The sequence below is a fragment of the Convolutriloba macropyga genome, chromosome 7, assembly GCF_964194025.1.
Source record: "Convolutriloba macropyga chromosome 7, txConMacr16.3, whole genome shotgun sequence".
Lineage (NCBI taxonomy): Eukaryota > Metazoa > Xenacoelomorpha > Acoela > Convolutidae > Convolutriloba > Convolutriloba macropyga.
Genome location: NC_134474.1, coordinates 34,597,659 through 34,669,747, shown reverse-complemented (window position 1 = coordinate 34,669,747; position 72,089 = coordinate 34,597,659). Strand labels below are relative to the sequence as shown.

At 36.6% G+C, this 72,089-nt stretch overlaps 2 protein-coding genes across 4 annotated transcripts in view; both read right to left on the bottom strand.

The window, feature by feature from the left end:
• The window catches only part of LOC142342809 (uncharacterized), a 110,820-nt gene extending 98,763 nt beyond the window's left edge, over positions 1–12,057 (bottom strand). For all 3 annotated transcript variants that reach the window (XM_075394389.1, XM_075394390.1, XM_075394391.1), the window contains exons 1-2: positions 11,928–12,057; positions 11,691–11,748 (exon numbers count right to left, since the gene is read on the bottom strand). In XM_075394389.1, the coding sequence (XP_075250504.1) occupies positions 11,691–11,748; positions 11,928–11,960 (91 nt within the window). In that variant the 5' untranslated portion in view covers positions 11,961–12,057. The remainder of the gene's footprint in view (positions 1–11,690; positions 11,749–11,927) is intronic.
• A 31,794-nt stretch (positions 12,058–43,851) lies between these two features.
• On the bottom strand, positions 43,852–70,049 carry LOC142342227 (acetylcholine receptor subunit beta-type acr-3-like). The gene is made up of 5 exons (XM_075393485.1): positions 68,904–70,049; positions 66,597–66,699; positions 50,267–50,467; positions 46,813–47,202; positions 43,852–44,388 (listed from the first exon to the last, which is right to left on the bottom strand). The coding sequence occupies exons 1-5, from the start codon at positions 69,138–69,140 to the stop codon at positions 44,060–44,062; spliced, it is 1,260 nt and encodes a 419-aa protein (XP_075249600.1). The 5' UTR covers positions 69,141–70,049; the 3' UTR covers positions 43,852–44,059.
• Between the last annotated feature and the right edge of the window lie 2,040 nt (positions 70,050–72,089).

Here is a 72,089-nt window from a genome sequence, read left to right as displayed (position 1 = left end):
ATAAGGTTGCAGGTGATGGATAGAAATATTGGTAAACGGTCTGAGCCTAATGCGTACTCCGCGCGCCAGCTGATACTCATTAATAGGCTTGAGCTGGCGAGACTGATGTCCGGGGAGCTTTTACAAGAATCAGTTACTCTTGTGCTGGCTTTTTTGTTGAGCACTACATGATGAGAGAGGTTTCTTTCACATGCAGTATTGTTTCTTCTTGTGTCTTCTGGTAATTTCGAGTGCCATAGAGTGCTATGAGCAGTCTGACAATTACAATTCAGTTGAAGAATCTTGAGGTGTGTGTTGTCGTGAGTGGGGAAACTTTGCCCTGTACTTGCTTCTTTTGTCTTTGCCTTGTATTTGCTTCCATCTCAGTGCTATGGGGACTAGAGAGTGTAAGTGGATTGGCGCTGTTCTATCTGGTCACAGTCTTATTTTTCTTATTGTCTCTTATAGCTTCCTTCACTGTGTTACACTTAAACATTCTGCACTCTGTTTCCAGTTTTCTTATTATTCTTAGTGTATTTCTTTTCTGTTTTTCATTTTTCTTGGGGAGTGGAGTGTATTGTTGGTTAAACTTGTTGGCGCATTTCTCTGGATCATGGTGAGGAGTGGTTTTCTTAGCGTCAAAGTATATGACTGTTTGCAGGTGCTTTAGCGTTATTCGACGAAAGTCTTTTTATTGTGCTCCAGAGTTTAGAGTAGTCACCTCTGTGAGTGAATGTTTGTACAAGACCGATCCACTTTTTGCGCTTTTGACTTCAGACAAGTTTGTTTAATTAATGGTTTAGTTGCGTTATTTTGGTGTCCCCAGGATGTTTTCTTCGAATTTCATCTCTCTTTTCAGAAAGCTTTACTGCTTCGCTGAGAAAAATGGCAACCACTTTTTAATTTCTTCCTTGTGGAATATGCTTGCCATCCACTGCATTTATGGCTTTCATTAAGGTCTTTTCCGCGCGGTAGACATTTGTTGGACTTTGCTGTTTCTTCAGTTTCAATTCAATGTTGTCTTTGAAACTTGCCCAGTCAGCTTTGCGGAAATTGATGAAAGTTCTTTGTGGTGTTGTGTGTGATAAGGTCGCAGGTGATGGATAGAATTATTGGTAAATGGTCTGAGCCTAATGCGTACTCCGTGCGCCTGTCGATGTTCATTGCTAAGCTTGAGCTGGCGAGACTGATGTCCGGGGAGCTTTTACAAGATTCAGTTACCCTTGTGCTGGCTTTTTTGTTGAAAACTACATGAATAGAGAAGTCTCTTTCACTTGCATTATTGTTTCCTCTTGAGTCTCCCGGTAATTTCAAGTGCTATAGATGGCTATGAGCATTGAAATCACCGAAAATAATGCAGACTTCTAACTGAAGTAGTTTACTGATCGAAGCCCTGTATGCTGCATCACAGCTAAACGAAGGCGGAATGTATGTGTTCACAAGTCTGCTATTATTACCCCCTGCAGTGAGTTCTATAGCCTGGACATCTAGGTGTTTGTCAGAAGTCTTGAGTTTAGGTTCTTAAAACAGAATTGTGTGCTTAATGAAAAAAGCTACAACTCCACCTTTGCCTCTTTCTTTGGGCCTAATTTCTTGGATTCTGCAGCAGCAAGTGGTCTTTTGAGGGTGCATTTTTCATTGAGGTTGGTCTGCTGGATGACAACTATTTGGATGTTATCTCTCTGCATCCAGTCAATGACAATTACAATTCAATTGAAGAATCTTGAGTTGTGTGTTGTCGTGAGTGGCGAAACTTTGCCTTGTACTTGCTTCTATTGTCTTTGCCTTGTATTTGCTTCAATCTCAGTGCCATGGGGCCTAGATGGTCTAATTGGATTGGCGCTATTTTATCTGGGCCCAGAGTCTTACTTTTCTGATTGTCTCATAGCTTCTTTCACTGTGTTACACTTAAACAATCTGCCCTCTATTTCCAATTTTCTTATTATTCATAGTGTATTGCTTTTCTGTTTTCAATTTTTCTTGGGGTAAGGAGTGTGTTGTTGGTTAAACTTGTTGGCGCATTTCCTTGGATCAGGATGAGGAGTGGTTTTCTTAGCGTCAAAGTATATGGCTGTTTGCAGGTGCTTTATCGTTATTCGACGAAAGTCTTCTTACTGTGCTCCAGAGTTTAGAGTAGTCACCTCTGTGAGTGAGTGTTTGTACAGGACCGATCCACTTTTTGCGCTTCTGACTTCAGACAAGTTTGTTTAATTAATGGTTTAGTTTCGTCATTTTGGTGTCCCCAGGATGTTTTCTTCGAATTTCATCTCTCTTTTCAGAAAGCTTTACTGCGTCGCTGAGAAAAATGGCAACCACTTTTTAATTTCTTCCTTGTGGAATATGCTTGCCAGCCACTGCATTTATGGCTTTCATTAAGGTCTTTTCCGCGCGGTAGACATTTGTTGGACTTTGTTGTTTCTTCAGTTTCAATTCAATGTTGTCTTTGAAACTTGCCCAGTCAGGTTTGCGGAAGTTGATGAAAGTTCTTTGTGTTGTGTGTGCGATGAGGACCCAGGTGATGGATACAACTATTGGTAAATGGTCTGAGCCTAATGCGTACTCCGTGCGCATGTCGATGTTCATTGCAAAGCTTGAGCTGGCGAGACTGATGTCCGGTAAGATTCAGTTACCCTTGGGCTGGCTTTTTTGTTGAAAACTACATGAATACAGAAGTCTGTTTCACTTGCATTATTGTTTCCTCTTGAATCTCCCGGTAATTTCAAGTGCTATAGATGGCTATGAGCATTGAAATCACCGAAAATAATGCAGACTTCTAACTGAAGTAGTTTACTGATCGATGTCCTGTATGCTGCATCACAGCTAAACGTAGGCGGAATGTATGTGTTCACAAGTGTGCTAATATTACCACCTGCAGTGAGTTCTATGGCCTGCACATCTAGGTGTTTGTCAGAAGTCTTGAGTTTAGGTCCTTGAAACAGAATTGTGTCCTTAATGATAAAAGCTACAACTCCACCTTTGCCTCTTTCTTTGGGCCTATTTTCTTGGATTCTGCAGCTGCAAGTGGTCTTTTGAGGTTGCTTTTTTCATTGAGGTTGGTCTGCTGGATGACAACTATTTGGATGTTATCTCTCTGCATCCAGTCAATGACAATTACAATCCAATTGAAGAATCTTGAGATGTGTGTTGTCGTGAGGGGGGAAACTGCCTTGTACTTGCTTCTATTGTCTTTGCTTTGTATTTGCTTCAATCTCAGTGCCATGAGGCCTAGATGGTCTAATTGGATTGGCGCTATTCTATCTGGGCCCAGAGTCTTACTTTTCGGATTGTCTCTTAGCTTCTTTCACTGTGTTACACTTAAACAATCTGCCCTCTATTTCCAATTTTCTTATTCATAGTGTATTGCTTTGCTGTTTTCCATTTTTCTTGGGGTGTGGAGTGTGTTGTTCGTTAAACTTGTTGCCGCATTTCCTTGGATCATGGTGAGGAGTGGTTTTCTGGCGTCAAAGTATTTGGCTGTTTGCAGGCGCTTTAGCGTTATTCGACGAAAGTCTTTTTAATGTGCTCCAGAGTTTAGAGTAGTCACCTCTGTGAGTGAGTGTTTGTACAAGATCGATCCACTTTTTGCGCTTTTGACTACAGACAAGTTTGTTTAATTAATGGTTTAGTTGCGCTATCTTGTTGTCCCCAGGATGTTTTCTTTGAATCTCATCTCTCTTTTCAGAAAGCTTTACTGCTTCGCTGAGAGAATTGGCAACCACTTTTTAATTTCTTCCTTGTGGAATATGCTTGCCAGCCACTGCATTTATGGCTTTCATTAAGGTCTTTTCCGCGCGGTAGACATTTGTTGGACTTTGTTGTTTCTTCAGTTTCAATTCAATGTTGTCTTTGAAACTTGCCCAGTCAGGTTTGCGGAAGTTGATGAAAGTTCTTTGTGTTGTGTGTGCGATGAGGACCCAGGTGATGGATACAACTATTGGTAAATGGTCTGAGCCTAATGCGTACTCCGTGCGCATGTCGATGTTCATTGCAAAGCTTGAGCTGGCGAGACTGATGTCCGGTAAGATTCAGTTACCCTTGGGCTGGCTTTTTTGTTGAAAACTACATGAATACAGAAGTCTGTTTCACTTGCATTATTGTTTCCTCTTGAATCTCCCGGTAATTTCAAGTGCTATAGATGGCTATGAGCATTGAAATCACCGAAAATAATGCAGACTTCTAACTGAAGTAGTTTACTGATCGATGTCCTGTATGCTGCATCACAGCTAAACGTAGGCGGAATGTATGTGTTCACTAGTTTGCTATTATTACCACCTGCAGTGAGTTCTATGACCTGCACATCTAGGTGTTTGTCAGAAGTCTTGAGTTTAGGTCCTTGAAACAGAATTGTGTCCTTAATGATAAAAGCTACAACTCCACCTTTGCCTCTTTCTTTGGGCCTATTTTCTTGGATTCTGCAGCTGCAAGTGGTCTTTTGAGGTTGCTTTTTTCATTGAGGTTGGTCTGCTGGATGACAACTATTTGGATGTTATCTCTCTGCATCCAGTCAATGACAATTACAATCCAATTGAAGAATCTTGAGATGTGTGTTGTCGTGAGGGGGGAAACTGCCTTGTACTTGCTTCTATTGTCTTTGCTTTGTATTTGCTTCAATCTCAGTGCCATGAGGCCTAGATGGTCTAATTGGATTGGCGCTATTCTATCTGGGCCCAGAGTCTTACTTTTCGGATTGTCTCTTAGCTTCTTTCACTGTGTTACACTTAAACAATCTGCCCTCTATTTCCAATTTTCTTATTCATAGTGTATTGCTTTGCTGTTTTCCATTTTTCTTGGGGTGTGGAGTGTGTTGTTCGTTAAACTTGTTGCCGCATTTCCTTGGATCATGGTGAGGAGTGGTTTTCTGGCGTCAAAGTATTTGGCTGTTTGCAGGCGCTTTAGCGTTATTCGACGAAAGTCTTTTTAATGTGCTCCAGAGTTTAGAGTAGTCACCTCTGTGAGTGAGTGTTTGTACAAGATCGATCCACTTTTTGCGCTTTTGACTACAGACAAGTTTGTTTAATTAATGGTTTAGTTGCGTTATCTTGTTGTCCCCAGGATGTTTTCTTTGAATCTCATCTCTCTTTTCAGAAAGCTTTACTGCTTCGCTGAGAGAATTGGCAACCACTTTTTAATTTCTTCCTTGTGGAATATGCTTGCCAGCCACTGCATTTATGGCTTTCATTAAGGTCTTTTCCGCGCGTAGACATTTGTTGGACTTTGCTGTTTCTTCAGTTTCAATTCAATGTCGTCCTTAAAACTTGCCCAGTCAGCTTTGAGGAAGTTGATGAAAGTTCTTTGTGTTGTGTGCGTGATGAGGTCGCAGGTGATGAATAGAACTATTGGTAAATCGTCTGAGCCTAATGCGTACTCCGTTCGCCTGTCGATGTTCATTGCTAAGCTTGAGCTGGCGAGACTGATGGCCGGGGAGCTTTTACAAGATTCAGTTACCCTTGTGTTGGCTTTTTTGTTGAAAACTACATGAATAGAGAAGTCTCTTTCACTTGCATTATTGTTTCCTCTTGAGTCTCCTGGTAATTTCGAGTGCTTTAGATGGCTATGAGCATTGAAATCACCGACAATAATGCATTCTTCTAAGTGAAGTAGTTTACTGATCGATGTCCTGTATGCCGCATCACAGCTAAACGAAGGCGGAATGTATGTGTTCACAAGTGTGCTAATATTACCACCTGCAGTGAGTTCTATGGCCTGCACATCTAGGTGTTTGTCAGAAGTCTTGAGTTTAGGTCCTTGAAACAGAATTGTGTCCTTAATGATAAAAGCTACAACTCCACCTTTGCCTCTTTCTTTGGGCCTATTTTCTTGGATTCTGCAGCAGCAAGTGGTTTTTTGAGGGTGCTTTTTTCATTGAGGTTGGTCTGCTGGATGACAACTATTTGAACGTTATTTCTCTGAATCCAGTCAATGACAATTACAATTCAATTGAAAAATCTTGAGATGTGTGTTGTCGTGAGTGGGGAAACTTTGCCTTGTATTTGCTTCTATTGTCTTTGCCTTGTATTTGCTTCAATCTCAGTGCCATGGGGCCTAGATGGTCTAATTGGATTGGCGCTATTCTATCTGAGTCCAGAGCCTTACTTTTCTTATTGTCTCATAGCTTCTTTCACTGTGTTACACTTAAACAAACTGCCCTCTATTTCCAATTTTCTTATTATTCATAGTGTATTGCTATTCTGTTTTCCATTTTAATTGGAGCGTGGAGTGTGTTGTTGGTTAAACTTGTTGACGCATTTCCTTGGATCAGGATGAGGAGTGGTTTTCTTAGCGTCAAAGTATATGGCTGTTTGCAGGTGCTTTAGCGTTATTCGACGAAAGTCTTTTTACTGTGCTCCAGAGTTGTCACCTCTGTGAGTGAGAGTTTGTACAAGCTCGATCCACTTTTTGCGCTTTTGACATCAGACAAGTTTGTTTAATTAATGGTTTAGTTGCTTTTTCTTGGTGTCCCCATGATGTTTTCTTTGAATTTCATCTCTCTTTTCAGAAAGCTTTACTGCTTCGCTGAGAAAATTGGCAACCACTTTTTAATTTCTTCCTTGTGGAATATGCGTGCCAGCCGCTGCATTTATGGCTTTCAATAAGGTCTTTTCCGCGTGGTAGACATTTGTTGGACTTTGCTGTTTCTTCAGTTTCAATTCAACGTCGTCTTTAAAACTTGCCCGGTCAGCTTTGCAGAAGTTGATGAAAGTTCTTTGTGATGTGTGTGTGATGAGGTTACAGGTGATTGATAGAATTACTGGTAAATGGACTGAGCCTAATGCGTAGTCCGTCCGCCAGTCGATGTTCGTTGCAAAGCTCGAGCTGGCGAGAATGATGTCCGGGGAACTACAAGAATCAGTTACTCTTGTGCTGGCTTTTTTGTCGAGCACTACACGATTAGAGGTCTCTCTCACCTCCAGTATTGTTTCTTCTTGTGTCTTTCGGTGATTTCGACTGCCATAGAAGGCTATGAGCATTGAAATCACCAACAATAATGCAGTCTTCTAACTCAAGTAGTTCATTGATTGATGTCTTGTATCCTGCATCACAGCTAGACGAAGGTGGAAGGTATGTGTTCACTAGTTTCATGTTATTACCACCTGCAGTGAGTTCTATGACTTGGATTTCTAGGTGTTGGTCATAAGACTTGAGTTTAAGTTCTTGAAACATAATTGTGTGCTTAATGATAAAAACTATCCCCTCCGCCTTTGCCTCTTTCTTTCGGCCTATTTCCTTGGATTCTACAGTAGCCAGTTGGTTTTTTGAGGGTGCATTTTTCATTGAGGTTGGTCTGCTGGATGACAACTATTTGAATGCTATTTCTCTGAATCCAGTCAATGACAATTACAATTCAATTGAAGATTCTTGAGATGTGTGTTGTCGTGAGTGGGGATACTTTGCCTTGTATTTGCTTCTATTGTCTTTGCCTTGTATTCGCTTCTATTCTATCTGGGCCCAGAGTCTTACTTTTCTCATTGGCTCATAGCTTCTTTCACTGTGTTACAATTAAACAAACTGCCCTCTATTTCCAATTTTCTTATTATTCATAGTGTATTGCTTTTCTGTTTTCCGTTTTAATTGCGGTGTGGAGTGTGTTGTTGGTTAAACTTGTTGGCGCATTTCCTTGGATCGGGGCAAGAAGTGGTTTTCTTAGCGTCAAAGTATATGGCTGTTTGCAGGTGCTTTAGCGTTATTCGACGAAAGTCTTTTTACTGTGCTCCAGAGTCGTCACCTCTGTGAGTGAGTGTTTGTGCAAGATCGATCCACTTTTTGCGCTTTTGACTTCAGACAAGTTTGTTTAATTAATGGTTTAGTTGCTTTTTCTTGGTGTCCCCAGGATGTTTTTGAATTTTATCTCTCTTTTCAGAAAGCTTTACTGCTTCGCTGAGAAAATTGGCAACCACTTTTTAATTTCTTCCTTTTGGAATATGCGTGCCAGCCGCTGCATTTATGGCTTTCAATAAGGTCTTTTCCGCGCGGTAGACATTTGTTGGACTTTGCTGTTTCTTCAGTTTCAATTCAATGTCGTCTTTAAAACTTGCCCGGTCAGCTTTGCGGAAGTTGATGAAAGTTCTTTGTGATGTGTGTGATGAGGTTGCAGGTGATTGTTAGAATTATTGGTAAATGGACTGAGCCTAATGCGTAGTCCGTCCGCCAGTCGATGTTCGTTGCAAAGCTTGAGCTGGCGAGACTGATGTCCGGGGAACTACAAGAATCAGTTACTCTTGTGCTGGCTTTTTTGTTGAGCACTACACGATTAGAGGTCTCTCTCACTTCCAGTATTGTTTCTTCTTGTGTCTTTCGGTGATTTCGACTGCCATAGAAGGCTATGAGCATTGAAATCACCAACAATAACGCAGTCTTCTAACTCAAGTAGTTCATTGATTGATGTCTTGTATCCTGCATCACAGCTAGACGAAGGTGGAAGGTATGTGTTCACTAGTTTCATGTTATTACCACCTGCAGTGAGTTCTATGACTTGGATTTCTAGGTGTTGGTCATAAGTCTTGAATTTAAGTTCTTGAAACATAATTGTGTGCTTAATGATAAAAACTATCCCCTCTGCCTTTGCCTCTTTCTTTCGGCCTATTTCCTTGGATTCTACAGTAGCCAGGTGGGCTTTTGAGGGTGGATTTTTCATTGAGGTTGGTCTGCTGGATGGCAGCTATTTGGATGTTATTTCTCTGCATCCGGTCAATGACAATTACAATTCAGTTGAAGAATCTTCAGGTGTGCGTTGTCGTGAGTGGGGAAACTTTGCCTTGTATTTGCTTCTATTGTCTTTGCCTTGTATTTGCTTCTATCTCAGTGCTATGGGGCCTAGGTGGTCTAAGTGGATTGGCGCTATTCCATCTGGTCCCAGCGCCCTAATTTTCTTATTGTCTCCAATAGCTTCTTTCACTGTTAAAATCTAACATTATGCCCTCTATTTCAAGTTTTCTTATTCTTTGCGTATTTCTTTTGTTTTTCATTTTTCTTGGGGTGAGGAATGTATTCATGGTTTAACTTGTTGGCGCATTTCCTTGGATCATGGTGAGGAGTGATTTTCTTAGCATCAAAGTATATGCCTGTTTGCAGTGGGTTTAGCGTTACTTGACGAACGTACATTTACTGTGCACCATAGTTTATAGCAGTTACCTCTGCGAGTGATTGTTTGTATAAACTCGATCCCCTTTTTGCGCTTTTGACTGCGAACACGTTTGTTTATTTCAAGGTTTACTTGCGTTATTTTGGGGTTCCCATGATGTTTTCTTTGAATTACATCTCTTTTCAGAAAGCTTTACTGCTTCGCTTGGAAAAATGGCAACCCCTTTTTGGGATATGTGGGATATTCTTCCTTGTGGGATATGTTTGCCAGCCACTGCATTTATGGCTTTCTTTAAGGTCTTTCCGCGTGGTAGACATTCGATGGCCTTTGTTGTTTCTTCAGTTTGCTCGCAGGCGATGGATAGAACTATTGGAAAATGGTCCGAGCCTAACGCTTACTCCGTGCGCCAGTCGATGTTCATTTCTAGGCCTGAGCTGGCAAGACTGATGTCCTGGGAGCTTTTACAAGAATCAGTTACTCTTGTTCTGGCTTTTTTTGTTGAGCACTTCATGAATAGAGAGGTCTCTTTCACTTGCAATATTGTTTCCTCTTGAGTCTTCCAGTAATTTCGAGTACTAGAGAGGGCTATGAACACTGAAATCACCAACAATAATGCAGTCTTCTAACTGACGTAGTTCACTGATCGATGTCTTGTATCCTGCATCACAACTAAACGAAGGTGGAATGTACGTGATCACTAGTTTGCTGTTATTATCACCTTCAGTGACTTCTTTGACTTGGACTTCTAGGTGTTGGTCAGAAGTCTTGAGTTTACGTTCTTGAAACAGAATCGTGTCCTTAATGATAAAAGCTACACCTTCACCTTTGCCTCTTTCTTTGGGCCTATTTTCTTGGATTCTGCAGGAGCAGGTGGTCTTTTGAGGGTGCACTTTTCCTTGAGATTGGTCTCCTGGATGGCAGCTATTTGGATGTTATTTTTCTGTATCTAGTCTATGATGTTGTCTAGTTTCTGTTTGAGACCTTTACAATTCAATTCAAGAATATTGAGGTTTGTGTGGTCATGAGTGGGGAAACTTTGTCTTGTAATTGCTTCTATTGGCTTGCACCAAAAGCAGCGCTTACAGTCGAAATTGTTGTTCCATTGCTCTATGGACTAAGTCTGTGCAATTCAGGTGTACCTATCCTCCGCGGCCCCACCAGACGTCGTATTGATTCTAGTTGCTACGGTGACAATTAGCACAGGGCGTTAGGTCGGGGTTTGTTTCAATGCCGCCAAGGATGAGGAGAAGCAGGGCGGATATGTGTTTTCCAGTAAAATGCATACTAGGGACCAGACCAACTGGGCTTGCCTTATCCCGCCGCAAAAAGCCGTTTCACGCAGTCTGTGGACAGTGTGTATGGAACCTGGGAACGGTTGCCCGCTCGTAGTTCTGCCGCGTAGAGGCGTCCATACTTGAGAACCAAAGTGAGCATGAAGTCGTATATTTGGTCGTAACATAATCTTGAAAATTAAATTTACAAAGGATGAAAGGCCCATAAAAAATTTTTCGTAATTACTGACAAATACGGAGAATGTGAAAGTAATAAAAAAAAGTACAAATTGAAACCAAAAATGACTCACCTTTGACTCATTAGCAACTGAATAAGATGTCATTATTTAGCCTCAGCAACAAGTAAAAAAAATAAAACTTAGGGGCCGAACCTGAATTCACTCTGTTCAATCAGACAAATATTACTTTGAGAAAGCATTCGTGCCAACAATGAAAAGAAACAGTGAAAACAGAAGTGAAAATGACGCGCGAGAAAAATCAAAAACAGAAATTTGGTTCAAACGCTGTGTTCTGATTCCACTTTGGAGCTTCAAAAAAGGTCACGTGTAATGTACCTGCATAAACATTTCACATTTATAATGCTATACTATTTAACCTCTATTAACCAGATTGTTGTAACCTTGCAATTTAATATCAAACATACGCCCTTATGAATTGAATAACGAAAGTGCTTAAACTTATATCTATTCAATGCCGTTTTGATACCAACATATTTAACCTTTATGGTAATTAAACTACAATAATAACTTTTGAATATGTAAACAGTTGTTTCAATGAGTATCTATAATGCCAATTGTAAGCTAATTTGCTATTATAATCAGAGAGAGGAGAAATACATATTGAAATCAGTTCGTCTTTTAAATAGATCGAGAATAAAGCTGTCCGAACGCGCTCCGAAGTTATAACAACACCCGCTCAAACCTTAGAAAAGAACGACTTTACATAATAAATTGAGGGAGAGAACACATATATTACATCACGATTTGAAAAAACTCGATTTTTGCTCTTGTCACTACTTGATAGTGTCTAAAATCATATTTGCCAACAAAAAGTTCAAAAATCTGTTAACAGATCTTCAAAAAAAGGCGGAGCACCAAAACACTTTTAATACTTTGAATTGTAAAAATCCAAGGGAAGGACAATAATAGCTCCGCTCAGCTATCGCAGCTTTTAGTCAATAATTACACAATCAGCAGGCGCTGGAGGAGTCCTCATCAATGACCGTGAGTTTCGCGTACTTGATCGAAACCCTTCAATTTTGACAAACATTCGGACCAATGGATATTGACCACTAGCATGGTCTATTCATTATCCGATAGTAGCCCAAATAAAAATTTTACCTTTGATCTGATCTATATTCAATTCTCCTGTAACCATCAGAGACAATTGTCCACATACCTAAATAACAATGTCACACGAGCTCAACGTCGTCAGAGGTGATTGAATTAAAAAATAACTTTATGAAGGGGCTTGATTAAGTAGTCATTCCATGGAACTCTTTTTAAACGGTCAGAGCCTTGCATCAGCTGAAATTGTACAAAAAAAAACAAATTAATAAAAACAAAATGTTCACTTACCAAAAGTGTTTCAAGGTAAATTCCTCTAATCATTTGGGCAAACTTAGTTGGTTATTTACCAGAAGAACGCTTAATTTCACATTTCGCTTACAATAGGCGAGAAGCAATGAAGAGAATAAGAATCGCTTTGATGGCATATCTTGTTTAAACTGTCATGTTCGTTTAAAATGAACAGGAGAGATTTAACAGAAGCCCTCAGTAAAATATTTCTAAAGGCTAAAGTAATGTCTATGCTACTTCAGATTGCAAATGGAAAGTAACTGTTCGTTAATCATAGCAGTTTATTGAAAAAGCAATTGTAGCTTCAAAATATATATTTTTCCGCTGGCGGTCAGTTTTCCAAATTCCCTCGCGAAGAATGAAGCCCTTTTACCGTGATGTCTACGGTAGTTGGGGGAGGGGAAACTGAAACAAATCTTGGCTTTCAAAAGTGACAACAATCGAATAAAACAATAGCTCGTCAAGTAGCCATATCATCTCAACAATTACGTAATGATAAAAAAGAAAGCTTTATGGTCCTCTCAATATATGTTTGGGAAATGTTCACCATAAATATAACATAGCGTGCATTTATAGGATGTAATCCAAGTTCATGAGCAGAGCGATTTTTCTCATATTGCTATTGCTCTCGGTTCCTTAAGTAATAAAGAATGTACTGAAATCTTTAAAGTCCAGAGCTGTCTTTGATTGACGTTTGACAACTTGATTCGTCTCAGGACTCAAATTTACCCCCACATTAGATTGAATAAAGCATGAGTTCTGCCTAAATATATGGAAGACTAACAAATACGTGGCGCCTCATTATCATTTCAACTTTTGTACGCAGCATTGAGATACTGTTGAGAGACTGCCATCACCTAACCGTATATACATTTCAATAAAAAACTGTACTAAGAAAGTGATTCAAAAAATCAATTAAGTACGAACTTTTCTCAACTAATTACTTGTATCATTGAGTAAAATAAACATAGATACATCTTTATGGAGCACAAAATGATTTACAATTAAATGAACTCTCCAAGGCGTTCGATTCCATATGTAATGATATCCTAATAGACAAATTAAAAATAGGAATTTCCCATTATGCCCCCCTCCCCCATTATGTTATAAATACCATGTTGGGGAGAGGCTATGGGTTATCTTACCACTACGCTGGCGGCGGTGGCTATAATAGGAACGACCCCCTAAAATAATTGGCTTTGGTCGCAATGCACTAATAACTAAATTAAAAAGGGCCGTGTACACCATCCCCGGCAACAATGGATGTAGGTCAGAAAATAGGGGATAATGAGTAGCGCTTAGCCGGATGCTGCACTCCAAGCTGTTCCCCTCCAGATAGTGTAAAGACGACCCAGTCACAAAAATAACTAATAAGTGGAGAGGAAAGCACCCTATATATATATATAGCACACATAGGGAACTGGTATGGAAGGATTAACATAAAAATGGAATGAAGGAATAAGTGAATAAAGTTAAGCAACCAAACACTCAGTGCAGCCTTCTCTCCTCCACGACGGCGCTAATCGAAGTTTCACTGAGAACACGAGGCTTGAGGGCGCGACATCCCCTCAAGCAGAGAACACAGCTCCTCTGAAGTGCGAGGCTGATTTTCGTTCGGATGTAGCTTATAGTGTCGGCGTACGTCTCTCTGCGTTTTTCGCTGGTATTGGTTGCCAGTTGTTTCATAACGGCGATGCTGAAGACCCAGCACCACCTGAGCAAGCAAAAAAACAGTGCGCTGAAGCTGCTGTTCGGTTTCGCGGATTCGCTCTTCGTAATTATTTCGCTTGATGCTCTCATGATATTTGTATGCATCTTTTATGGTCTTAGCGCAGCTCTTCGCAGTAGGGTTGAAAATTTTTACATCGAAGAAAGAGCGATTAAAGCGGGAGCCCAGAGACCGTTTGCCTTGATATCCAGTCGAGCGTCATCATCAGTAGTGGTGGAATTACTCGAGAAAATTTCTCCATCCAGCGACTGACGTTTTGGCTCTATCTGGACACCGTGGCAAACGTCATCCAGCAGTTTTGCAAACACGTCTCTGATTTCCTTGTGTCATAGGTGCGTATACCCGCCTTTGGCGTAACGTAGGGCATGGTTGAGGCTAAATTCTTTCCCCCATGGGCATATGGTTGGCGTGTTCTTCGCTTCCCAGTTGTAACGAAGTGCAATTCCATCACGGAACTCTTTGTGAGGTCCAAACCATGTTCTGATAACAGAAGCCCGTTAAGCCAGCTAGATGTTCCTTTCTTGCCAGCCACAATTTGATGTAATAGACCACATCCCCATTGGCAAAGACTGCTTCATTGCAGGAGGCCTCAATGCCACTCCAAATTATGGGACCGTGACCAGCCGACAGACAGCCGCAGAGCAAGAATCGAAGAATGGATGAACGACGCAAACCTAGAATACCTGAGCACAGGATCCTCGACGAGACATAACCGCTCAACTGGTAACCCGAACAGCCCAGACATTTTCCTCGCACCAACCTTTGTACAAACTGAAGTGGCAAACACTGAAGGACATTGGCGTGTCAAACCCCCTACCAATTCTTCTCACTATAAACTGCAGCACTTAAAGGCTCAAAAAATTCGCGCGGCGGCAACGCTGGAAGCCCAAAACCTGATCTTAAGGAGTTCGTAGCCGATGTGGAAGACAAACTGAACTCCACAATACGACAAGGCACCACTCGCTGCTACTTCACGCTAGAGATTAGGACTCTGAAAAAAAAGAATAACCGCTTGTACCGCAACCTCAGCCAAAAAAAGCACAAGTGGATCAAAACCTGCCATAATGCCAGGGAAAAGATAACTTCTACCCCAGAAAGCCAATGGGTGGAGTTCATAGAAAAAGTAGAACATTGAAACAACACCCGGAAACTCTGGAAAATCCTTCACTCCAATTGAGACTCGGACTCTCCAGCCAACCGAACGAAGCCCTTCGACTGTTGAAGAAATCAATCCTCAGCAGCCTCAGTATAGCGAACGCCTTCATGCAGTACTACGCAAAGCAATGCTGGCTCAGGTTCTCAAAGGAAGAAAGAGACAAAAACCGAAAATTTTGCCGCAGAAAGTCCATCCCTTCTGCCGATGAAACAAGCGCCCAAGACTTTACCATGCCCAATCAAGAAAAACTATCGCCAGCACGCTGGGTCGTGCAGCGGCCGGACCAGACCAGAAAACGCCTGCGTTCAACGAAGCCTTCCGACAAAACACAAAGCGCACCCTCTTTGTACTCTGCAATGAATCCTGGAACGCGCAGAAGAAGTCCCACAGGATTAGAGAAATGCAATGATAATCCCCTGATCAAGACCGGAAAAGCACTGCCTCAATCGCCTCGTACAAGCCAATCAGCCTGACTTCATGTCGTTTGAAATTAATGGAACTTATGATATCCTCCAGGTTTGTGCACTCGATTGGAACCCGAAGACCCTTATGCAACAGCCAATGCGGAGGAAGAAAGAGGAAACGCTAGGAAAATCTCATTGTCCGACTCACGCAGGTCATCGACGATGCGTTCCAAGCGAAGAAATTCCGGAAAGTTGGTAATGGGCCTCTTCGACTACAGCAAAATCTTCGACCGCGTGTGGAGAGAAAAACTTCCTATCACCCTCATGGACAAAACTGTCCCAGCCAAATACATCACTTGGATCGGCGCATCCCTTACCAACAGGAAAGCAAGATGTCTCTACGGCGCAACTTTCAGCAGTACCAATAAGCTCCAACAAAAATTTCCGCAAGAACCTCTTTCTGTTGCTGCTGATCATTCAACCAATCTCCTCAAGACCTAAGAAAAACCACGCGTTCTTCAAGGACAATCTCTACGAATGGTCGACCAGATATGACGAAGGGAAAGCCACCGAAAACAATCCAGGTTGCTGTTAACCCGGTTGTCGATTGGAGCAGAGAAAAAAGCTCACTCTCAACGCACAGAAGTGCAAAGCAGCATGCTCCTGCGCAGCTTCCGCTGACGCCTCACGGAAACCCCAGCTCTGCATCGACAAAAAACAAATGCTCTTCAATGCAACCCCTAAGTTCCTAACGACCTGACAGGACTTTGGCTTTTAACGCACACGTGGAAATTGTTACTGTGAGGGTCAAAAACAGAACATCGCTCCTCCTCGCCATGGTCACCAGGGATTGGGGATAGCACAAGACCATTCGCAGAGTTTACCACTCTACGCAGCGCAGTGTAATGGATTATGCAGCACCCGGATGACATCAAAACCTGAGCTCAACAAACATGGACAAAATGGTTAGAGCTCAGAACCAAGCCCTCCGTGCAATCACTGGACAATACTGGTCTACCCCGCTGGAGGTCTTTCACTGGGAATCCGGAATTCTTGGCTACGGTACTCACAACAAAAGGCTGAGTGCCGCATCTTAGTAGAAAGCCTTCCGCCTCCCAGCCTTCCGCCATCATCCAAGAATAAAAGCGCACAATCGTCCCTTAACAAAAGACTCAAACGCCGAAGCTGGAATTCCACGACACAAGAACTGCTGCTGGATCTCCCTTATGAGCCCCGGAAACAAAACAAACCGTAGCTCGAACGAGAGCAACACCCGTGGGATGTCAAAAGATCAGCAAATTCGACCGTGTCGGACACCATTGAAAGCAGACGAACCAATTGCCCAAAAGAAACTGCACTGGAAACCACGAAGATTTTGGTAGGTGACGTCTACCTGTACAGAGACGGCTCAGCGTCTAACGGCATCCAGAAAAGTGGATACGCAGTTGTTGTGACAACGGCCGACCAAAGCAAGCCAGAAGTGACAACGAAGATCAGCAAGAGAGGAAGAACAAAGAAAAAACAACAGTGCTTGCCTCCGTCTTGTGGCTACTGTGACACCAACACCCAAAGACACAAGCCAAAATCTGAACGGACAGCCAGTCTCTCTGCACCACACTTAACACGAGGAGCGGAAGCCCCTCCGCCATCCGAGCCTACCCAGACAGTCTCAGAATGAAGGTCACAATCCAATGGTTTCTGGGACACTCAGATGTCTCCGGAAATGATTTTGCTGACTCAACGTCTCGGAAAGCAGCAAACGCCGCAGAAACAGAGCCAGAACCGATAGCACTTTGTGCTGCTCTAAGTTGCATTCCGAGACTACGAGCCGTCCCACCATCGTGCTATGAGGACCTACAAAGGGTACAAAGTCAAGTCAGAAGCAAAAACTATCAAACGCAAAAAAGACGTTATCCTCCTAGAGCAACTACGCAGTGGACACTTCAAACTTCCGAAAACCTACGCGAATCTAATGGCACCCACGGTCAACCCGAGGTGGCCCTTGTGTACCCAAGAGCCACACATAATAGATCATTAACTAGACTGCCCGGACACATCCAAAGATTACCAAGAAATCTTTGGCTTCACGGAACCACGACCGAAACTGCTCACTGAGGAACCCGATGAGGCAGTGGCGCTCGCCAGAAAAACTCTGCGTGCCTAAACCACACTCACACACTCACCGCAGCGGGGGTTGGGGGGACAACGGTGGGAGAAAGAACCATGGCTGCATGTGGCCCTTACTCTCTGAACCACGTGAAGGGGTTGTTCTTCGGAAGAATGAGGTGGTGGTGGTGGGTGGGGAAAGGGGTTCAATTTAATGAACCTCCCTTCACATCATAAGTATAAATCTCCGAAAAAATTTCTGTTAATCGTGTACTTGGAGATTAGTCAACTCAAAGACTCTAAGAGAACTTTATTACCACTGGGCGCTACCTCTTCATCCCATTTCTCAGGACAAAAAGTCAAATGGGCCAGACAATTATCCGATCAATCGAAAAATTGCATAAAACGACAAACGGGATTAATATATTTGCTAATACGTTTGAGAACAATTAACAATGATTTCGTAAAGAGTGTTTGTCAATTGTTATATGATAAAAACGTATCTATTACAATTCAGCGTTAATGAAACTGATAGATGATGACATCACGCCACATAACAGCAGCTAATATAAGGCATCAACAAAATGAGTTAAGGAAAGAGACAGAGAGAGAAAGAGAGAGAGAGAGAGAGAGAGAGAGAGAGAGAGATAGAGAGACAGAGAGAAAGAGCAGGAAAGAATTCCCTACCGAGCGAATGAGGGCTGGAAATATTTGTCATGATGAGTTTTGACTCTTCAACTTCTAGTTTTCTAGCCTTCTTAGAAATGAAGTCACAAAGAAAAAAAATTGAAAACTTCAGTATTTAAAAGAAATGTTTTTCAGATTTTGCAGTAAAGAAAGGTTCAACAGCAGTTTTTTGTCTGTGGATTTCTGTCATGTAACCCAACTGCAAGACTCAAAAACATTTTTGGGCCAGTATTGATAGCTAAACTCTAAAAAAGAAGGACAAAATTTTCAAAAGTTTTAATAAAAAACAATTGCAAAATTTAACAATATCTTGCTAAAAGTAGTGACATTAACATCTTCGAATCTTTTTTTGTCTAAATAGGGGATCCAGAATCTTTATTTCAAACCTTAAATAGTTTCACTAGCTCACGAAGATACATGAACTTGGAGCATGATAATAGTTTTCCGAAAATTTGAAAATTTTTATTTTTTCAAAAAATTGCTAAAACTGGAGTCATTAAAATATTGATTAAATGATAACCTTTCCATGAACTCTGCAAAATAGGCAGCAGTTTGCTTCCAAATATCAACTCATGGTAAAGGTATTGAACGCCCTGATGCAACAAAAATAAATAAAAAACTTGAAAAAATTGCAAACATTTTAAAAATTGCCTAAAATTGTGGTATTAAAATATTTGAGATTATTCCATATCATCTAGAAACTATGCTATAACGTAATATCAAACAATAGAGGAAGCTCCTTGGCTCTTAGGACTGGAAAACTAAAATATGAGAAAAATCCCAAAAAAATGGAAAAAAAACTGTTTTATAAACTTTTATAAGTTTTAAAGCCTTATGAAATGTAATTGGCAAAATTTGTGAAATTAAAACGTTGAAAACTATTCTGTGGCAAAGAAAAATTCCAGTACCCTAAAATTAAATATTAAGGGGGTCTCTGGCACCTTGGTTTAAAAAACTTCAATAATGACAATAAATTCAAAAAACTGAAAAAAATACAAATTTTGTCTAAAAAATCTAAATTTCGTGATGTTAAAACGTTGAAAACCATTCCATTACCACCATACACTATTCAGTAACATATCCTCAAACTGTGCTCATTTTTTGCAAAACACCTTCATTAACTTCAACTAGCTCAATTTTAGTCTGATTCAGCAAAATTTTTCAAAAAGGAAGAAAAAACGCAATAAATGCAAATTTGGGCTCAAAAACTCCTAAAACAGAAACTTTAATCTTAAACAACGGCTTTTCTAATAGCTTCAACAATCAAAGCTTTGGGGGTACTACTTAAAACAGCTCTGGGCTTCCATTAAAAACTTTGTAAAAATAGACCAACAGGACTAATATAATTGCTACAAACATCGGTTAAGAGCTATTCAAATTACATAAGCTCGTCAACTGCTTCATCCAACATCAATTAAAGAATCTTTTCTGTTTGTGCCCCCAGTTTAGAGGGCACATATGTTCTGCACCCCAAGAAACAATCTTCAATTTTTTAAATAGTGATTTACTCTGAAATGGAAGGTGCTCTATAATTGAGGGAGCATGAGGTACTTGGGGGAGGAAAACCTATGGATATCAGAAAAAATACCAGGACACAATGGTAGTAGAAAACGAAGAAATCAATCAGTCCAATGAAAAAAAAATTTAAAATAATAATTGATGGCATTGTTGTTAACCTATTCTTTAGAAAACTCTATTTTCCATGCTAATTTATAAGAGAAAAATTTAGCTCTAAAGCGTATCAGAGAAATCAAAAACAGCAACACGGTGCTCAAAAATTTGTTTAAAAATCTAACAATATCAAGTTTTTTTTAGTGAGAAAATTTTCTGAATGTTTATTTATGGCGTGATTTTTGATTGGTTTAATCTCTGTGAAAAAATTGAATGTTTTTAAACCGTAAATTTGTTTTCAGTTTTAATTTTTTTTGGTTTTTTTTGCGTGGAAATATTCATCTTTTATTGTGTAAAATGCTTAGAAAAAGGTCTTCTCCTTCTTCCGAATAATCATTTCAAAAAAATTATTTATCATTTCACAAAAAAAATGTCTGCTAAAGACACGTCTCCACAACAATTTTTTGTTCAAAATGCCCGGTCAAAATGCCCTTTTTTAAGTCCACCAATACAAGGGCAAGTCACGGAACCAGTAAACCTAAAGCCAGACAACAATAACAAACTAGCTTGCATTGTGCCGAAAAATAGTTTCTTAGACATAGAGGGGACAATGAAGACGTCTATAAAGAACAGTGAAGTCTCCTAATTACGATGAAAGATTACATAGGAGTACTAGCAGTAGAGTTTCTGACTTACAATGCAATCTTTCCCAAGCAGCTTGCTTGTAGTAGTAAAAATGACAGTCTAACTATAAATACAAAGACAGCAGTCAGTAGCAGTAAGCCGCAGCTGATGAAAGAGGGATAGAAAATTGAAATAAATTAGCGGAGCCTAAAGACAACTGGAATGCAACCAGGCAAAACGCATGGACATGCTAAAGTATATAAAAACTGTACTATGTTTCGGCCTGCTCTGTTGATGCCCCGTAGCAGTTAAGTGAGTCTGTATAAATTTCTGTATTAATAAGTTGAGTCTGAAAAAGAAGAAATTGCCTAAAATCTTGATATTAAAGTTTTGAAAAACCTTCAATTTCAACTAAAAACTATGAAGTGACCTATTATCAAACCACAGAGAAAGCACTTTGGTTTTCAGGTCTAAAAAATCCTGAAAATGAAAATAAATAAGGGAATTGCAGAAAAGTTTAATGAAATTTTAAAAATTTAAAAAAAAAAACAATTTTTGTCAACAAATTGTTCAAACTTGAGTCAATAAAATATTTATAACCATCCCATTAACACTGCAACAGAGGTATTCTGCGGTAACGTATTATCAAATCATAGAAGAATTTCTTCGACCCTTAAGCTCGAAGAAACCTAAAAGTTGAGAAAATTTCGAAGAATTGGAAAAATATTGTATTATGGTACTGTGAAAGCGGAGACAGCAGTCAATAGCGGTAACCAGCAGCTGATGAAACAGAGACAGAAAAGAGAAATAACATAGCAGGACCTAAAGGCAATCAGGCATAACTTTTGGACATGCTAAAGTAATCGAAAACTGTACTATGATTTGGCCTGTTCTGTCAATACTCCGTAGCAGTTAAGTGAGTCTGAATAAGTTTCTATCTGAATAGGTTGCGTCTGAATAAAAACAAATTGCCTAAATTCGTGAACACAAATTCTTGAAAAACATGATAAAAACTATGCAGTAACCGAAAAATGAAAAATGAAAAAAAAATGAGGAATTGAAGAAAAGTTTTGTAAAAGTTGAAAAATTTGAAAAAAAATAAATTTTGTCAACAAATTGTTCAAACTGGGGTCATTAAAATTTGGAAAACCATTCCTTCAACTCTGAAAATTTTGCTGCCATTTTCTATCAAATCGCGGAGGGTATTGGATCCTTGATGCGGAAAAAAAAAGAATAATATAAAACTTGAATATTTGCAAATTTTTTTCAAATTTGTTAAATTTGTGATTTTAAAATCTGGTGAAAAATTCCATTTTATCCAGAAACTATGCAGCAACGTGTTTTCAATTCATAGAGGACGTTCTTTGGCTCTTAAGGATGGAGAAATCTAAAAGTTGAGAAAAACTCCAAGACATGGAAAACATATTTTTTTATAAAGTTTTATAGGTTTTGAAGTTTTATAAAATAGGATTGCCAAAATTTGTGACACTAAGACGTTGAATGATATTCTATGGCCAGTAAAATTTTTTCAGTGACTTATTATTGAATTTTAATGAGGTCTTTGGCTTCTGGGTCTAAATAAACTTGAATAATGACAATAAATTGTCAAAAAAAGTGAGAAATTTGCTACGTTTAAACTCATTCCATTACCAGTAGACACTGTGTAATAACTTATTATCAAGTCCTAGAGGAAGTTCCCTCCAGCTTTGGGCTGTCAAAACTAAAAAAAATGACAAAAGTTTCCAAAATAAAAAATTTTGAAAATTTGCCAAAATATGTGTGTTTTTGTTGAAATTACCGAAACGTGTGGCTCTTAACATGGTCACAAAAAGTGCTTATGTATTACGATTATCTTTAACTAACTCTCAGCAGCCTCACTTGTAGACTGCTATAAAAAAATTTAGACAAATAACAAAAAAATGCGAAAACATGGGCTCAAAAATTCCGAAAAAAGAAATTCTTAACCCTAATCTGCAGCCTTTCCAGTAGCTTCAACAAACAAAGCTCTTGAGGGACGACTTAAAAGGGCTCTGGGCCTCCATTGAAAACTTTTATAAAATAGACCAACAGGACTAATATAATTGCTACAAACTTCGTTTAAGAGCTATTACAAATACATAAGCTCGTCAACTGTTTCAAAGAACATCAGTTAAAGAATCTTTTCCATTTGTGCCCCCCGTTTTGAGGGCGTATATTATTTGCACCCCCAGACACACTTGCCAATGTTTTACATTCTGATTTCTTATGTAATGGAACGTGCTCTATAATTGAGTGAGTATAAGGTTATAAGGTACTGGGGGAGGGAAACACAGGGATCTAAGAAACAATCCCAGGACACAAAATTAGTAGAAAAATATCAGAAAAATCAAAAATAGCAACAGTGTGTTCAAAAATTGTCTAAGAAACTTCTAGCATTATCAGATTTTGTGTAGAAAAATTACTGACTTTTTTGTGGCGAGAGTTTCGACTGGTGTATTCTGAAAAACTTGAATGTTTTTATAACCTAGTTTTGTTTTTGTTTTTGGTATGGTACGATTTAGCTTCGACAGCTTCATCTTTTATTGTTTACAATGCTTGATAAAAAAATGTCTGCTTCTTCGTCTGCATTATCATTTCAATAAGATTCAATACCTCTTTAAAATTCGTAGAGTAAAAACAATGGCCCACAACAATTATTGTGTCCAAATTGCCAGGTGCAGAGTTCAAGAAGTTATATGTCTCCATCAAGCAACTGTTTTTATAAGTTCGTCAATACAAAGACACATTATGGAACAATTAACCCAAAGGATAGACAACAATAACAAACTAGCTAGCATTGTGCCGGAAAACAGCTTCTAAGACATAGAGGGGACATTGAAGACGTCTATAAAAACAGTGAAGTCATAGAATTAAAAAGAGTAAATTTCCTGATTTACAATCCAATCTTTCAGAGGCAGCTTGTAGTGGTGAAATTGATCTAACTGTGAATAAAGAGACAGCAGTCAATAGCAGTAAGAAGCAGCTGATAGAAAAAAGTACAAAAAAGCAGGAACAAAAAGTAAAATAAATTAGCAGAACCCAAAGATAGCTGGACTGCAACCAGTTATAAATCATGGATATGCTAAAATACTTAAAAACTGTACTACGATTCGGCTAGTTCTGTCAATAACTCATAGCAGTTAGATGAGTCTAAAAAATTTTCATCTGCTTCTTTCCAAAATTTACCAGCTGTCTTTTTTAGGACTTACTTGAATGAAGCCAGAGCCGCTGTAGAATCTATCTCTTTGGAGGAATTGAGCTAATGATATACCTCAATGTTAAAACCATTACCCCAAATTACAGGCCTTTTTATTACAATGTACACAAATAGTCCGAAGAAGATTGAAACTGATCTTAAAAAAAGACTGCACTAGCGAGGATCTGCAAATTCCCAGCTCAAATATGAATGCTCTTTTGAGACTGGCCGTAACTTATGGTCAGTTAAAGTGTAATAACTTTGAAGTGAAATTGTGATTGGACTTCCTGTTCATGGTTGTTTTGTTGGTCGTGATTCTGGAAAATCTGTGAACGAGATGTTTTGATAAATCCCGGTGGAAAATTGAAGAACAAGGGAGAGCAAAACCCATGAAAATAAAAAAATGAGCTCTAATTATACCTGAAGCGTTAGTTTCTGCGGGAAAGTTCCAAGTGCAAACGTAACCACTAAGTGTTCAGAGCATTAAAAGAGATTCACCGGTAATACAACATCTCGATGTGTGTTCTGGCACAGCGCAAAAATTTTGTAAATACTCGAGGCATTTTGAGAGCTTGAAAACCAATGACAATTGAAGCTACCTATATCAGTAAGTTAGAACAGTATCTAAACACGCAGAAATTTTTGTGACAGCAATTAGCAACAAAAAACCCAATCACACTTAAAATTTTCACATTTTCGAAAAATTTAGTGCCTTTTATATGAAAATTTGCAACCTCAAAACCTCAAGTATGGAACATATAGTCTTCATGCAGAAAATCCGTGTTTAGAAATGGAAAAAAACAGAGAAATTTTAAAACTTTCCGAAAGAAGATTATAAATTGGTTGCTGGTGCTGTTATAAGATAAAAAAAATGTTTTCAATGTAATTTTGGGCTCTAATTATTTTCAAACTTTGCTGTTATTTTAATTCATTTTGTAGAATATAGATAAATTTAGTCAAAAACCAATGTAAATACCTTATGAATCTTTTTTCATCCATCGATTTAGAGTCATTTTTTAGTCAACCCAACAAAGACCGCAAAGTTCGAAACATTCGTCTTTACTACGCAAACACTTTTCTAATTGATAGTTTTTTTCTCTTTGAACCAAAGAATTGAACTACACCATGTCATAATCAATAAAAGTTTAGCAAGATCAAAGCATGACAACCAAAAAGCACTCCAAGCTGTATCCGCAAAAATAAACATAATAGCCAGTCCTGAAAAACATTTAACAATTTCTTTTAAAAAGTAGCTTTAAAAACAAATAGAAGAAAATGTTATAACATAACCTACTGCTGTCCGTTCAGGAGGTTGGTTGGGAAAGCTGGACTAAACAGGGGTCCTAATTGCCATGTGGAAGGTATGTTTCCCATTATAAACTGTTTTTGGTGGGGATTTCCTCTAAGCTGTAGGGATCATTACCTGTATGGTCAATAGACTCCAAGAGTTGCGGCACATCTGGCAGCCGCAGGTAAATATCAACGTGCCCGAGTTTGCTTAGTAGTATTTCGGCATTTAAAGTTGCCATGAGAGAGCAGTTATTCGTGTGGTGGTTTTTTCTGATCTGAACAGTGCTGTGGTTTTTTCAGATCTGATTTTAGACATTTCTAATTTGTAGACCATTTTCTTTTGTTATATGAGACATCCGTTAACACTTGTGTCCATGTATCTATCTTTGTGATAGATCTTTGATAGTTGTAGTGGGTCTTATTTTTGGAAGTAGAGCAATATAGGCAGCAGTTTTGTTTAACTGGCACGTTCTGGTATGAATATATGTAACTTGTTAGCAAAATGTCCAGGACTCTCACTCTCTTCTGGAATAATTCGAGTCTTTGTTTGGTTAGGTGAACCCACGGTGAGGCGTAAGTGTTTATAGGCAGAATTATCGACTTGTATATCCATTTTTTGGTTTTTAAGTCATTTATTCAAGAGTTCGAGTTTTTGCTTATGTTTTTGTTTAGGCTGATGAACTGAAGCATTAATTATTTAATTAATTAATTTCTGATCCGCGTGAAGTTCTTTACAATAAGTATTGACATTATGGTATATTTACGTTCTTTTGGGGGGAGGGCTTCAATTAATCTGGATTTGAGGGGATGGTCACTGAGTTTTCAGACCTTGAGATTAACGCTTTTGGAGAATTGCATACGTAGAGACCAGGTTAGAACGCAATCTTAGTCGCCCAAGGGTGACCAGTATATTTTTCTCGCGTTTTTAGTGAAGGAAAGTGTACAAAAGTGTTGAGTTTAATTTGAAGCTAGTTGAAAATACAGTTTTGCAGAATAGTAGAAAAATCTTAAAAGCGGATACAGGAGTTCAAAAAAACAAAATATCTTGTCTCCAATAGCAAAGCGGCTGATGATTTATAGCAGTTTGATTACAAGTGTTGAAGATGGATTTATAACAAGTTCTCATTTTTTGTCCAACACATAGTGTTCTAAATTAAGACGCTTTGTTGAAGCCGAAAAAGTAGGGACCTTTACTTCTGTACTAATTTCAACCTATCAAACTATGTTCTCGGACTCAAAGTTTTAGTGACCAATGAAATTGTGCCCTGTAGTATCCATTGAGGCGTATGGTTCTAAGAGAGCTGCTCACCAATATAATACTCTCCGTTTTTAACTTCTTTATCCTATTATTGTTCCGACCCCTCTTGAGGGGGGAGGAGCTATATACTCAAATGGGTTTTTTTACAATTCAAAGAATTTGAATTGTATTGGGGCGCTGTGCTTTTTTTTAAGATGTGTTCACACATTTTCAATGACTTTGATCTTTCAAAACGGGATAAATAGGTAAAGCCCAGTGGGCATTAAGTTTCAATAGAGGACTAAAGTGAGCTTCATTAGTCCATCAAATGCTTAGAGTGGTGCAGCTGCTGGAATGGCCTTAATTAAAGGTTAAAAGGTCATTTTTAGGAGTTTTTGGGCTGAAAATGTTTTTTAGTGATTTTTTATGTTTTTCGTGATTTTTTTAAATTTTTATGTTATAGTCTTACGTTGAAGTTTTTGCAAAAAGATGAAGGCCTTTTGCGAGACAAAATAACTTCTTATGACCATTTTATGAGCTATATGTTTTGGTACTACAAATACAAACATGCAAAATGATACTAATTTTTGCAATTTTTTTCAAGTTTTTTGAAAATTATTGTCATTTTTTGAATTTTTCCAGCTTCGGTGGCCAGAAAATGTCCTTTGTGGTTTGACAATAGAGCACAGGATGGTTTCTAGTAATATTGGATTGGTTTTCAACATTTTAATGACTCGAGATTTGGCATTTTTTTATATAAAATTGGCAATTTTTTAAGGTTTCCTAAAGTTTTTGTCAAATTTTGACATTTGTCCATTTTGAAGTGACAGAAAAAATTATTCCACGGTCCAATTAAAAATTACTGCATGGCTGTTGGCTTCAATGGATTTGTTATCAACAATTTAGCTTTTCGAATTTTAGAAATTTTTTTGACAAAATTTGCAATTTTTTTCAAGTTTTTTCAAAACATTTGTCTTATATTCAGTTTTTCTTGCCTCAGTAGCCAAGTGATCTCATCCAGGGTTTCATAATATGCTATTCGATAGCTGCTAGGGGGCAATTGAACGGTTTTCAACATTTTAATAGGACGAATTTCTATTTTTTGAAATTTGAGATTTTTTCTGAAAAATTTTGCCTATCGATCTTTGAGCCAATGAATTTTTTAATGCTTGCAATTGGGTTAATAGATAGTCTCTAGAGGCAAAGAAATGATTCTGAAGATATTAATACCACAACTTTCAGCAAAATTTTATTAAATTTTGCAATTGATTTCTTTTTTATATTTATCGGTCATTTTCGATCTTCAAGGGCCAATGAATTTTTTCAGGTCATGCAGATATAATACTGGACCGATTTCAAAAACAAAAAATGGTCTCGAACATATTTTTTAAACTTTTATTTTTAAAGGGATTTTTGCCTTAGGGAAAAAGCTTCAAGAGTTTTAGTAGTGAGTATTTTTTTGTTTAGTTTGTATGATTGTTTTAGTTTTTCAATTTTTTTGAGACGACTTCGTCTGTGTTTAGGCTGGCTTTTTTCAATTGATCAGCTGGTCAGGTAGAGTACTTTTAAGTTATGCATTCAATTCTTTGAATTGTATTTTAGGACTTGTCCTGCTATGTTTTTTTTTGTTCAGTCATTTTTCGCCGATCGATATATTCATCGTAGAGAGTTGAGACTGGTATCATTAGAAAAAGTAGGGACCTTTACTTCTGTACTAATTTCAACCTATCAAACTATGTTCTCGGACTCAAAGTTTTAGTGACCAATGAAATTGTGCCCTGTAGTATCCATTGAGGCGTATGGTTCTAAGAGAGCTGCTCACCAATATAATACTCTCCGTTTTTAACTTCTTTATCCTATTATTGTTTCGACCCCTCTTAAGGGGGGAGGAACTATATACTCAAAGGTTTTCTTTACAATTCAAAGAATTTGAATTGTATTGGGGCGCTGTGCTTTTTTTTAAGATGTTTTCACACATTTTCAATGACTTTGATCTTTCAAAACGGGATAAATAGGTAAAGCCCAGTGGGCATTAAGTTTCAATAGAGGACTAAAGTGAGCTTCATCAGTCCATCAAATGCTTAGAGTGGTGCAGCTGCTGAAATGGCCTTAATTAAAGGTTAAAAGGTCATTTTTAGGAGTTTTTGGGCTGAAAATGTTTTTTAGTGATTTTTTATGTTTTTCGTGATTTTTTTAAATTTTTATGTTATAGTCTTACGTTGAAGTTTTTGCAAAAAGATGAAGGCCTTTTGCGAGACAAAATAACTTCTTATGACCATTTTAGGAGCTATATGTTTTGGTACTACAAATACAAACATGCAAAATGATACTCATTTTCGCAATTTTTTTCAGGTTTTTGAAAATTATTGTCATTTCTTGAATTTTTCCAGCTTCGGTGGCCAGAAAATGTCCTTTGTGGTTTGACAATAGAGCACAGGATGGTTTCTAGTAATATTGGATTGGTTTTCAACATTTTAATGACTCGAGATTTGGCATTTTTTTATATAAAATTGGCAATTTTTTAAGGTTTCCTAAAGTTTTTGTCAAATTTTGATATTTGTCCATTTTCAAGTGACAGAAAAAATTATTCCACGGTCCAATTAAAAATTACTGCATGTTTGTTGGCTTCAATGGATTTGTTATCAACAATTTAGCTTTTCGATTTTTAGAAATTTTTTTGATAAAATTTGCAATTTTTTTCAAGTTTTTTCAAAACATGTGTCTTATATTCAGTTTTTCTTGCCTCAGTAGCCAAGTGATCTCATCCAGGGTTTCATAATATGATATTCGATAGCTGCTAGGGGGCAATTGAACGGTTTTCAACATTTTAATAGAACGAATTTCTATTTTTTGAAATTTGAGATTTTTTCTGAAAAATTTTGCCTATCGATCTTTGAACCAATGAATTTTTTAATGCTTGCAATTGGGTTAATAGATAGTCTCTAGAGGCACAGAAATGATTCTGAAGATATTAATACCACAACTTTCAGAAAAATTTTATTAAATTTTGCAATTGATTTCTTTTTTATATTTATCGGTCATTTTCGATCTTCAAAGGCCAATGAATTTTTTCAGGTCATGCAGATATAATACTGGACCGATTTCAAAAACAAAAAATGGTCTCGAACATATTTTTTAAACTTTTATTTTTAAAGGGATGAAGTTTTGCCTTAGGGAAAAAGCTTCAAGAGTTTTAGTAGTGAGTATTTTTTTGTTTAGTTTGTATGATTGTTTTAGTTTTTCAATTATTTTGAGACGACTTTGTCTGTGTTTAGGCTGGATTTTTTCAATTGATCAGCTGGTCAGGTAGAGTACCTTTAAGTTATTCATTCAATCCTTTGAATTGTATTTTAGGACTTGTCCTGCTATGTTTTTTTTTGTTCAGTCATTTTTTGCCGATCGATATATTCATCGTAGAGAGTTGAGACTGGTATCATTAGAAAACTCGTCCAGCGTAGAATGTAAAATTGAAAAGATTTTTTCAATTTTGGTTTTCTTCTGGGAGTTATCGAGGTTTAAAATTCTGAAAAAAGTAGAGTGAGTTCACGTTGTTTTATTCACATTTTCGAAATTTTTGCCTAATTTTAAGTCAATTTTGCTAAAATTTATTGAAATTTTTAAGAATAGTGTCGTTGATTTTATTTTTAAAGACAAATAAGCCTTGTTGATTATTTTGATTTAATTTTTTTGGTCAAAAATATTCAGCCGTTTTCAGCCATAAATTCAGACTTTTTCATCAAAAAAGGAACATAAGCTACTTTAGTCCCTTTTGATAAAGTTTGCTGGCACTACACCCCCAAACAACACTAATAAAATCTTCCTAGACTCAGAAGGGGGCTTTTCCTACTTCAACTCCCACTGAGAGTGCTCTGTAATTAAAACTTTGCCGTTTTTTTGCTAGCTTTACTCGTTTATTATCAAAAATGCAGTTTTTTCAACTAACAAATTATCTATATCTACAATATTCGAAAAATCAATAGTTCCTAACAGACAATAAGCATTAGCAGGGCTAGTTTTGGGCGAATCTTGGACTGTTTCAATCAAAAACGAATTCGGATTGCAATCAGTCGGTCTTTTTTTTTGAAAGAAGAACTTTTTTTATTAATAAAGAACATATCAAATGAAAGCTCACGAGTGATAGGTCCAATTGGCTTCCTAAGCAGCTCCAAGCTAATGCATTTAGTTTTTTACTACAAAGTTTATGATCGTTTCGACTTTTAAGAATAATTGATTTTTAATTAAATAATGGCTTAATGAACTTTTCCTCCATTTTTTTTTCTTAATTTTGGTCAACTTGCAGCTTAGTGTCAGCGATGAAAGAATGCTTTTTCATTCTGCTGATTTGACATTTATTCTCAATTGCGTTTTTAAGCATGAAGTTATTATTTTCTGGCTTTGATAATACTAGATCTCAGATTTTTTTGTTTTTAGAAATTTGCCAGTTTTTCACGTTTTCTAGTCACATTATCACATTACTGACAGTTCTGATATTCCATTTTTTGCGTTCAAACTGAAACACAGTTGAACGTATTAAAATCCTTAAAGATATAAGTTATGGTTTTAGCGGCCCCGACACTTCTTTCTTCAAGAAATTAGTTGAATTTATTAATTTTGTCTTTAACTGTCATTTTCACTTTGTCATTTTAGTTGTATGAGATTTCCTGTATAGTGATAGGTTTCCCTGGCCGTTTATGGAAGAATAGACGAGCCGGAATTCTGATATTAGTAGATAGCTGATGGCTTTCATCACTTTGAAAACAATCGTTTTCAAAACCAAAAATAAAGAACTTTTTAACTTCGCAAGTTTGTTCTTTTTAGTTTTCTTTTTGGTACCTAGTCTCGTTAATTACAGGTCAAATATGACATTATGGGTTTCAAGGGAAGGTGTCAAAAGAGATTGATCTCCCAAAATCTGTTTTTTAAAGAATGCGACACCGGTTTTTGACAAAAAATTAATTAATTTGATTTTTGTCCTTCTTTTTGTAGACGCAAGAATTATTCTTGAAAATTGCAGGTCTCAAAGAATTCCTTTGGATGAATAAACGACCCTATTTAAATACTTCATTTTGTAATTAATGATTTTCATGACTTTGGATATAATTTTATTTAAAAAAAAATCAAAGTTATTAGATACTTTTGCCCTTTTCTCTTTTTTGTCTACATGTTACCTAGTCTCACTAATAAATGGCCCCATACTACATTATCGGTGTTTGGAAAAGGCGCAAACAAATATATTTTGAGGGCTGATATATGGCTTGACGGTTTTGACAGCGTTTTCTGGCCAGTTTCAACTGAATTTTTGTTTGTCGTTTTCTTATTGTTCTTTTTAGCCGCTTAAAGAATTGAATAAGGACAGGTCCTAATGCCCCTCTATAGAAGCAATGGTAATTTTGTTTTACTTGATTCTAATGGGATTTTTTACTTGATTTCTAATGGTTTTAATTACTTTGAAGTTAAATGTTTTAAAAAAAATAAGCGGATTTTTTAACTTTTGCTGTTTTTGTTCTTTTTTGTCTACATGTTACCTAGTCTCACTAACAAATGGCCCCATACTACATTATTGGTGTTTGGAAAAGACGCAAACGAATATATTTTGAGGGCTGATATATGGCTTGACGGTTTTGACAGCGTTTTCTGCCCAGTTTCAACTCAATTTTTGTTTGTCGTTTTCTTATTGTTCTTTTTAGCCGCTTAAAGAATTGAATAAGGACAGGTCCTAATGCCCCTCTATAGAAGCATTGGTAATTTTGTTTTACTTGATTCTAATGGGATTTTTTACTTGATTTCTAATGGTTTTAATTACTTTGAAGTTAAATGTTTTAAAAAAAATAAGCGGATTTTTTAACTTTTGCTGTTTTTGTTCTTTTTTGTCTACATGTTACCTAGTCTCACTAATAAATGGCCCCATACTACATTATTGGTGTTTGGAAAAGACGCAAACGAATATATTTTGAGGGCTGATATATGGCTTGACGGTTTTGACAGCGTTTTCTGGCCAGTTTCAACTGAATTTTTGTTTGTCCTTTTCTTGTTGTTCTTTTTAGCCGCTTAAAGTATTGAATAAGGACAGGTCCTAAAGCCCCTCTATAGAAGCATTGGTAATTTTGTTTTACTTGATTCTATTGGGATCTCTTGATTGATTTCTAATGGTTTTGATTACTTTGAAGTTAAATGTTTTAAAAAAAAATAAGCGAATTTTTTTAACTTTTGCTGTTTTTGTTCTTTTTTGTCTAATTGTTACTAATCTTTTTATAGACCAGTCCATATCTTTTCTGGTGATTTATAAGGTATTTTGTTTAGTTCTAGGTTCATCTGATGGTATGTTAACTTTGTTATTAAATTTTGTTTCTTAAAACTGACAAAGGTTTTTGATGTAATTAATGTTTGTTGTTATTGTCGTTTGATTTTGCTGTTCGTCATGACTCGCTTTCTTAATATTGGCATATCACAACAATTTTATTCTTAAATTTTTACTCCACTGAGTTATTTGCTTTGGAGGCTATCTTAATGTTCATACTTGGGCTTTTTTGGGTTTTTTGGGATTCCTAATTTTTGGGTTTTCTATCTGTTCCGCATTTGTTAGACAATTATGCCAAAATTGTGGATGGGCGGGGTCGGAACCTTATGTGCCATCGCATATTGCTGAGCCGCCTTGTTGAGGACAAAAATTCAAACAGGTCAGAACAATCGGATTTCAAGGACCACTTGACCAAAATAAATGATACAAACTTCCTCGCAGAGCAATTAAAAAATTCGAAACTATGAGTTCTTACGATAAAAAAATTTGCAGAAAAGTTTTAGAGGGTAAAAGAAAAACAATGGAAAATCAGATCCTTGACCACTTGTAAATTTTTGTTGATTTACCGCGTTGCTGACCAATTGTCCGTTCCATTGTAATGCCGACACTACAATTTTGAATAGAATCACGATCTCAATTTTGCTTATCGGAGCCAGTCACTCAATTAAAAACATGCCCAGGTCCTAGTAATTCAAGCCTGCAGCCCCTTCATAATACCAAAATTATTATTTGATCCAGTCTCGCGAATTCTGATTGTAATAAATTAGAAAAGATTTTGCACCGGAAACACAAAATAAAGATTTTTTTTTACATGAAATATGAAGTCAGCAATTAACAAACGATATTCCCCTGGGAAACAAGCATTTTGTGACCAGCAAATAACAGACGCACCACTTGGCTGGGAGAAAAAAAGAACACAGTTTGAATTAGCTATACCAGCAGCGGAAAGTATCATATTTGAAACACTGCTTGATCCGAAACTGTACAAAGCCACTAAAACCCTTCTATGAAGAACTACCCGCTTCACCCGCACTATCACAACGAGAACAGAATGAGAGAAGCACGGAGCAAAAGATGAATTGGCAATACAAACGCCGGCGTATAACCGAGGTGGGATTTTTATGTACAAAAACGCTGCATAAGCTCCGCGGACAGAAGTCTATCAGGAAACTTAGCGGACAGAAAGGTGGTATCATTACTCTTTGGTTTCACTTTGCTTATTGGAGCCGGTCACTCAATTAAAGTCTTGTCAACGTCCTGTTCCGTCAAGCCTACACCTCTTTCTTGATACCAAAAATATCAATTGATTTAGACTCGCAAATTCCGCTTGTAATATATTAGAAAACATTTTGAGTGATAAAACATCAAAAGAATTACCAGAAAGAGACCTACTATGACATTTTTGTGCAAGGAAGATTTAACGAAGTAGTTAGCTTATATTACGCCTCATTAGTATGTCAATCAGATCACTTGCAACTCAGAGTGTAAAAAACACTGATACTGCGTTGTTGATAAAACAACACAATCTTGGTCATGAAATCCTGTCATACAAAATGCGCTCGAAGTATAAAATTATGGACGATAATAAAATTTCTATCATTAAATCCGTGTTTTTGTTGTCAAAAAATTTTCAGATCCTTGTTCACTCGTAAAGTTTTGTTGACTTCACGCGTTGTTGAACAACTGTCTGTCCAGCTCTTATGCCGACACTACCACTTTGAATAAAATCACGATCTCAATTGTGCTTATCGGTCACTATATTACAGTCCTGTTGTGGTCTTGTTCCTTCGATCCTATACAAATTGTTTAACAACCAAAGCAGAAGCACTCGATAGAGATGTGTTTTTCATGTATCTAATTGACCTCGAAATACAAATGGGGTTTTGTCAAAGAACTGTAGAGCCCCTCAAAGCCCCTGAGTTGCCATCAAAATAGAGTTTGGAATACGAGATCAACATAAAAATCCGGCACAAAATAGTACCATAGCTTCGAAAAGCGTAACTGCTTTCAATTTCAATGCAAATTTTTGCCAACCAAACAGAAAAATCAAAGTTGTTATACCCAAATCAATATCACGCACAACGGCACCTCATTGTCAGAATTTGCAACCGTGTGATCCTCAGAAAAATGGAATGTTTGTAGTAAGCAGTGCTTAAATATGGCTTTGCAAAAGATTTTGCTTTCGTCTGTTCAGAACACAAACACTTTGGACAACATTCTTAAAAATCAAACCACCAACAATTTAGCAAATTCAGTAAATCAGGAGAGTAAAAACGAAAACTCCGTAAGTTTCGTTGACTCAGAAGCTATATATCCTAAATTAATTGACTCTATAGATAGCACTTCAGATGGTAATTGTGGCAAGAGTCTGATGATATAACAATAATAGAGCCCCTTTGGCATGTCATTGACAATTGCCAACAATGCTGTCATGCTGATGGTTAATTCGGGAAATGCTTTCAGCATTCATAACTCATTACTCAAAAGGCAACTCTCACAACCCTTAAATCAAGCATATCGGCTAACAAAATCGAAGAAACCATTACATCGATCATATTAGATGGAACCGATCAAAACTTCTAGACAAATTCGAGCGTCAGTAACGAGTATTGAATGGACAACTCCTGATTCTCAAAAAGGAGAACACAAATTTAATTATCTACACTAGCATTGGAAAAAATCATATCTCTAACATTGCCTTATCCGAAACAGTAAAAAAAGCACTAGAGCCCTTCTTTGAAAAATTAATGCGAGGTTCACCAGCACTGTCACAACGAGAGTGGAATGCGAAAAACGAGCTGCAGAATGCTATGTGAAGAAACTTCACAAATAGAACTCTGTCAATTAACTCCGTGGACAGAATGGTGGTATTGTTACACTACTTGAGCATTGGAATAGAAGGACCACTACTATTTAACTGTAAAAATCCCAATTTTCATACATAAATTTTGGAGCCTCGTAAGGAAAAATTTTGATCAGATCGCCCAATTCGACATTCAAGAGACACGTGTTTCTAATTAGCCAACAACTAACTGAGAGGCGGTAGAACTTATCAACAGAAAGCTTCGAAAGCTGGCCAAAAAGTGGCTTCATGATCTAAACAGAAGCACTCGTTAGGGATATGTTTATCACGTATCTGATTGACCCCGAAATAGAATTTGGGTTTCTTAAACGAATTGAAGAGCCCCTCAAAATGAAATTGGAGACCAACATCAAAGTCAGGCGCACAATAATACATTAAATTTGAAAAGTATAAATGCTATCAGTTCCAACGCAAACCTTTGCCAACCAAACGCGAGTCCAAAATTTTTGAAGCCAAAGCAAATTCACGCAGACTGTTACACTTTACAGTTTTCCCCCAAAAACGTGTTGCACATAGTATTCAGTGCTATAAATTGGGCTTAACAAACAATTTTGCTTAAATTTGCTCAAAATTCAAACGCTTTGAAAAACCTTCTGAGAATCAAAACACCAAGAAATGAGCCGGGGAAGTGGATCAAGACAATACAGCCAAAAACTCATTTTTTGCATCAGAAGCTATCAACTCTCAATTAATTGGCTCTGAAGATAGCACTCCAGATGATATTTTTGTGGAAAGGATTTAAGAAAACTACAAAAAGTAGAGCCCCTTAGTATGCCATTGAAAATTGCCATTGTAGATCAAAAGTTAAATTGGCAAAACAAACGCCAGAGTTTAACTCAGAAGGAAATTAGATGCACAGAAACTCTGCATAACTTCCGCGGATAGAACTCTATCAAAAAACCTTGCGAACAGGAAGGCGGTTTCAGTGTTTTTCTTGAGTATTGGGGTAGAAGAACGACGACTATTCAACCGCAAAAATCCGAACATTCCAGCAGATAATCTAACATCACAGGAATTTTAGGGCCTCCTGGAGAAAGCTTTTGCTCAGAGCACGCAATTTGACATTGAATAGACACGTGTTTCTAATTAACAAACAACTACTTTAGATACGGTAGAACCTGTCCATAGAAAACTTCGAAAGCTGGCCAAAAATGTGGCCTCGGGATCAAAGCAGAAGCAGTCGTTGAAGCTGAATACAAATGGGTTTTTTAAAAACGCTGTAGAGCGCCTCGAAGCCCCTGAGTTGGCATCAAAATAGAGCTTGGCTTGCAAGAATTTAATTAAATTCCGGCACAAAAGAGTACATTGGCTTCGAAAAGCGTAATTGCTATCAATCACAACACAAACGTTTGCCAATCAAGCAAAGAGTCCCAATTTTCCATACCCAAACCAAATGCACCCAAACCGGTACCTCACTGTCAAAATTTGCAATTAACTGCTCTTCAGAAAATTGTGTCGAGCGTAGAAAACAATGCTTTAAAGGTTGCTTAGCAAACATTTTTGCTTAAGTCTGCTAAACACCCAAACACTTTGAATAACCATCTTAACAAAAACATAGAAGTTAGCAGGTTCAGGGAATCAGAGTAAAAACAACCAAAAATTCCGACAGTTCAGTTGACTCAGAAGCTATAAACTCTAATTTAATTGACTCTGAAGATAGCACTTCAGTTGGTAAAATTCTTGCAAGAATTTAACAAAATACAACAATAGAGCACTTTTAGTATGTCATTGACAACTGACAGTATTATAGTCATGCTGCTATTCGACTCAGGAATTTCATTCAACATACTGAACTCTCATCACTTGCAAAACAAGTCGAACAGTCCTCAAATCAAGCATACTGGTTAACAAAATCCACAACTAAGAAAAACTTGGAGCGAGCCAATCAAAATCATTGAACAAATCCTGGCGTTAGTAATCAGTATTGATTGGAGCATCCTGAAACTAATTTTACTGTAGCACCAGGCAGATTCAGGCCGTTGATCAAAGTCTGCGCTGCAATATCTTTTCCCCAACTTACAATTCAAGAGGTCTGTTCAAGACACATCAAACCTGCATTAATCCAAATCAACTTACAAGATAAAAAAAACACAAAATTACAAAACTGATTGGAGACAACCTTAATAAAATGTTGAAAATTTGTTCAGATAATTTTTAAATCTCCAACTCAATCCATTAAATTCGTATTAGACTCCATTATCCTCAATCTACATGAAATTAAATTAATCTTAACAAACAATTATCAAATGCCGAATATCGAAACGCTGGTTGATTCATTATCTAAACATAAGATTGATAGCAGAAGACATTTTTTTCTCTGCCCTCTGACTTGAAGTAAGCGTACAATCAATTGAATTTATATGCTGACTTAGCAAATTTTTCTATTTTGGTTATAATAAGTGGCGATAAGACAGGTACTTATCGATTTAAAACTAACTGTATTTCAAGGACTCATAAAATGCCGGCTGAATTTCAAAAGCGTTCCGTCGTTTTTACGTCGCTTTCAGTCGGAAGAATTTCAGTAGTTTTTCTACTTTATTTGGATTTGGTAACACGCATTGTTTCACTGATGTTATCTTAATTAAGAATAATGTTCCTTGAAATAACATCTAATATTCGTATTCAACAGCCTAGAACGCTTAAATCTTGAATTTCTTTGCTTTAAAATGCCGAAAACAAATTCCTCAAAACCTAAATTGGCTGACTGAGATACCAATTTTCACAAACCGGTTTCTGGCCTCTCGAATAAGAAACGTCCGCGATATCAAGCCGTCAAAGACACTTTAAAAACTTATATCAAGTTTAGCACAACTTTGTCACTCACTTCGTCCTCTATTACGGAAATTGCAAAAACACAATTGGACAGAAATTCATGACAAGCTTTTGGCTGCAATACAGAATCGAATCGCGCGAGCAGACTAAAACTGGCTGAAAAACTCAAGTCAACCACAACCAAGAATATTTGCAGCGAGGTGATCAAAACTAATGAACAAATGTCAGCGTCAATATTGAGCATTGATTGCAGCATGTTAGTGCTAATTTCACTTTAGCATCAGGCAGACTCAGGCCGTTGATTGCGGGAGATATTTTTGAAAGGCCTGGGTCGAGGCATTACTCAATCTTATTTCATCTCATTCAGCAGTTAACACGATAAACAATTTTAGCAGCCAATCTACTATTAAGGTATGCGTTGCAAAAGATTTTCTATAACATACAATTGGAGAGGGTTGCTTAAATACACTTGTAGTTTGCATTAATCCCAATCAGCTTACAAAATAAATAACCAAAACTTGTTGAAGAAAATTTTAATGAAAAATTGGGAAAACTTGTTCAGACTTTTATTTATTTCTCTATGAAACAATTAAAATAGAAATTAGACTCGATTATCCTGAACTCATAAAAAAACTAGCAATTCAGATATCAAGTTTCAAAAGACTGGGTCTTGGCATTACTCAATCTACATCTCATTCAGCGTGTAGCCCGATAAAAAATATTAAAAGCCAGTCTCCTGTTAGAGTCTACTTCATATTAGTAATATGATGCCAAGTTTAGCTCGACTTTGTCATCCACTTCGTCCTCTCATTCGGAAATGAGAAAAACTCAGTTGGACAGAAGTTCATGACAAACTTTTCGCTGCAATAAAGAACCACATTGCGAGAGCGAACTAAAACTGGCATTAGAACCCGACTGCAATAAAGAATCGCATCGCGAGAGCCATACAAAACTGGCATTAGAACCTGACTATCAAAACACGCGTGAACAGCGACGAATCTTGTTCTGGATTAGTTGCAACGTTAGAACAATTTAGTGTAGATGGCTGGAAAACAATAGATTCTGCTTCTCTTTTGATTAAATAAATATGAGCAATGTTATAGCGTTTATGAGCTGAAATTGATAAGAGTAGTCTGCTCTGTAGAATTCTAAACAAACTATATGGCTAAGCCATAAATTGCCCCCCAAAAAATTTTAAAAAATGGCAGTGCTCAAAAATTTAATCATTTTTTATATCAAAAAAAAATTCTCAAAATCATGAGAAACCTATTATTTCAATTGAAAAGATGAATACGGGTGCAGGGCCTCAAGAAATCAGTGTCCATGTTATTAATGAGACTAAGTGAAAAGACTACAAAATAACAACAGATAAAAGCAGAATACCAAAAGTTTACAGTTAATTTTATGACCTCACAGTCTTGAGGGCACTATAACTATAAGTTGTTATCCTTAAAAGTTTTAAAATATCCTTTGCGTGTCATTGACGGGTCTTGTTTTAGAAAGAGAGAATGTAGAAATGACAACAAAAACAAACCAAAATTGAACTTTATGGAAACCCCGAGAGTTTGTGAATTTAACTGGCCGAAGCCGTATGTTAAAACATACCACCAACAAGGAACATAATAATTGATTCGACAACATCAGTTGAAACTTTTTACTAAAGAGGTCCATCGAAGAAAAAAGGTCGAGTTTTTTTCATCAAGAAAAGAAAAAGAGCAAAACAGACAGTTGAAAAAATCTTCCACTTCTTTTTCAAAAAAATTGGTTTTCAAAATCACTAAAACCATTAGCAAAAAACTGAAATCTATTAAGAGGTGCAAATAAACATTCTGTAGTATCAATTGTAAGCAATCATTATCATGTAATATTCGTAAAACTAGGAAAAGAAAGACAAGCAAATGCAGGTTAGAAAAGCATTCACCAATATTTGAAGAGATTTGCGTCTCAGCCCACAAAGGCATTAACTGTACACTAAAAAACTAACATTTTCAGTTGCACTTTTTTAACGCTGTTTAAATGCACAGTTTTTGAAAAACCAACGGGACTTAATATTAAAACATTATTGTTTTTAGTTAAAATGAAAACGGAATTGTTTAATTGCACAATTTTTGCAACGCCAACAGGACCTAACATTAATGTTTTCCTATAAAACGGAAACGAAAAACCTATAAAGGCTTTAAATATATACAAATGACAAATAATTTTTGAAATCAGGTTATTGAAATCTCATGAATGTAACAAAGCCGAGAAACAAATGGCTGATACTAAAGCTATTATAAAGATTAAACTATAGCTCGCTAGAAACGGGTTTTGATCTGTCTTATCTAAAGCCATAAATCGCCCCAAAAAATTATAAAATATCATTTGCGTCTCAACTGAACATCGAAGGGTCTTTTTTAGAAAAGGACTATGTAGAGATGAAAACAAAAATAAAATCAAAGTTGAACTTTATCGAAAACTTTACAATTTATGAATTCAACAGGTCGAAGCCGTCAGTTAAAACATTAAAACAACAAAGAAAATAATAGTTGAATCAACAAAAGTAGTTGACAATTCTTACTAATGAGGTCGAAAGAAAAATAAACGAATTTTTCACGTCATAAAAGAAGAAGACAGCAAAAAGGACAGGTAAAAAAAATCTTCTATGTCTCTTTCAAAAAAATTTATTTTGAAAATCGTTAAAACCATTAGCAATAAACTGAACTCTTTGAAGAGTTGCAAATATACATTCTGTGTTATCGATTGTAAGCAACCATTTTCGAGTAATTTTTGTAAAATAACAAAAGTAAAGACAAGCAAAAACAAATTAGAAAAAAAAATGATAAATAGAAGAGAATTGTGTCTCAGCCCAAAAAGGCATAAACTGTACACGAAAAATCTAACATTTTCAGTTGCGTTTCTTTTAACGCTGTTTAATTGCACAATTTTTGCAACGCCAACGGGACCTAACATCAATAATTTTATTTAGAATGAAATAAAAAATGTTTAATTATACAATTGTTGCAACGCCAACAGGACCTAGCATTTATGTTTTTATATAAAGTGAAAATGAAAATGCTATGAAGTCTACAAAATATACAAAAATGACAAACAATTTATGAAATCTGGTTTTTGAAATCTCATGAAGGTAAACAAGCCGAGAAACAAAACGTTGATACTAAAGCTATTTTAAAAATTGAATCATAGCTCGCTGGAAACAGGTTTTCATTTGTCTTATCAGAGGCTAAGCCATAAATCGCACCAAAAACAACTTTAAAAAAATGGTGGCGCTCAAAAATCTAAACATTTTTTAAATTAAAAAATATTCCCAAAAAATAATGAAAGATATAATATTTCAATTGAAAAGATGAGTTAAGTTGCAGAGCCGCAAGAAAGCAATTGCCATGTTACTGCTGAGACTAAGTGAAAGACTACGAAATAACAACAAATAAAAGCAGAATACCAAAACTTCACAATTAATTTTCCGACACCACTTGAGGGCATAACTGTAGGTTTTTATCTCTAAAAATTTTAAACTATCATTTGCGAACATTGACGGGTCTTTTTAAGAGAAGTATTATGTAGATATGACAAGAAAAAAAAACAAAATTGAACTGTATCGACAACTCGAGACTTTATGAATTTAACTGGTCGGAGCCCTCAGTTAAAATGTATAACCAACAAGGAAATTAATACTTGAAACAGCGAAAGTAGTTGACACTTCATACTAATGAGGTCGAGTGGTAAAAGTTCGAGTTTTTTACTTCATGAAAAAAATGAGAGCAAAAGAAACAGTTGAAAAAATTTCCATTCATTTTTCAAAAACATTTGTTTTGAAAATCATTAAAACCGTTAGCAGTAAATTGAAATCTTTTAAGAGCCGCAAATATAAATTTTGTGGTATAGATTGTAAGCAATAATTATCGTGTAATATTCCTAAAACAAGCAAAAGGAAAGACAAGCAAATGCAAATTAGTTTGAAAGTAATTGTGTCTCAGCCCAAAAAGGCTTAAACAGTACACGAAAAAAGTTAATATATTCAGTTGAACTTTTTTAACGCTGTGAATTTTTCCAACTTCGCTTTATTTTAACTTGATTTGCAAAATATAATTATTTGACACGAAACAAATGGAACCAACAGAATTAGGCTGAATTTTTTTTGAAAACTCTATCGAAACCAAGAAACATAGGTTAGAAATCAAATTGGACTGTTATAAAATGATAACACTCAGAGAATTTGTTTTGTCCTGTATTTAGTGAGACTACGCTTGAAGTTGAGAGAAACAAGATAAAATAGTGGCGAAGTTCGAAATCTGTCGACATTTTTGTGAATCAGATTTATTCAATCTGAAAAGAGACATTAGATAGCAAATGAAAGAATTGTCTATTTTCAGGCATACTTCCCAACAAAACCAATTGAATCTTTGGTTGGATACATTAACTCAGAGGACCACAAAAAGTATTAGACTGAAATCAAAACCTAAAAAATTCAAGTTTTACAAAAAGCCGTGAAAATCATTAGCTTATCTCTGAAACCATAAAATATTTTCGTTGCGACTTTTTTGTTTGTGAATAATAACTGTCCATGATTGAATCATGATATAAAATTCTTGTCAGTAATTAACATAAAAAACAATCAGTGCGGAAATTTAAAGAAAAAGTTCGCGCCTCAATAAAATCTCGATTCGAAATTTTTTTTTACTGTAAGGATCCATGAAAAGATCAAGATCAGACCTGACAATTCTGCGCGTCCGAAACAAAACGTTTAATTGTTCAAACGGTTGCAAAACAGATCAGTTTGGAGCGAGTTTTTCCACTATGTAAAATAAATAATGCATTTTGTATAATTATAGAGTTTTAATTTGAAAAATTGCAATGTTATAATTTCAGAACACTCTAAAAGCCAGCGTGAGTACAAAATGACCCTGCGGTCGAGCGTATGAACACTAAGTCCGCAGTTTTTTGGTACCTACTCCTATCAATTTTCAAGAAAGGGCGTTGAAATGCATATTTGGGTCAACTTTTGACGAAAAAAGTCTGAACTTTGAAAAGCTTAGCTTAAGTTCTAGCCACAAAACTCGGAGTGACCAAATCGGCAACCCTCTTCTTTATCGAAAGATAAAAGCAATAACACTACCGTTAACAATTTTAAATCGCAAATTTTGCAAACTGTCAAAAATTGGCACAAAAACTAGGGAAAAGTTCAACGAAAGCAACGTAATTCGGCCAAATGTTCACAATGTTTAAAACCCTGATGACTGCCTGTATAAAGCAAAATTCGCAAAAACGTTTTCAATTCCATATTCTACGCTGGAGGGGCTTTCTAATGATACTGCTCAGAACTCTCTACGATGAATATACCGATCGACAAAAGTTGACTGAAAAAAAAACATTTGAGCATATTATTCCTCCCCCCTAAAGTGGGTCGGAAATGTTGTAGCCTATTTTACGAAATTCATAACTTGGTCAATTTTGTCGAAAGTAGTAAACAACTTCCCTTCAAATTAGCTATCTCTTCGCTAAAACCATTTTGATAGTAAACTTTTAAGTCATTTATACTAACATAGTAAAACGGATTTTTTTTACAAGCTCGGACAACTTTGACGGTGACAATTTAGATCAAATGTTTTGTGATGTTTCGGTGCAAGGCAACTGCTATGCTGAAGGTTGAGGCTGAAATCCAACTTTTTGTGATTACCGGATTTAAACCGATTGTTAACGGATATGGGAAACAAAAACAATAATATCATACTACTAATTATAGTCCGTCACTGTAGAAGTTGTTATAAGAGTTTTGTAAGAAAGTTTAACCTTCAAATTCTTATAATTCATCATGAGTTTCTGTGTATCCCAACAAACGTCTTTTTCCTGCAACGTTGACGATTAAAAAATTATTGGGGTAATGAGGTACATTTTTTCACTTGTGCCGTGAGTCACCGGGTTGATTTTTGAAACTTCGGCGGTGAAAGAAAAAATCATTTGTCAACTAACATTTTTCTGGGAATCATACACAGAAACCCGCTTAAAATTAAGGAAACTTATTTATTTGTGAATGAACTAACCACAAAATTGAAAAAAAACTTGCAACACAAACTTTTTAAGGTAATTGAGGTTTTCATTTCAGAACTTGAGAGAATAGAGAATTCTGAATTCTGTAATGTTCTACATCAAAAGCCAGTAAAACACTAACATAACAATAATAGCTACCACACAATGTGAAATGAACAGAATACGATCCATAATCTTGAACGAATTCGAGTCCTCGGTTTCCTCGTCTGTTTCATATCCTTCTTTAGCACCATTTCGTGTCTCAACTTGGAACTCATGTTGGTTTTCGGATACCGAATTATCAAAATGAGAATTCTGCACAGCTGCGGAAGGTACGTCAGACTTGGAACACAGTTTAAGTGATGAAAGGCGGCAATTTCTATGGAGAAGTTTTTGGGCTAATTTACTCGGTTGACGCTTCTGGTTGAGTTGTGAGTTGACCACTAAAAGCATTTTAAAAGTACGTAAAAAGGCGACTTAACTTTAATTTCGACGAATCAACTGTGAGTTTTATCTATAGCTTTCACTTTTTTTTATGTTTGGGCTCGGTCGCAGTTTGTAGGTGTCACCACCAACCATTATGAAAAACTGTGTTAGATGGAGTCATGAATTTGAACTCAAGCTGAAAAATTTGATACTTCTGTAGAAAATTTGGCGGTAATATTGCTTAAATTGGAAATGTTTTCTTTTAAAATTCTGGGAACAAATTTTTTGACCATGTGTGAACAAAAAATTGCACTGCTAAGTCATAGTTGGCATAGCCGAAAAATAGGTATAATTTGCCTTTAAGAGACACATTTTGTTCCCCTAAATTCGAAAAAGTTCTTCGCAGTGGCAGCTAAGTTATTATAGTTCACATTTTTTAAAGTATTAATGTAATAAGGTATTGATGTAAGATTGCCAATCATATAGTTTTCATTGCTCGCTTTCATGAACTGAGACGGAACCTTGTCTTCAACTTAACAGCTTTTATTGGTAGACTTCTCAGCATTACAACAAAAACGGCGTTAATGTAAAGCTTTAAAAGTTCCTCCAATTAATGTTTTTCTTGCGATTTCCACGGGTGATTATTGAGAGATGGTTTGATAATTTCAACTGATCAAATTTTATTGATATATGTGGCCATTTTTATAAACTTATAGAGTATCAACGTTTTTGCGTCCAAAGGTGGATTTTGCTAGCAAATTTTTAATAAGAAACTACTCGACATCCTACTGCGGATTTCAAAACAAATTGCAAAAATGTTCTCCTATTTTGAACTTATCCATCTATTTAAAAGTTCTATCTTCAGCAGATTCGGCAAAAGAAACAATATGAGGCAATTGTAAAACAAAGAAAAAGATATAAAAATGGACTTCACTTACAAAGAAATTCAACGTTTCATAAGGGTTTAAAAAATTTAAAAAATTTTGTTGCTTTTCGCCTTTTAGCGACAATGTGAATACCGCCGACCAAATTGCTGTTTTTTTGTCTCTAATTTTATTACGTCACTTCATGTGCAATCTAACGACATCAGCAATGCGTAATTGGTGATTAATCCCCCCGAATCAAAAGATGATCAAATGGCGATTACCCCTGATCATTTAATTAGAGTCAAATATACTTGTTCTAGATTGCACATACTGTTAAATACGAAATCTACCGACCTATATACTAACATTTGAGCGTGTTGGACTTATTTCCGCTCGCTTACTTTCCTGATCCCGTACTTAACTCTAAGTCGAATTCAGTACTGAGTCAGAGACTAAAACGAAGAAAAGGATATAAAAATGGACTTCACTTCCAAAAATGTTCAACGTTTCATAAGGGTTTAAAAAATTTAAAACATTTTGTTGCTTTTCGCTTTTTAGCGAAATTTGCAGAGATCAGCGACAATGCGAATACCACCGACCAAATTGCTGTTTTTTGTCTCTAATTTTGTTACGTCACTTCATGTGCAATCTAGCGACAACAGCAATGCTAAAAGTGATTGCTTCGTCCATTTCTTGGTTTAAAATTACCATGGTTCCAAAACCGTAGCGTTCAAATTCAACAATTAATTTTCAATAAAATTTTGCTGAATCTTTGTTTAAGTATTTGATATGATAAGGTGTATGCATTGTTTTTTTTTCTAAGAACATCTGATAAGAGACTCAGATATTCAAAATGTGCACAATTGTAAGCGATCTGGCGGTGCGAAAAGGCAAGGAAAGCAAAAATTGTTAAAAACTTGAAGCCTACTTTTTTTCCTCAAGAGAACAAAAAATGGAAAATGTGTTTTCAAAGATTAACGAGCTTTTTAGTGGTAACCATTTTATATCTTTTTTATTCCAGCCAGGGCTGGAACAAATAATTGAATCCCTGTTACGCATTTTTTAGGTCATAACTGTTTCTCATTATATGGTTCCATTTCTAGACAGTGCATCTATGCAGTTCTATGCAGTGTTTCAGTTTTGGTAAGACAATAGTTTTAGTATATTCAAATGAGTTTTACCCGATTTGATGTTTTCGTCTTGGTGAAAAAAAATACTTGGTTGAAACTGCGCGTGAATTAAATAGCTTGAAATTCTTAGCTTAAATATTAGGGATATGGAAGATAATGCTGCAAACTTTGCATATCCATGTTCTTTTTCTCAAGCGGTGAAGAGATCCTTCATTAAACAACATGAATTGTTTACTAATCGTAAAATGCCACATAAGATTTTATTGGTTAAACAATACTGAGCACAATTTGTCATTGCAATATCATATAAGACTCTTTTCCTACTTTTTGCACCATTACGGCCGGTTTTTTTTATTAATATAAGTTTTATCAGCCACATGGTTTTGAAACTTGGGCATGGCTTTCTAAGCTCGTTGTCAACCATTGAATGTGATGGAATACTTACTCATTGCCGCGACGAAACAGACCACACTCATGTGTACTGTGACAGTTAACACGAAGTACGCCAATATCGGCAAGTCCATCGAGCTAGCAGGGAAAATGTTGCTGAGAGTTCCGAAGGAGACTGTCTGTGCCAGAAGAATAGTGACTGCAAACGACACTTTCTCACCAGATTCAGGCGGAAGTAGAAATGTGAGACCAGAGAGCAGGTAGAGAATGATTGTGGGGCTGATTAGGAAAACTGTGTAGAACAGGTGTCGACGTTTCACTTTGATGTGAACTGTAGCTTCTCTGCTTCCAGGTCCATTGGAGACGTTGGTGGCTACCGGTTCCAAAAGTCGCCATTGATCGTTGTGCTTGTACTGGTAGAGGCCTAATGTCTCACTGGTGAACTCTATAAATTGATTTGTTAGTATTATTCATGTCCGGTTTTAAATACATTTTAAGTTTTAATTGTGAAAAAGTTCTCATCCAGATCCTAAGGCCAAAGCGATGCAAAAACATCCTTTTTTGTTAAATTTGGTCAGCTTCAATTAATTTTGTGCAAAGAAACATCTATTATTGTCATATAATTACTTAGGATAGGCAGAAAAATCTTGTTAAAGGCGCCGCATAACACAATTAATTCAGATTGATAAGCAACAATTAAATGCACAATGGAGAGAAATTAATATTAAGAAAACTATGGCTCACTAAAAGCAGCTATGCGCTCTGGAAAGTCTGTTCAGTCGCAGTTTTGAATGATCGTAGAGCTCACAAAACCTTTTGAGCTGAGGTATGATTTGAAGTGCCTTCGAATGCGTGATAGTCTGATCATCAATTGCCACTGCAAGAGTGCACAAAGATTGTAAATCATTCACAGAAACTGTCAATTTTGTGCCTCAATTTTAAAACTAATGAAAGAATAATTTTAATGAACAAACACGATTTTCGAACGAATACAAACGAATATATTTTCTAGAACGGAAAATATTATATCGTGTATTTAAATGTTAAAATAGATTGAATAAAAACGGGCGCTAACCAGTCTAGACAGAGGTCTATTCAGGTGGAGGTGGCCCTTGTCCTGAGCACCGATAAAAAGCGCAAGAAATGTTAGCGCAAGAAAAGAGAACTTTATAATAGCATTATTTTTGCAGCAGTTCATACGTATTTCTTGGAGAAAGAACCAGAAAAAATGTGCATATTCATTAAAGTTTATGCCTTAGCTCGTTGACAAAACTAGTTGACAAATATAATTCTGTTCTAAGTTTTTGAACTCGAAAATGAGAAACTAAATATCAATGGGGATTCTGACGTTTAAGACCAAACATACTGACGACTTTTTACGTTTTAAAACCGATCATACCGATCATTTCTTACGTTTAAAAGAAAACATACAGAAAATTTCTTACGTTTAAAATTGAACATATCCAACGTCTCTTTCGTCTAAACACAAAGCTACCAAATACGTCCTTACGCTTTTATACCGACGATTCATTACGTCTGAAACTAAAAATAAAAAATACCGAAGAATAAACGGGTTTTATGAACGGTTGTTCTTTTATCAAATTTTTCTTGGTCTGATTGAAGTTCAGGCTTCTTGTTGCGATCATTTAAATTTAGATGCAATCGTTTATTCTGCGTAAATTGCTTTATAATCAATAGTTGAATAGTCAATCAGACCGATAGACTTTTAAAATGGCACACGTAATCTACTTGTGTATAGCAAACTATTATTATTTCTAGATCTTATTTAATGTTTTGATTGCTTTTTAAAAATGTACGATAGTGCTATATGCAACAATTTATTTGTTGCTAGCTCTGTAAAATTTGTACTCACCGGCTCTTAGAACATTGTTTTCCTCATACAGTGTAGAATTTACCTCTAAAATTGTTAGCTTTTCAAAAAAAATCTGTTGCAAAAAGTTAGCACCTTAAAGTGCAAAAAGGTCTCCAATACAACCTCTCCAGTTTTGAATAGGTCAGAAAAGCTCACACGAATACGGAGCGTTAGAAACATTAACCGACAGAGACCAATTTTGACGACAAACACAGATAAGAAATCAGCATACACCATTTGTCAAAACAACCCGCCAAAACTGAATTTGGATGTTTGAAATCAGCTGGAATATCACACGTTGCTTTCTTTGCTAAAGTCTAATGACGGTTGATTATTGTCTGAATGGGTCTGATCCTGGCTCAATTCTGGTCTATATGAGGAAGAAAATGAGCAAAAATCCTAAAACACGTGCGAACACCCTTAAAATGAGTTCGTAACACGCAACACTGCTAAGCACGAGCTGAAGGCTGATCATGGCTGAACTCGGTCTGGATGGATCTGATCATGGCTGAACTCGGTCTGGATGGATCTGATCATGGCGGAACTTGGTCTGGATGGATCTGATTATGGCGGAACTCGGTCTGGATGGATCTGATCATGGCTGAACTCGGTCTGAATCGAGTGTGATCATGGCGGAACTCGGTGTGGATGGATCTGATTATGGCGGAACTCGGTCTGGATGGATCTGATCATGGCTGAACTCGGTCTGGATCGAGTGTGATCATGGCGGAACTCGGTCTGGATGGAACTGATTATGGCGTAACTCGGTCTGGATGGATCTGATCATGTTTGATTTTTGTCTGGATGGGTCTCACCATTAACGCACAAATCAACTGGGTTAGACTTTGAAAACTGATAAAAAACTCAAGTTTTTCATCATTGATCAGACAACGATTCAAAACTTTTGTAAAATTGTCTGTCAGTCTTTAGCTTTTAGTCAGGCCATTATCTGTGATCCTTGGTCTGTAATCGGATCATGTTGCAGACTATTGCGTTTGATTAGATCTTGTTTCCAGAGTTTTGTTCCTGCTCAAGACATCTATCAGACATTGCCTTTTTCTAATCAGACCAAATATCATCGCTTCCAGACACAGCCCTTCGATCAGATCTTAAGTTCCAGACTTTGGTCTATGGCCTGACACAATATTCTAGGCTCTGTTATCTGATGAAACCGTAGGTACATGACTAGACCAAAGGCTTTACCTTTTAATCTGACCCGCTTGATAGGACCATCGGTAGTGCGGATGGACCACCGTGTGTTAATTTTTTTGGGTCTGATCTCTTTCCTCGTGCATGACCGGTCTAAATAGTCCGACTATTGTGCAAAGTAAACGACTCTAATCGAACTCCAATGATTATCTCCCCAGGACTTGAAAAAACTGTTTTCTTACAAGATCTTGCAAGAACTCTTGCAAATTTATACATTATTTATTAAGATTCTTGCATGATAATCGTGGACAATAGACAAGGGTTGAATCCACCCAACTTGACAATGAAAAAAAAGGAAAAGTCTCGTTGTAGCGTTACTGAGTGCTGTTCATCTGGGTGGTTCGGGTATATATATGATGACAGCCACTGCCATGTAAGTCTGCTCAAAAGTTTGACCTCTCTAAAATGGTATTTATAGGTCACTTACCCATAGTGAACTGGTCCTCGAAACCAGTCTGAGCTTGGAAGACAACTGGACAATATTGAACATCAAAAGGGAATCGTGAAACGTCAATGTCACAGGATAGTGTTATTGTAAGAAAGGAGTATACTCCGTAGATATATCCCTCGTAATACACAGCTTGTCCACCAAACGCATCATATGTCACTTCAACTACGTCCAGCATCACTAAAATATTACAAGTCGAAACTCTGAGTCATCGTTACCCAAGTCGAGTATTCGACTAATTTCACGCAATAAAATGCAAGGAGTCAGCGTAATGCACTCGATGTTGCGGACTTTGGGCATATGACTTTTGGATCCTCAAATTTATAAGAAAGTCTCCAATTACAAAATGGTACACATTTAAGGTAGATATCAGAAAAACTTTTCAGGTTGAGTTGTAATAAGTTTTCGCATAAATAAGTTAAATCAATTAATGCCATAATTTATACCTCGAGATTGAAAGATCTCGACCATGGTCGACCGAGAAGTGGTACGATAAAACCTTGCCCGATAAACATAATCAATGAATTGAATTTAGCCCTTTTTCAGCAAACAGTTGAACGTTGCCTCGACACAAAATGTATATTGAATCCCCAGTTCTAGGTCTCGACTTATGAAAAGACTTTAACAGTCTTGCAGGGGGGGGGGGAGGGCAATATTGACTATAATTACACGGTCGAGCATCCTAGTTAAAGTAGAGCTAATATCTTTTCATGGGTCGAGCTAAGGTCTTTTCATAACGAAGAAAGACCAGCTTTTCAATCTTTTCAAAATGGGTCCACCATTAGTCATTTAATAACCAACGAAGTCGAGTTAAGGTCTTTTCATGTGTCCACCAGTAGTCTTTTCATAAATCTGTTGTTTTTCAAAATTCAAAATTTCATATTTTTTTTCCTGCTTCTATACATACAGAAGCAGAACCAGAGCAAGACTAAATAGCTTTGCACCAGAGCAGTCCAACTTAAGAATCAGTTGGAAAACTGCCAGTAGCCTTAAAAAAATTGTCAAATCTTAAGACAAAGAATTATAGCAGCTTGAGTATATTACCACATTGATTGATTCAATGAAACCAGCTAGCTTAAGTGTATCGGTCCTAGTCCCATTAGCCATGACAAAATATTGGCGTTATTCAGATTGTTTCCCTGCAAAAATTATGAGCAATTTTTTTTAAAAAATGATGCAGGTTTTTGAGGGATTTGTGGTTCTTTTGAATCTTAAAAAGTGAAGGAGCATAAATGGTAACTACATTATATGCAATATTGCACGTAAAATATTGATGGCAAAAACGGAGACTTATGAAAATACTGATGATGGACCCATGAAAAGAGTTTAAATCAACTTTGTTTGCAAACATTGTGTCGAGCTTAAATCCAGCTTAAATTTTGGGTCGAGCCAAAGTCTTGCAAAATTTTGAGTCCAGCTAAAGTCTTTTGCGAAACATATGAGTCGAGCTAAAGTCCACATTGTCTTAAAACCCAGCTAAAATCTTTTCATAGCGAAAATGAGTCTAGCATGGTCTTTTCGTAGTACATATTGGTCGAGCATTGTCTTTTCATTAGTCTGTTCCTAAAACTGGGTCTGTATATATCTGCCTGATCCCCTATGACCTTATGTTACTGGCAAAATAATGCCTCAGGGTGAATAAATCAGATTCCAGCCAGAATAGCTCTAGTAACAATCGGACTTCCTAAGGATTCTGTTTTTGGGCCTCACCTCTTTATTCTTTTCGTCAACGATCTGCCTGAAAAAATTTTCATAGACAAATAATTCGGATATGCCGATGATTTAAAAGTACTTGCAGTAATCAATCCGATACTGAAGATGATCTATCTACTATTGAAAACTGGTGTCTGATAAACTAGATGCAATTAATTGTCAAAAATTCAAAGGGAACAATGATTCAGATTTAAACAACCAGCACCAGTCAAATTAATCTGAACAGAAAGACCTTGGATTTTTGTATCTGCTTCTCTGTCATGTAATGATATTACAAACATACGTAGCAAAAAAGGTATTTCACCTCTCTTTCATTTGAAGAGTAATCTGTAAAACAACTGGACTTTGTAGAAAAAACTCAACGCATGTCAAAGCTAGGTTGTCCCTATCATTACACACAACTCTTAGATACCTTACCTTTCAGAAACTAATCTAAGATCCATTGAAAAGTACCAAAATTGGCGTCAAAGTGGATGGTGCGGGCAAACCTCTAGTAAAAAACAGGATTGAAGAAATTGGAATTTTCGCTTCTTTCTCCTTACACTGAATTGTATGATCTACTTCTGATTGAAGCGCGATTCAGCAAAAAACAATTATAAGAAAAAAAACAAAGTTCTTTTCATGAAGTACAGTTGAATATACGACAAGGTAGCTGGAAGGAAATGAACAAACAATAGTCACGACTGAAAAATTTGGGTGGTGGCGTTTTTGTTTTCAGACGAAATACGATAATCTACAAATATTTGTCGCGAGTAATTGATATGGCAGGTGGTGAGCTAAAGCAACCATCAAATTTTTTTTAATCATTCATTCAAAAACGTGTACGATGAGGTGGAAACTTGTATTTTGGGAATCTACTGTCTACATTGCGGTTGCAATCGAATAGATAAACTAAAAGACGTTACGCATGATCTACCTAAACAACCAAAGTGACTGTCAACACGAGGACAAAGCTCCTAAGTCCGCTACCTCTACTACTACTACCACCACTACTAATACTAATACTACTATTACTACTACTATTACTACTACTACTACTACTACTACTACTACTACTACTACTACTACTACTACTACTACTACTACTACTACTACTACTACTACTACTACTACTACTACTACTACTACTACTACTACTACTACTACTACTACTACTACTACTACTACTACTACTACTACTACTACTACTACTACTACTACTACTACTACTACTACTACTACTACTACTACTACTACTACTACTACTACTACTACTACTACTACTACTACTACTACTACTACTACTACTACTACTACTACTACTACTACTACTACTACTACTACTACTACTACTACTACTACTACTACTACTACTGCGGCCATATGGAAATTGGGGTAGGGCGTCCGCGGTTTCCGGAAATTGTCCGCTCCCGCTCAATTTTCATTTTAAATGAAAGGTGAGATTATGGAAAGTAAGAAAAAATGTTTTTCTACCGAACAGTCAAAATGGCCACAAAAAAAATAAAAATTGACAGAGATATTCTAGTTCAAAAAAATTGGACATTTTTGCAAAAAACTACATTTTTCTTTGTTTTTTAAAGGCAAAAAACCCTTGTTTTTTACACGAGCAGATAGGGTTTATTCTGTAGTTTGTGGAACAATTTTTTTGTTGCTCTAAGGGCAATATTTGTTGAGTTTTTGTCCGAGCGGAATTGGACGCTTTTTTTGGCCAAGCTGCACGTAAAATTGAAATGTGAAAATCTCTTCGAAAAATTAACTTTTTTTAAGTTTTCTTTTTGATTCGTCGCTGTATGACTAATCTTTGACGTTTCTGGCTGTATGAAAACAATCGCAGACAAAAATATCACCCATCAAAACTTTGATTCAGTAAATGATGTTGACCTCATCGAGTGCGTCGGGACCTCCTGATGTTCGAGATCAGGTCAAATTCTAAAAATGAACCTACAACCCTAATTTTTTGCATGCGGCTACAAAATAGTCATACAAGGCAGCTCACAAAATTCAAGGTCAGGATAGTTGAAAAAAACCGAGAAAAACCGGTCTCTAAAAATGCTCTATGGAAATTGGGCATGCTTTTTAAATAATTTTTGGCCAATTAATCATTACTTTTTTGTTTTTTAACATTTTGCTAGTTTTTTAAGTTTTTCGGATCCCCGAAATCAAGGTCCGGGAGAGAGGCAATAGGGCCATTACTTTATTGAGCAATGGAACATTTTTCTTGAAGTCCGAAAAAATGTAACAAATGCTGAAAAAAGTCAGGAAAGAAGAAAACATTGGCCATTTTGTTTTAGCTAAACCCAGAGGAAAAAAGAAAACAGTTTTCAAAAAGTTATATAATAAGGGGGAGATCTCAGTGTTTTGGTGTCCAATTAATGACGAGGAGTATAAAAAATGTTTGAGTGAATGTGAAAATTTTCCGGAATCAAGCTAAATTTCATTGTCGCATAGAAACTTCAGCAAACGTTTGTTTGTCTTTCAGCTTAGTTATTGAGGCCTGAGAACGTTTTTGGTACCCATTTTTCAATTTTTTGTTCTCCTCAATTTGACAAAACTTAAATTTTTTGGTTTCAAAAAAATTTGTGCGTAAAAATGGAAATTGGGCAGAAAAATGGGCTTTGTAGTCAAACTCTGCACTTTCAGGTTTCTAATGGGTTTTAATTGATTCAAAAAGAGTCCCAAAAGTTTAAAAATGGTGGCAATTTCTAAGTTCAATAAATAATCTATGCAATTCATCTTCTTAGAAAGGTATGTAGACTTCTGGGTTAACATAAATGCGTTGAAATTCTTTTTGAGACTGGAACAAAAAAAGGTCTGACTTTTTCAGCCAAATACTTTGGCACAATCCAACTGCGTTTACGCTAATTTTAATAGTTGTCCTGATGCTATGGATTACGTAGTTTAAGAGCACTTTAACCGAATTTCAAGAATATCCTTTAAACAGACGTTTCAAATACTTTTTTTAAATTTTGGAAATTGAGCAAGTGAATTTGACTCTCATTTGGCCACTTCATTTTTCTCTAATTGCCAGCAATACTAAACTACAATCGATGCATTTTTAAGTCCTGGATTTTGTCAAATCACGCCGCGGCCAGTTGGCCATCGCCAAAGTAACCTGAAAATGAAAAATTTCATACAAAAACCTAATTTCACGAAAAAGGTACTTGAGACAATAAAAAGAAACTAACAAAAACCAAATTCTGCAACAATTTAGAGCCAAAATTTGAAAGCAATCAATCCATAATAAAAATACACAAGCATATATAATCAAAAAATTTCAAATATTTAAATTTAAATGGTTTTTTTTGCATTCATTACGAGTTGTCACTCATATTTTCCTCAAAGTTGCTGATATTTTGTCACTATTGTGAAAACTTTTGAACCACTCTTCTTTTACCAGTAGGTTCACAAGTTGTCAAAATGAAACTCAAAGCCCTGAGAAGGTCCACGGCAGGAGTTTTTGATCACAAAAATTATCAAGTTTTGTTTTTCGCCAAAAAATGGAATTTGGGTAGGAAAACGTAAATTGAAATCAAATAAAGTCCTTTTGAATGGTTAATCAAAAAAATTGAAGCATTATCACCACCATGCCGTTAGAGTTTTCTACAAAACTCACCATTTGACTGAGTTAGGGCTACAGTTGTGAACTTGTAACATATAAAGTCTCTCGGGCAAGAAATTGCGCTTGTGAAATTTAAAAAAATCAAAATTTTTTGTATCCTAGTAAAAAGAAAGTAATAAAAGCTTGTTTTTCATGCTGGTTTTCACCCAGTCTACTTGAGTAGTTTAAACGCATTACCTTTTTGCCTAACTGGATCAATGATGGGCAATAAAATTTGATCTAGACCTGTTAGAATGCGACATAAGCGTAAGAAAAGAACAAACGTTGAACAAGTTTTGGTTCCATGACAAAGTCCAAAGTCGCAAAAAAACTGCACCAAAATGACAACCGTAATTTGTCGTTTGCAGAAGGGCCAAAAAAACAGGCGGCCACTTTGAGCCCGAAGCTTGTGCCTCAGGCTCAAAGTGGCCCCCTGAACCCAACCCACTAAAAAAAATGTTGAGTCTATATTCGAATAGTGAGCGGACTAAACACATTATCACCATCATATCTTTCAAATGTTCTAAAGAGCTCCCCAATAGATGGAATTTTGACTACGGTTTGGAAATTGTCACATATAAAAAGTCTCGGGAAAGAAATTGCGCATGTAAAATTTAAAAAAAAATTAAAAATTCTTGCTTCTGAGTGAAAAAAAAGTATTAAAACACTGTTTTTCACAAAAAAGACATGCTGTTGTTTCACCCAGTCCATCTCAATAATCTATATGCAGTACTAATTGCCTAACTGGATCAATGATGGGAAGTTAAAAATGATCTAGACCTGTTAGAAGGCGGCATAAGCGTAAGAAAAGAACGAAGGTTGGACAAATCTTGGTGCCCTGACAAAGTCCACAGTCGCCAAAACACTGCACCAAAATGACGATCGTAATTGCTCAATTGCAGAAAGGCCAAAAAAAGGGGGCCACTTTGAGCCCGAAGCTTGTGCCTCAGGCTCAAAGTGGCCCCCTAAACCCCACCCACCAAAAAAAAATGTTGAGTCTATATTCGAATAGTGAGCGGGCTAAACCCATTATCACCATCATATCTTTCGAATACTCTAAAAAGCTCCCCAATAGATGGAATTTGGACTAAGGTTGTGAACTTGTCACATATAAAGTCTCTCTGGCAAGATAATGCGCTTGTGAAATTTAAAAAATCAAAAATTCTTGATTCTGAGTAAAAAAAATGTACTAAAATAGTGTTTTTCACCAAAGAGACATGCTGTTTTTTCATTCAATCCACCTCAATAGTGTATATGCATTACTAATTGCCTAACTGGATCAACGATGGGAAATTAACATTGATCTAGACCTGTTAGAAGGCGACATAAGCGTAAGAAAAGAACGAAGGTTGGACAAATCTTGGTGCCCTGACAAAGTCCACAGTCGCCAAAACACTGCACCAAAGTGACGACCGTAATTGCTCGTTTGCAGAAGGGCCAAAAAAATAGGGGGCCACTTTGAGCCCAAAGCTTGTGCCTCAGGCTCAAAGTGGCCCCCTGAACCCAACCCACTAAAAAAATGTTGAGTCTATATTCGAATAGTGAGCGGACTAAACACATTATCACCATCATATCTCTCGAATGTTCTAAAAAGCTCCCCAATAGATGGAAATTGGACAACGGTTTTGAAATTGTCACATATAAAAACTCTCGGGAAAGAAATTGCACTTGTGAAATTTAAAAAAAATAAAAATTTTTGATTCTGAGTGAGAAGAAACGTATTAAAATTGTGTTTTTCACAAAAAAGACATGCTGTTTTTCCACCCAGTCCACCTCAGTAGTGTATATGAATTACTTTTCGCCTATCTGGATCAATTACGAGTAATTAGAATTGATCTAGACCTGTTAGAAGGCGACATAAGGGTAAGAAAAGAACAAACATTGAACAAAATTTGGTGCCATGACTAAGTCCACAGTCGCCAAAACATTGCACCAAAATGACGCTCCTAATCGCTCGTTTGCAAAATGGCCAGAAAAATAGGGGGCCACTTTGAGCCCGAAGTTTGTGCCTCAGGCTCAAAGTGGCCCCCTAAACCCCACCCACCAAAAAAAATGTTGAGTCTATATTCGAGTAGTGAGCGGGCTAAACCCATTATCACCATCATATCTTTCGAATACTCTAAAAAGCTCCCAAATAGTTGGAATTTGGACTAAAGTAGTGAAATTGTCACATATAAAGTCTCTCCGGCAAGGTGTTGCGTTGGTGAAATTTTAAAAAAAATCAAAGATTCTTGTTTCTGAGTGAAAAAAAATGTATTAAAATTGTGTTTTTCACAAAAAAGACATGCTGTTTTTCCACCCAGTCCACCTCAGTAGTGTATATGAATTACTTTTCGCCTAACTGGATCAATGATGCGAAATTAAAATTGATCTAGACCTGTTAGAAGGCGACATAAGCGTAAGAAAAGAACGAAGGTTGAACAAATCTTGGTGCCATGACAAAGTCCACAGTCGCCAAAACACTGCACCAAAATGACGACCGTAATTGCTCGTTTGCAGAAGGGCCAAAAAATAGGAGGCCACTTTGAGCCCGAAGCTTGTGCCTCAGGCTCAAAGTGGCCCCCAATTTCCATTCTAGTCAGCGAAGTCATAGGACCTCCGATGGAAATTGGGGACTGGGCTAAAATGGAAAATGGCCCTGATTTGTGAATGGAAATTGATCAAAAAAATTATGGAGACTGGGTACGGAAATTTTTATGGAAATTGGGCAATGGAAATTGGGTGGGGTTTTGCAGGGCCAATTATGGAAATTGGACCATTTTTGGACCAATTTCCATAATGGCTACCTCTACTACTACTACTACTACTACTACTACTACTACTACTACTACTACTACTACTACTACTACTACTACTACTACTACTACTACTACTACTACTACTACTACTACTGTTTCAACACTTTAATTCCAAATATGAAATAAAGGCACGGTTGGCAACAAATACAAACAAAACAAGAAGAGTTATTTGTTTGGTTATTCTGTGAAGTGCTGTACGACGAAATTGTTGAAGGCATTCTTTGACCCGGTTGCTGCTTTCTCCTGCAATCTGGTGAACGATACTTTGTTTCGTACACAGTCTCCTTCGATTTGACTCATCCACGTTTTCCGTTGCCCCCCAGGAGCGCGTCTAGCATGGACGTATTGATCGGGCGGGTCCCAATCGAAGGCACTGCGGGCTAATCTTCCTGGTTCCATTCTCTGGATGTGTCCGTACCATTTTATCCGTTTGAGCATGATCATCGTGGATAGTTGGGGCATTCGTGATCTTGACATAATTTCTTCGTTCGTTGCTTTCTCCAGATATGACACACGTAGAAGTCTCCGAAGACAACCACAGTGGAAACTCTCAAGTTTTCTCTCCATTAATTTCGAAAGAGTCCAAGTCTCTGAGCTGTACAGCACGGCTGATAAAACGAGTGCTTTGTACAAATTGCACTTGAGGTGCACGCTGAGCTGCTTGCTCTTCCAGAGATTTTGGAAGTTAGCAAACCGTTGTCTACCTTCTGCAAGTTTGCAATTGACTTCCTGCAGGTCTCCATGCTTGAGGCTGTTATATGATCCGAGATACTTGAAAGCTTCTATGTTTTCAAACTCGTTTCCGAGAACATCTTGTACTTTGCAGGAAAACACGCGTGTGGCAACTGCTTTAGGCTTGCCACAATATCTCGATTGGTGAACTTTTCGGCCATTGACTGTTTTGAACTTTCTTTCACAGGTAAGGTTAACTTACTTTCTTGTCACAGGTAAGGCTCGCCTCTAGTTGCTCGAACTTTGACTTGTCGACGACATTCTTTGACAAACCGGCTTTGCAGAATCTTGTTTGGTGCACTTTGCGTCCGGTAACTGTACTGAATTGCCGCTGACAATTCTGACATCTTAAAGACTCTTGGTCAGCCACCACTGACCGACTCTCATTTTCTAGCGACTCTGAAACTGCTACCGCAGATTGTTGTTGTGAAGCTACCAACGCTGGCTTAGCCACCGCTAAGTTTTTCAATCGTAGCTTCCGGCCATCTTGTGTTTCGAACCAGCCCGCTTTCTTTTTCATTCCCAGCAGCACCTCCGTGCTGATGGTTAGTCGTGACTGGCTAGATGTCTCTGCCAGGAGTCCTAGTTTGCCTTTATGTGTTCCAGTGAGTATCTCCACGTTCTGTTGGATACTAGGCACTGCACCAACATTAGGGCTGTCGCATTTTACGCACATATTCTTTGTTTTGGCCACATTAATCTTCAGACCAGCGGCTTCCGCAAGGGCCTCGATTCGATGTAGGTTTTCTTGCACCTCACTGTCTGAGACCCCCACGAGAGCAACATCATCAGCAAAATCTAAGTCAGCCACCAATCTCCCAATGTCTAATCCTCCATGCACCGAGTTAGCCAAAATGTAGTTGATGACAAGGCCGAATAGGATTGGGGACCACACATCACCCTGCCTAACGCCCGTTCTGACATCAAATAAGCGTCCTTTCTCACCTTCGGCTTTGACTCGACATTTGAATCCATCATAGCTGTTTCTTATGATGTTTATCACTTTTTGCGGAAGACCATAGTGTTTCATTATATGGTACATCTGCTCACGATCGACAGAATCGAATGCCGCTCGAAAGTCTATGAAACAAAAGCTAATATCCAATTGAAACGCCATTGATTTCTCTATTATTTGACGCAGGGCAAAGAGTTGATCGGCGCATCCTCTGCTTTTTCTGAAGCCGCACTGCTTTTCCCTTAAGACGCGATCCACTGAATCTTTGCATCGATTGAGAATAACGGAAGCGAACACTTTGCCTGGTACTGACAATAGAGAGATCCCTCGGTGGTTCGAACACTCTGACCTCTTTCTTTTACTCTTGTATAATGGGACAATTTCTGCTACCTTCCAGTCATCGGGCAGAACTTCCGTCGACCAACACTTATCTATGATGTCCCAGAGCCACTCGACAATACCCTTGTGTGCTTTCAACATCTCACAGGAAATGTTATCGGGTCCACTTGCCTTGCCATTCTTCAACCTGCGGACAGCTTCAAGCACTTCTTCAAATCGAATTGGGCTCAGGTCAATCGACAAGCTTTCAGCTGCTTCTTCGGGATCCAATCTCGTACTGCAACTGGATGTTGAGGGATTCAGGAGTTGACTAAAAAGTTCCGTCCAGCGTTCAAGTCGTTCCTCTTTCGTCCGTAAGTTGACGCCAGTGCTTGAAACTAATTTGGTCAACTGGGGACTCCAGTTTCGGCAAATCTGCTGTGATGCCCCAAAAACCTCCTTCAAGTTGCCTCTGTCCGCAAAGCTCTGCACTTCTTGGCCTTTGCGTTCAAGCCACGCCCGTTTGTCTGCACGTAGAGCTTTTCTGACTTCCTTACAGCAGTTTGTGAACTCTAACAACGCCACCGCGCTGCTGTGTTTCTTCAACTGTAGATCAGCTCGTTTCCGGATAAGTTCCAGAGAATCTGGAGAAATCCAAGGTTTGTTCACTCGCTTGTCCGGAAGGAGGCATTTCACTGCTGCTTGATTCAGGGATTTTCGAAATTTGTCCCAAGACTGCTCTGTATTCTCGAAATCGCCGCTCTTATCAAGATGGAACTTGACCTCCTGCGTGAATAAGTCACGCGTTGTTTCATCTTGCAGCTTTGCAGAACTGATTCTGGGCGTGAAACATGGCTTTTTAGACAAAAGTTTCATGGATACTTCCGCAATGACCAATTCATGATCGGTAATTGTGGTTTTCCCTCTTCTGGTCCTCACATTCGTCAGACATCCTCTGTATCTCTCTGCAAACAGAATGTGATCCAGCATCTTTTTTCGACAACTCGGATCGGGAGGGTTGTAGGTGTACCGATACACTTGTCGATGCTGGAACCATGTACCACCTACGAGCAATTTGTGTGAAGTGCAAAATGATAACAACTTTTCCGAGTTTTCATTTTCTTCACCCATTCCAAACGGGCCACTGCAGCTCATGGTGTCATTCAACTGGTGTCCAGGCTCTGCATTGAGGTCACCGATGACACAAATACGCTCCCTATGTTTGAAGCTGGAAACTAGGTCTGAAAGTTGACTCCAAAACAAATCCTTCTCTTGGAGACTAGCTTCATTCGTAGGTGCGTAGCAGACAACAACAGCTAGATTGGCTCTCCTCCGAGCCGCGAACTTGAAGTAGCAAATACGTTCACTTAGAGCCACTTGTTCTACGATGCTGTTTATCAATGACTTCTTTACAGCAACGCCCACTCCTCCTTGTCTCGACTTTACACCAGACAACCACGAGTCAGACAGGTAGAGCTTGTGGTCTCCGAGATCAATTTCTTGCTCCTGCAATCTCGTCTCCTGCACTCCCAGAATATCCAACTTGTATTGCGCCAGATCCATTTTCAAAGCCTCTAAAGATCCGGCTTGGGTCAGTGTTCTGACGTTTAAAGTTGCAATTCTGAGTTGGTTCCTCGGGAGATTCTTAGTACCCCTTACCCGGGACTCGGGGCCATGGTTGAATGTACTCATTGCTTTGGTGTTTGAAGGCTGAGATATGACTAGTTGCGCCACAAACTAGAAGACCAGTGCCTCGTTAGCTCGACCATGTGAGCGGAGAGCCGCAGCACATGACCTACCCCCAGGGGACACCACGTGGAGGTGAGGTTGGATTTTGTCCCCCACTACTACTACTACTACTACTACTACTACTACTACTACTACTACTACTACTACTACTACTACTACTACTACTATTATTATTACTACTACTACTACTACTACTACTACTACTACTGTTACTATTACTACTACTACTACTACTACTACTACTACTACTACTACTACTACTACTACTACTACTACTACTACTACTACTACTACTACTACTACTACTACTACTACTACTACTACTACTACTACTACTACTACTACTACTACTACTACTACTACTACTACTACTACTACTACTACTACTACTACTACTACTACTACTACTACTACTACTACTACTACTACTACTACTACTACTACTACTACTACTACTACTACTACTACTACTACTACTACTACTACTACTACTACTACTACTACTACTACTACTACTACTACTACTACTACTACTACTACTACTACTACTACTACTACTACTACTACTACTACTACTACTACTACTACTACTACTACTACTATTACTACTACTACTACTGCTACCACCACTATCCTTAACTATCTTCTCTTTCTTTTCACTCTATTGGGGAAAATCGAAATTTTGATACCGCTTTTCTGTTAAAACTCATTTCACCGACTTTATTATATTTAAATTATTGCCAGTAAATTTGGTTAGATCAAAGACAGACAACACATGCTAGAAAAACATATCATTAAAGCAAGCTCTATATCGTCAGAAAAACACCTTAAAAATTTCCCTATATTATTTCTCTTAGTTCCTCTTCATTAACAGTTACATGGGTACAAAATATCTAATTGTAAGGTCATTTTTCCAGACAATGTAATCACCCAATTTTGTCTTGATCACAACAAAACTTTGCGTCGAAAAAGTTGTCTAGAAAAGAATGAAAAAAATGCAAATCTTTCCTGCGTTAAAATAATAAAAAATGTCGCCCGAAAAATTGTTTTCAATTTTACAAATTTAATGTAATTGAACAATTTTACCTTGATTTTTTTGGTTGAGAATTAGTTATTATAGCTACTGTCCATCGATTTTACTTCCTGAATATTCTCATTGGTTTTCCAGAACAAAAAAAAACTTTTTTTGAGGTGACCCAAAAGTAACGGACCCCAAAAATTTTTTGTATAAATGAATGTATAAGAATTTCCAAGCCTTATTGACCGTTTGTCATTTATCTCGAATTCAACAAAATCAATATAATTTTTCTTTAATCTAAATGTAGACTAGCTAATTTTTCGTCCTAGGGTTCAAAAACTTTACGACTTAGCTTAAAATCATCTAGTTCGGAGAATGATTTCAATCTGAAAATAAGAAATCAGTCAAAAACATAGAAAAGTCATTATTCTAAAACTTTTTCCCCTTAATTTTTGAAACCAAAAACATCATTGAGAGTTTGGTAAAGATTGAGCAGTTAAAAAATTTGCAGTGTTCTCCACTCAACCGCCATTCTGGTCCATCTTTTTCACTTGGGCGGATACATACTCAATTAACAATTTTGCTTTTCCGCTTTCCCTCAGATGAAAGTTGTGGTTCATTTAAAGTTATATGGGTAAAAAATGTTCAAGTGTACGTTCATTTTTTCTAGACAATATCATCACCTAATGTTGTTTTGATCAAAAGAAGTTTTGCGAAAAATTGTCTCAAAAAATGATTGAAATTCAAATTTTGCTCGCATTATTGTTATAAAAAATGTTTCTGCCGCAAAAAATATTGGCAATTGTACAAAATTAGGGTAACTGAACAATATTATATACAATAGCATATTGTTTCTGTTAAGAACTCGTTATAGTCTCAATACTGTCCACTAATACTCGTTCACTGAATTTTCTCAATGAATGTTATAGAACACGAGAATTTTTTCCCGACATGGCCCAAAAATATTGGAAGACAAAAAGTGTTTTTCAATGAAATAATGTATAAGAATCTCCAAGCATTATAGACCGTTAGTCTCTTCCCTCGATCTCATTAAAAACAATAAATTTGCCTTTTTTCCAAATGAACACTAGCTATATTTTCACTCTAAGATCCAAAAACTTTGTGACTAGTCTTAAACTCATATAGTTCCGAGTAAAATTTTAAACATTAAATATGTAATCTATCAGAAACATAGAAAAATCATACCTCTGAAAGATTCCCCCCTTAATTTCTGAAACCAAACCAACCTTGAGCATTTGGTAAAGATTGAGCAGTCAAAATTTTACTCTCAGAATTTAATTCTCAGTAAAACAAAAAATTTGCTCTGTAGGTGAAGAAAAATTAAAAATGTAATCACTATAGTTTAGAAGAAGAACAATGTAACACACCAAACAAATAATCTATGCGGCAACAGCATCTCAATTGAACGGTGTTAATGCAAGGATATGGCAACATGTTTTTTTTCGGTGGGTGGGGGTATGTTGCATTGTTCTCCACTCAACCGCCAATCTGATCCATCGTTTACACTTGGATAGACACCTTCACAATTAACAATTTTGCCTTCTCGCTGTTATTCTGTTGAAAAATCCGCTGCATCTATAGTTACATGAGTACAAAGTATTTAAGTTTGAAGTCATTTTTCTAGACAATGTAATCAACCAACATTGTGTTGTTCAAAAAAATTTTTGCGACAAATAATTGTCTTGAAAAAAATGAACGAAATTCAAAGTTTGCCCGCGTTACTATAATAAAAAATATTGTCGCCAAAAAAATGTTTGCAATATTATAAATTTATTTCAATGGAACGATTTTACTTTAAATTTTGCGGTTGAGAATTCGTTATTGTCTTACTACTGTCCACCCAGTTTACTCAACTGATTTTTCTCATTAGTTTTTTTAAAACACAAAAACTCTTGGGAAGAGAGCCAAAAATATTGGAAGACAAAAGATGTTTTTCAATGAACGAATTTGTAAGAAATTCCAAGCATTATAAAACGTTTGTCATTTCCTTCGATTTCAACAAAGCTAAAAAATTTCTTTTTTTTCAAATGAAGACTAGCTAATTTTTCATTCTAAGATCTAAAAACTTTGCAACTAAACTTAATGTCATCTAGTTCTGAGAAATGTTTCAATCTTAAAATATGTAATCAGTCAAAAACATAGAAAGGTCATAATTCTGAAACTCCCCCCTTAACTTCTGAAACCGAACCAACCCTGAGTATTTGGTAAAGAATGAGCAGCCAAAAAAGTTTACTGACAGAACTTAATTCTCAGTAAAACATATTTTTTGCTCTGTAGGCAAAGAAAAATACAAAAATTAATCACTATAAATTAGGAACAGAACAACACGCCAAACAATTAATCAAATCGGCAACAATATCTCATTTGAACGGTGTTAGTGCAAGTATAAGACGAAAAATATTTTTTTTTCGGGGGGAAGTTGCAGTTTTCTCCACTCAACCGTCAATCTGGTCCATCGTTTACACTTGGGTGGACACATACACAATAAACAGCCTTGCCTTTGCGCTTTTATTCAGATAAAAGTTCATTTCATAAACTGCGATTCGTCTTCAAGCAAATCATACTTTTATAGATTCAGACTCTGGATCCCTCCTGTATAATCTGCGTGACCAATCCAGCATAAAAAAATCTGTTTAACCATTTTTTAAGACATATCCCACCTACTTGTAAACTGTTGGCTAGATTGGCGATTGTGCGGAGACACTGCCCTGTCCTCATCAGAAGACTACCTTTCGCGCGGTACCATCATTGCAGCCAACATTGGTCAGGCTATGGTCAACCTACCTTATCTGCTTGTGTTTGATGTAACAAAAAAGAGTTAAATAAAAGAGAAATTGAGATATGGCGTGATAGCCGAGAGCAAAGATGTGCGATCCACACGCCAATGATTGAGAGTGCAGTCCCCTGTCCACGTGAAGCTGTCTGTGTGAGGATGTGCTCTTACTTACCCATAGCTTCAGGTTGACCATAGCCTGACCAATGTTGGCTGCAATGATGGTACCACGTGAAAGTTTCAGACACAGAAAAAGTGACTATAGTCACCAAAAAGCAATGCTGCTCATAAAAAGATCAGTTTTAGATCAGAATAATAAGACAAAAGGGCAGCTGAGAGCTCCGCTGCGATTACGCAGGAACCACAATTATTAATATTTATTATTATTATTATATTGACAGATAGACCTCATGAAACATAAATCACGGTCTGATGTTGATTTTATATTCAAATCACATATTTAAGCTTTTTTAATGAAAAATATCATCATAAATCCTTATTGAATTGCAACTAAATTTTATTTATCTCTTTTCCTTCAAACAAAGCGATCTGAGAGCAGGTTATCACTTATCAATATCAGGGTTTCCATTGACTGGTAGAGACACATTGGCACAGGCAAGAAGAAGGAACTTACCAATAGGAGGCACCCAAAAAGTGCCACTTGGGAACTTGAGTGCCTTGGCGCCATCGTAGTCTGTTGGATTCCAGATCGCATCATTCGAATGATAGGCGAAGACCTTCAAATGACAATATTCAAGTATAATGAGGTTGGCAACCCCTTTTAAATGGTGCAAAATTGACAGGTAAAAACTTTCCTTTTCCTGTGTTGCAGTTTTGGTGCAAAATTGACAGGTAAAAACTTTCCTTTTCCTGTGTTGCAGTTTCACAGCTAAAAAGTTAGGAAATGCCGTGCACTTATGTACGGCGATCGAGCTACAGAAAAACTCATCGTATTTCACCGCAAACTTACAAAAATTTCAACTAAAATTAGTGTTAGTCTTTTACTATAATACAATGAAAACTTTTTTGTTGATATTGATGTCAATTAAGGTCATGGTTAAGAAGAGAAAATTCTTGTAGAAAGACTTGGTTAAGAAGTGTCAAGCCATAGACATAAGATCTGGCGCATTTTTGGCACTGAAAATAATAAAGAACTAAACGCAAAAAATGATCAAATGAAAAAAGATAAGCTTCAATGAATTTAAAGTAAAAAGGTCAAATTAATCATTATAATATAAAGTTTAAAATGATATGAATAAACTTTGAATTGCGTCTATCATAACACATAACACATGTGCATAATTTATGTTTTTTGTTTTTGTAGGTGCCCTCTGGGCACTTTTTAAAACTTGAAAATGCTTAAAATAGTCCAGGGTTCAATTGCCTGAAAAAAAATCATCAGTCCAAAAATTGGAAAGTTAAAAATTGTAAATTTAGAAAACGATTTTTTCAGCAAAATTTAGTTAAAGAAAGTAATCAAAATTTTAAAGCAACTTTGTTGAAGGAAAAACAAATTAAATATATAATATGGCAATAAAAATATGAACTGGTTAAAAAAACAGAAAACACATCGCAAATTTATCCCTGACAATATCTGATTCTGTTTCGGAAAATATCAAAAAATTCCAAATTTGAGAACGGCAATTGGTCAATGTTCCACTATTTCTTATCCTTACTTTTGAAAAATTGACTGGTATAAAAAACACAATTTTGGCCATATATTAAGTTAGTCCGCGATGAAACAACGAAAATTCTTGTTAATCGGGTTTTCTCAAAACATTGTTTCCCTACTATTTCGAAATTAATTGTTCTGACATTTTTTATATTAATTTTGATTTTGGCGTCCTTGGTTTCTTTGCTCCATATCGCCTTCATGATTGGTTGCAAGCATAAAAAACAGTTTTCAGACCAGTGGAATTAATGATGTTTGCAACTCAAAGCAAGAAAAAGCCGGCATAAGTAATTTGAAGGGTCAAAATTTATCCGGATGTTCATTTTTTTTACTCAGAAGCCATCAAAATTAGCCTCAATGTTATTGTGCTACAGTCATATCCAAACTTTGATATGACGTCTCCATAATTTTTAAAAGTGCCTACAGCATTATTCAAAGGAAATTTGAACAAAATCTTCAATTTTTCAAAAAACTTTCAAAACTTCAGACAATCTCATCAAATTTGCTATATCTGTTGAAAATTAATTTTTTCAGTTGAAGTTGGTGGGGGTAAATTACTATCATTTGACGACTTCATTATAAGAAAGAAACGTAAAGTTTGGAGCGGAAAATGAAAAAAAAACGGAGGCTTTTTAAACCAAACGTACCGACAACTTCTTGAATTTTACAAAACAAGCCCAATAAGAAGTTTCTTTGATTTACTACAATGGTCATATAAGATTATAATATTCTAATCTCTTTCTAAATATGTAAAAAACTTGAATTATTAGAAAAAGAATTGTGACTGCAGCCAAATTGTCAAATATTGACTGCACCTTCGATGTGTTAAATTTAAATGCCCTCGGACTATATTCCGCCGGAATTTATGACATGAATCAGTGTTTTATATGTCATATATCACCCAGTATAAATTTTTTCGATTTCTACTGAAAATGAAGATTATACAATTTTTCTGCTGTCATTTTTTTTTAAATTTTCTGTACGATTTCCAGGAAAACATGTATGATCTTTTCAATACTGCTAAAATACTACTACTATTTCTAAAAATACTCGTAAAACTGCTACTAAAAATACAAATAACTTTACTAAAAATCATACAAATCATATATAACCTAGTGTGATTGCTAGCAATCATATATGAACCAAAATTAAATCAAAGAAATGTATATGATGGGTGTCCCGGAAGCGTATCGCCGTTTCTATAGCTGTAATTTTTAATCGATTTTTAATATATCCGATTGACAATTTTAGAAGACATTGTTTGCTTACCTTCGTCAGCTTAATAGTAATAGTTCCACGTTTTTCATCCAAATCTAAGATCTGATAGAGATCGGAGAAAATTAAAATTGTTCCGTTCGTAAAATTTTCAGGTTGAGTAAACGAATCAAATGTTGTAACTAAATGTGTATATAATGGTTTTGAAACGTGAGCTCCATTTACAAACGAATAATGATGGTCGTCACAAATATAAAAACTGAAAATAACATATAAAATTAGGGTGTTCATTTTTAGTTCCAGTAACAATGAGATTCGCAAAAAAAGTCGTATTCAAGTGCAAACTTCTGTTTGAATTTAATTTCCCTCGGCACCACTTTTGTTTAAAATATCGACTAAATGTCAATATCAGATTGAATAAAATGCATATCGTAAATAACTGAAAGCAATTTATTTCACTTTGAATAAGCCACCCAGATATTAAACGAACTGAATATAACTTTAAACAGTATAGCCGTAAGCGACCGTTTTCAGCAATATCATGACCTTTTAATCTTTAGTTTATGCTTCAACTTTGACTGCTTCTAAATGATCGCGTTCGGGTAACCGTTCATAAAATTGGTAACATTTAGTCAGATCGCCGGATTTTTGGTTAACAGAAGAATTATTGAAGTAAAAATTGCATGCTATCAGTCAACTAGGATTGTTTTGTTTATCTATGACTGCTTTACTAAATTAGAGACAAATACCGGCGTGTTCAAAATGGAATAAAAATACCCTCTCAAAAAACAAAAGATACTGTGTTCAATTTTTCACACATGAACCTGAACACGGAGACGACGAAAAAATAAATAATGTATTTAAGAGTGGTTGCGTGCTTTTCATCGACGGCGCAGAGTAATTTCATGGAGCTTTAGAAATATAAGCATGGATCATAGTAGCTAAGAAGAATCAGGCAATCACGTCGAGGAATCATTGTAAATACATAATGTCGAATTCCATTAATGATTTATCGTGATTTGATTAAAGTAAAAATTAACTTCAAAGAAATCTAACTCTGTCAGCAGGGCCAGTAACTAGGGATATTTGAAGGGAATGAGGAAGCTATCAGACTCTGAATTTAAAATTTAAGTTAAATTTCGATGAAATAAAAGTAAGATGACAATGTGCTTCGTGGGATCCAGGAGTTTGTCTTATAAAGTTAAAAAAACATCATTTCAAGATCCAGAAAAGGGTAGTTTAAGCTTTAAGTTCATGGTACACTAGTGTTATGAAATAACAATTATACAAATGAAATCAGTGGTACTCGAGCCGAGCATTAGACGCTTTAAGCCAATCAGTTCTAATCCTTAATTCTGTATTGCTATTCAATTGTTTTTCTAATGTCTTTTGCAACATTTAGGACCACTAAGGTGGCATGACGGTGAAAGATCAAAAACAAAAATGTTCTGAAAAACATTTTTTGAAATCACTTCATAGAAAACTCAGATGTTTTTTCCAAAAAAACAGGTCCAAAACTTAGTCCCCTTTTCCAATATGCTTAAACAACAATTTTTTCCAGATCCGTTAAATTGAAGTTCCCTTTTGATCACCCTAAAACCCCGGAATCATAAATTTTTGCAGAATGTATCTTGCCTATTTTTATCTATTTAAATGTCATGGTTTTGCATTGAAGCATAATGACCAGAGCAGATAACATAAAATTCTACCTGAAAACTTAATTTTTGGTAAAAATCAACCAAGCTGACAAGCTGAAAAGCAAAATAAGCAAGACAAGAGTTTAATGGCTCTTGCAGATAATGAAAAAAAATCAAATCAACGACAGAGTCTCTGATACAATGTTAGATTAGATTGGTGATTTTACGATTCTCCTCTTTCGTAGCATCTATGAACGGAAAATGAATTAGGTTTATTAGGATTAAAATTTATGTGAAAAATATAAAATTAAGTACCCGGAAATTGTTGGCAGAGCAAATCAACGCTGAATCTGTCTAAAGATATTGGTTATTCTGGACGGCCAGTATTCTGTTTATGTCCAGATTTACACTGACTGAATATTAAGTAGTCGCGAGCTTTTCTGTTCAATTGGGCAATGGACTGGGAAAAAGAGTTTTGTCGAGGAAAAATACAGAAGCTTTTCAGGATATCTGTCTATTTTTTTTTATAATTATGCAAAACAATTGGATTTCAAAATTAATCGCAGCAAATTAAATTCTAAATTTTTCACTAAATTTACAAAACAGATAAACTTTTACAACCAAGTCTACGATGGTGATTTAGCCGAGTATTAAAGCGCGTATTAAAACTGAAGACAATCTTGCAGGCTTCACTGTTTGACGATATAAAATAAAAGCTGGTGCTGAAATGCTGAAATTTGCAATTAATTTTAAAATTTAAACCGGCGAAGCTCAGACACCTGGAATTTAGGAAGACTGATGATTAATGAAAAACTCATCTATCAAACAATGAAGATGATTAACTTTGCAACTAATAGCGAGTAATAGAGAGAAGCGTCGATTAAACTCCATCTCATGCAAGATCAAATTTAAAGTTGTTATCAGTTCATTTACATATCGATTTAACTCATTCTCAATCATCAATTAAGCTCACTGTAGTTGAAGCAAATCTCAGCCTGCAAGTGTATGTATTTTCGGGGTTGTGGTTTTTTTCGAAAAAAGTGATGTAAGAATTGCAGTGAATAGCAATGAAAAAAAAATAATTTTCATTGCAAACTGCTTATAGCGATGAATGACCTGAAAGCAGTAATTTATTTTGATCTTTTTGGTTTTTAGTGGTGAAATTTTTATTTTCACAGCATTCACTGAAATTCTGACCAAAAAATTCGTTCGTACAACGGTTCGCACATCTGATCACTTGGATGTTAGCAACTTCTTCTTCCACCTCGCCACAGTTCACCTACTCCTATGATATTTGTTTTGAACTTAAATTAGAGTCCCGACAGTTTATGAAAATCATATGCGTTGAACTTTTGTATGATGGGCGGTTTTTAGCGGTGATTTTTTTCTTATTTTCGCCGCTAAAACGGTGAAAAGAAATATTTCACCGCCACCAATAGGAAGCTGGGAAAAATAAAATTTCACCGCAATGAACCGCAATTCTTACAAAAATGCACCTCACAAACATTTGCGGTGATTGATTCTGTACCGTTTGATTGACGTAAGACGTGCTGTTTTAGCGTTGAAAGTTTTATTATCACAGAAGTCACCTCATTATACATTG

Bases quoted from the DNA above. Each gene is read 5' to 3' on its own strand.
- LOC142342227 (XM_075393485.1), bottom strand. From the start codon at position 69,140: ATGAACACCCTAATTTTATATGTTATTTTCAGTTTTTATATTTGTGAC. The intron at 50,468-66,596 runs GTAAGTTCCTTC...GTAATATTTTAG, and splicing joins TTTTTGGGTGCCTCCTATTG to TGATGCTGGACGTAGTTGAA. The intron at 47,203-50,266 runs GTAAGTGACCTA...ATCAATTTATAG, and splicing joins CGAGGACCAGTTCACTATGG to AGTTCACCAGTGAGACATTA.